The 60,948-nt window shown below is 39.5% G+C and overlaps 2 protein-coding genes across 3 annotated transcripts in view; both read right to left on the bottom strand.

Annotated features, from left to right (window-relative positions):
- Positions 1-8,903: 8,903 nt before the first annotated feature.
- LOC139115815 (solute carrier organic anion transporter family member 3A1-like) lies at positions 8,904-46,814 on the bottom strand. Its single transcript, XM_070678188.1, has 9 exons — positions 46,675-46,814; positions 38,048-39,880; positions 19,305-19,655; positions 17,784-17,948; positions 15,656-15,854; positions 15,102-15,246; positions 14,298-14,602; positions 14,096-14,160; positions 8,904-13,817 (listed from the first exon to the last, which is right to left on the bottom strand). The coding sequence occupies exons 2-9, from the start codon at positions 39,624-39,626 to the stop codon at positions 13,213-13,215; spliced, it is 3,414 nt and encodes a 1,137-aa protein (XP_070534289.1). The 5' UTR covers positions 39,627-39,880; positions 46,675-46,814; the 3' UTR covers positions 8,904-13,212.
- Positions 46,815-53,918: 7,104 nt separating this feature from the next.
- The window catches only part of LOC139115816 (solute carrier organic anion transporter family member 2A1-like), a 23,793-nt gene continuing 16,763 nt past the window's right edge, over positions 53,919-60,948 (bottom strand). For both annotated transcript variants that reach the window (XM_070678189.1, XM_070678190.1), the window contains 4 exons: positions 59,273-59,444; positions 58,431-58,861; positions 57,521-57,585; positions 53,919-56,243 (listed from right to left, as the gene is read on the bottom strand). In XM_070678189.1, coding sequence (XP_070534290.1) covers positions 55,957-56,243; positions 57,521-57,585; positions 58,431-58,861; positions 59,273-59,444 — 955 coding nt within the window. In that variant the 3' untranslated portion in view covers positions 53,919-55,956. The remainder of the gene's footprint in view (positions 56,244-57,520; positions 57,586-58,430; positions 58,862-59,272; positions 59,445-60,948) is intronic.

Here is a 60,948-nt window from a genome sequence, read left to right as displayed (position 1 = left end):
TAATTGGATGGTGAAGTATTGTCGATTTAATCTACAAATGTTATCTCATCTACTTTTCTTTTTATATTACACACTTGTTTTAATGAGTAATTTGCAATATTACAACATTCAGCTATATGGCACCTTACAGTTTTGAGAAATTTGCGAAATATGAAAATCCAATTATCCCAAATTAGTTCCAATCGTGTTCACTGTATCCACCAGTCGAGACTACGGTTTGAGATGAGTGGTTGACGCAAGGGTTAGCGGTAAGGTTAGGGTAAGCTGAAGAGTCTGGTGGTTAAATGTCCCGTGAGGAACATCTCTAGCTAACCCAAATCTCTGGTAAGGTCTGAGTATGGTTAAACCCCAGGGCAATTAGCACCTAGTACCCAGACATATAGGTACTTGGGTTAGGGCTATGGTTTAGTTTTTGGTGGGTGAATATCCAGGGAGTAACTATCCTAGAACACCATGAGATCATCCAATTCCCTTTGTACGATCTAAGGATGGTTCACTCCAATATAATTATCATCCAAACACACAGGTATGCTAGGGGCTTGGGCTCGGCTTAGGGTAAGTGTCTAATGGGTAAATGTGATTGTCCAGAGGGTAACTGTCAGGGAAACCAAGAGCTGATCTAAATCTCGTGTATGGTCTGAGAATGGTAAACCCCTGGATAACTACCACCGAGACATACAGGTATAGTCGGGGCTTGGGCTGGGGGTAAGGTTATGGTTATTATCTGATGGGTACAGCTCCGTGGGTGCCTTAATCCATTTGGTTTGTCATGAGAAACAAATGAAAACAATTTAACCATTCAAATAAGTGGCACAATGATGATTTAAGGCACGTCGGTCATTGTTTGAGTTCTATATGCATGACATGTATTAGTAATCGACTTTCATTTTTCAATTTGGGTAATTTCGATAAATCTATGTAAGTTATGTTGTCCCCAGTGCGTCGATAAAACGACGCGAATTACGCGGAATTGTCGAATTCAATTCCATCACAGAAACGAAATCTGGGCGATACTTGGTCCCTTAAAAAAACAAAGCCGAGGTTATCATAACTCTCGCGTGTTATCATAACTCTCGCGTATAAACGGACGATCAGATTGACGAGGCCACTCTATAAGATTGAACCGACGTGATTAATAGCAGCAAAGCCACTAAACAATCATGTCACTATTTTGCACTAGCTAAAAAGGTGAGATATGCCACAAATTTATCGTTCGCATATGTGGCAACATTCATGCCTATAAAAATCCTCTTCAAAGGATATCAACTCTGCACTCGTGCGGTATATAGGTTTACAAGTAATAGGCAGGAATTTGTGTAACACGGCTCCGTCGGCGAGATTTCATTCCCCACACATGTCAACTAGAAAGGCACTGCAGACTTGTTTTGCCATACGCTTTAAACGATACGCACAGTGCAAACGCGATCGATTTCCTTTTAGAATATGGACTGCACTCGATCGCCCTTTCGTCAAAACACGTTCATTTTTTTCCAATTTCCTGCCGCCTTCGGCAACACTGTGGTAGCTTAACATTCTCAGAGCGAATGCGACATGATTAATCTGCGCAAAGCATCTGTTACCCGATAAATATGTGTGTGCATGAGTGATGAATTGCCGACAATTTTTTATGAATCAAATTTTTACATTTAAAATGGAAAATGATGCTAAAAATTGTTTATTTACAATAGATACATGTTTTACAAAACTTACATATTATCCATCTAAATGTCTCGGGCATCAATGGATTTCACCAAATAGTTCAAAGAGTCCTTCAGAACCTGCCTGTCTTTTTTTCAGTACTCATACCTTCCTGTGCTGCTCCTCCTCCGTCCTACTATGACGCAGTCTGTCTGTCTCTGTTTTCTGTCTATCTCCGTCTGCCTCTCTCTCTCTCTCTCTCTCTCTCTCTCTCTCTCTCTCTCTCTCTCTCTCTCTCTCTCTCTCTCTCTCTCTCTCTCTCTCTCGATTTCTCCATTTCCCGCTGTTTCTGACTGTCTTTCGATCTCTGTCAATTTTCACAACCAAAGCATGAATGACATCATCAACATAATGACAATGGGAAGTTCGTGGTTAGTCGGCTTTGACACGTTTCCCCACTTTCTATTCCCTGCAGAAAAAACGATTAATTTGGCAAATCAATAATCGACTTTCCCAGTCTTAGACTCGATAAATCGCTAAGGTGCAAGGCGGGCGAGAGAATGAAATTGTTAATATCCGCTGGACTGTGACGTCACCGGAGCCATTATCTTCATTAACATTAACTACAGAAGCAGATTGTTCCGTTTCGTGGGCCACTGCCAAATTTTGTATGCTTCACCTTAGCCGACAAATGTTATGAAAGACGTCTGATAACAATGTCAAAATTTCAAGACCATTTCTAGTTTCTTAATTTGTGTTGATTTGGTTTTATGATTCTTTGTTCTAAGGGTCTTTTACTAACACTTATTTTGTAAAAAATATTGTTTAATACACTGAGTCTAAAAACTAGCTAACTACGTGACATTGACATTGTACACGTTCGACTGTAAAACCGCGACAGCACATAAAAGGCGCCGTTATGGCGAACATATGAAAATGGCTCTTAACATCAAAACCCTAATCTGTAAATGAATGCCGACGAATACGTTTGCCGCCCTGACGTCATTACGGTTCGTGATATTATTTCATCGCGTCAGCCGGAACATGAAACCTCGTCACGATGATTACAGGTATCGTATACCGGAGAGAAGAAGTGACGAAAGAGCATTACGAAATATGAGCGGGGGAAGTTTCATGCGAATCACTTTCTCTGTGTTTTTTTAATTTAAAAAAACCAATGCACCATACCTAAGATAAGAAAATTACACCCTAAGACAAAGTCAACGAGAGACGAGAGAATAGGTTCTTTGTAAACTGCTACTGTTCCTAACTCTACCACAACATTAAGATGGTAGTAACTTGTAAGTTTGTATTGTATTGAGGAAGAGGAGAAGGTGTTTCTTAAACAGGGCTGACATCATCTCTCCACAGACTGCCTAGAACTAGTTAAAGGGACATAATTTGTTTTTCAGTATTCTGCTTCTGTATACCAACTACCGTGTCTGACCCTAATCCGTTTGTCATGCTGAAATATCGCGTATTCTTTTTGTCAACACAGCTTGTATGTGTGTAGTGATCATTGTTATTGTTTACAAATGAATTCTAGTCCGGACTTGAATACAATTTTCAACAATAACAATGGAGATTATACTCATATCGGTTGTGTTGACATGCTAAATACTTGGCATTAAATTACAGTTTAGGGATTCAATGCAGAAAGTGTAGGGAAACCGAAATACAAAAGTTTTGAAAAAATAGCCAAAAGATACAGATGATGGAGCTTTAAGAAAGACATGTTCAAGCCTTCTCGGATCACAGTGTGGAGACACCACTTCAACAAAGTTTGGAACACTGACGACACGCCAATGGTCAACATTACATTTCGATCACTAATCGATAGCGCCAGTGCCAACATCGGAATTCGGAACATACTGGTCATCAGGACGTGGAAGATAACTTTCATATTTGGCAGTAAGAGCTTTGTTTAGGCAACTGGACAATGCTGAAGATTACAGTGGATTTCAAAATAAGTTGGTGCTTGGGTGATTAGAAAAAGGCTTCTGGCGATAGAAAATGACGTCAACTGCATTCATAACAAACGTTCTCCTTTGATAGATTTTGCAACAATTTAAGGCAATACGACGTCCAGTGTTCTCACTTTCAGAACGCGATCATGTAGGAAACGCCAATCGCTGTACCGACCCATACAAACTGTACCGAAAAAATACAACTATCGTCAGCGTTTAAGTTCTGTGCAGTTTCATCGACGGAAAACGCAATACAGGAAATATAAGAATGATGAAGCAGACAGTGTATGGGTGATTTTTTTTCAGTGTGAGAGTGGCAACACTGACGATGTTGACTGTAGCAAAATGAATTTCGTTTTGGGATAAATTGTTGCAAAAATCTATCGAATGAGAACGTTGATAATGAATGCAGGTGGCGTTATTTTGTTACCGCCAGAAACGGTTTTCTTATCACCCTACCACGCTGTAATTCCAAGCTATTTTGAAATTCACCGTAATTATTCCAAAATGCATGGCGACAGTGGAACAACACATTCTACAGTTCCTCTTTTCCCCGAAATGAACTTACACAATGGTAAGAGAAAATGGCCATCGACCTCACCATTGATAACGTCATGATTATAGACATGCCATTTTACACAACCACTTTATATGATTAACGTCACAGTGTATATCGCATGTCATATATTCTTTACCCGCGACTGCTCTTTTATAAAGTGCTTATTAAGCAAGTGGGAGTCGATTTTCATTTCGATGGCAATATGGTTAAACTGAAGGCCGTTATATTCACCTAATTTGATTTATAGACTCGAGTAAATTGTTGATTATTTTTCCCTATTGTTAGATTGCAGAGTGGGGATAGGTGATTCACATTCAATATGGCATTACAACAGATCATTTATGGTATAGGAAAATTATTGTGGTAACATCGATGCCAACGACGCCACCTCTACACTTGCCCAAAAGAATCCATTCAAAAGGGCTGAAACTATGATTGTTCAAAACCTTAAGTTAACGAATGTCTTGAGTGGTCTATGAGAGAGCACTTGAAAACGTTATCGTCCGTATGTATGTATGTATGTATGTATGTATGTATGTATGTATGTATGTATGTATGTATGTATGTATGTATGTATGTATGTATGTATGTATGTATGTATGTATGTATGTATGTATGTATGTATGTATGTATGTATGTATGTATGTATGTATGTATGTATGTATGTATGTATGTATGTATGTATGTATGTATGTATGTATGTATGTATGATGTATCTATGATGTATCTATGTATCTATGTGTGTGCGTGCGTGCGTGCGTGCGTGCGTATGTGCGTATGTATGTATGTATGTATGTATGTATGTATGTATGTATGTATGTATGTATGTATGTATGTATGTATGTATGTATGTATGTATGTATGTATGTATGTATGTATGATTGGTCTCTATCTCAGAACAGGGTGGAGCCAAATGCCAGTGTGCTGAACTGTTTTTTTCACGTGGTGCTACAGCTGAATGACTAGATCAAAGAATCAAAGCGGAGGTATCATTATACATTTCAGTTTTTTTTATTTCTCTCCAATGTACACCAAGTAGCATGATCTCGTTCTCTTGTTGAGAGTCTCGTCGTGAGTAAATAACAAGCGGTCGGATCGACTAGCTTATGAACACAAAGTCAGCAGAACAGATACACAGTTTATATCTGTGTTGTTTGGGTCCCGTGTTCTCAAACAAGGTTTAAAGTATTATCAACTGTGACTTTACAAAGATATCGATATTTCCGTTTATTTTGTTCTGCAAAACAAATACAGTTTCTTCGTCGTCTCCCTAACACATGTTGAAACGTGATATTTGATGTTGTGAACACAAAGCATTATGTACAATACATGTATATAATCTTATTCTTGACAATGAATTCTGGTCCGGCTAGACTAGAACATTTGTCAACAGAACATTGATCCTTACCAATAAACAGCCTGTGTTGGCAAGTTGTCTAAGGATCATATCAGCATGATACTGGGAGCAGAACAAGAAAGTATATTTTACCTACATAACAAACAATATGAACAATATATAAAAGTTACAGTTATTTGAGCCTTAATTAATCTCACTTTGGTGCCTGCTCTGTTTCTTTCCGTCTAACTGTTTCTTTTGTTTATGTTACCTGACAATTCCGAATCCGCAGGAACGATGTATTTTGCTGGCATATAGTCGGTCTCTTGGAGCTCCATTACAGACTATTCGATTCGATTCGTCGATAAGGGAAACCAGGTGTTCTGCTACTATCCAATATGACCGTTGGGCGGCTATGTTATCACACTTTTTTCGCATTTGATATTACAACTGAGACGTATCTTATAAACTTCATTGTTATCATGCTAAAGGACATAATACAATGATATACTATTACACACGAATGTAAATGTGATTGGAAAATCGTTCGGCATGTCCGCCAGGCAACAGTTTTCATTCATGTATTGAAAGACCGGTAAGACATGTTCGGTTGATACGCTTCGAAATGGAGCGAGGACAATGAATTGATGTACATATGTATCTCTATATGTCTTGTTATACGATCCAATATGACCAACAGATTGCCATTTTGTCGTAAACCCTTTTATGTCTAGAATCATTACTCGGGTCCTAACACGTTTCTTGAAATTTGGCAAATGAAAAATGTACCACAATAGCATAAATGCACGACATTCTTTAATTGCCGTATGTACACTGTGGACATGGTCGCCAAACAGCCATGTCGTTGTAACAGAAATGTCTCTGCTGACTTTATTCAAACTGTTAACTTCAAACTTACAAATACTTATTTGTAACTTACAAATACTTATTTGCAGTTATCTTTTTTCATGATTATTGGTCAGTGCAACCGGTGACAATAATATAGCACTTTGATATAATACAGGCGCTTCTAGCTTGTTTCTTGGTTAGGTTCGATTCGTCGATATCGATTTTTACGTGATCGATGCCCGTCAAAAGTTTACGTCAATACCAGACACTATTAGTTGCAAATGGGACCTGCATTTAATTTCAAACGTTGATTTGTATAAATGTGGCTGCAAGACACTAAATACACAACGAGATCATGTATCATTCGCTAATTGACAAGATGATCATGAAATAGTTTTTTCACTAAATTTTGACACCATATCCCTTGCTTTAAAACGCGTTAACTTATTCAGTTCACATCTGAACAGAGACAGTCAAGTCACCTCTGAATACAAACTAGGTCACGCAATCGTCTCCTGCACGGTAGGTGTCCAGCTGCCGTAGAAACTTTCCTTTTAAAGAAAGGATACAGCGTATATTATTCACCTCATTGAAATCTCACCTTGATGAGGAGCGGCCGCGGCCCGGTATGGTTACCGTTCCAAGACGAGACAACGGCGCTATACATGATGCATAATCGTAAACTGGGACTGAACCCCTAGTGATCGATGCCAACAGTGAACTGCGCTGACCTTGTGCGCCACGCTGACTCAGGTTTGACCGGACTGCAAGGGTATACTCAATACATCTTCTATGGGGATAAATGTCAGTTGTAAGTTTCCTAGAGGAGGTGAACAGCATAATATAAAGCGATATCTGTGTACCTATACAGAAACAACGTATTTTATTTCAAAGGGAAACACGCGAGTCAATGCATACTAGCTGAATTAAGAAATTAAACGAATCCTATGGCCTCATGATACAATTTTAAAATAGGTCTCAGAGCCAGTGACCAAAACTTCTCGAGAAATGTTATGCTATTATATTCTTGTACGTTATATTGTTTAATGGAATACATTACATTTTGTCGAGGAGAGTGAAAAATATTCCCGGCCCGTTGTCTTTCGATGTCATTTAATCTTTAAATCAAAGATGAAACACCCATTGGTCATTCATTGATTTTTCCAGACTGGCAAATTTATCATAGACCAGTATTCTAGCAAGACTAGCTCCGATTCTTACATAGGAAGTTTATCAGAATTGTCTGCTGTACGTTGTTCTCATAAGAGGTATATAAAGAGGCCAGAAGGTAGACAGTGCGCCCTCGTTCACTGAAAAATCTAAAGGACTAATAACGTGCAATGTATATGTTAGGTGGATTTATCGGACTGAGGATGGCATTCAAAATTTAACTGACAGGTTTTTATACTGTCAAATTTATCATGGTTGTTAGTCTACTGATGGACGTCAAGACATGTGACCTTGAAGCTTGATGCCAGTGCTGTCTGGTGTCAGGTCAGTAGACATTGATTAACGGCCATGACAATGGTAAAGGTTAACATGACCTTGACACGAGTGGCGACATGATGGTGAATATTCACAAATATTCAGTAAGGTCGGTTCATCTGTTAAATACAAATCAATTTAATGGTTGCTGTCTGTTGTATTGCTGTGAATATAAATTACACAATTCAGCATCGATGCTTTACGTCGTGAGGAAAACAAGTTCGACATTGTCATCCTGATAACATTCAAGTCTGCGGACCGTCCAACTTCCGGCATTAAAGGGTGGGCTATTTGCGTATTCCGCCATTTTCACCCATAGATCACTTCAGACAAACTAACAAAACTTTCTCAGCATAAGTGAAGAGAAAGTCGAAGAAGTAAAAAAAACTATTTTGACCCGGGCCTCGAGGTTGTGACAGAAACCAAGTATCGATTGCCACTGTTAAGGTAGAACGCACCTCGGGGACAGACATTCGGACTCTCAAACTTTTACAATTCTCTTCTGATATACCACATGTGGGGGTTCATTTTAAAGCTCTTGGTGTAAAAAAACTTTTCACAGGCTTATTTTTTCGAAATTCGAAAATTTTTCTTTTTCTTTATAGAGTTAACACAGGGATGGCGGCCATTTTGAATTTCTAATATCGGTAAATCTTGGGTAATTTGTTTCTCTAGTACCAAAATTTGCATGGTGACCCCCTGTTTTTATTCTTGATTTTGAAAGAGAATGATTGAAAGATTCCTTGAGGAAAGTTAGAGCAAAAGTTTAAGTCTTTCACTTTCGAGGTGCATACTACCTTAAAGGGAATCAGTCGTCGGAACTGCGCCTGTGCGAGTTTCTTGTTCACAAACAATGTATTTCGTGCACGATATCTAGATGCACCTCATCATCATTGCAGCAACATTTAAATTATACGATGTAGATTATGACAGACATGTTTTAACTTTTCATCAATCACTTGGATAGAGTGTTTACATTGGTCGTTATGGTCCAACACGACCTTTGAGCGCAGTTCCAACGACGGTATCCCTTTAACGTCACATCCAAGCATTACAACGCAAAGACACGCACTTTTTTCACTTAAGTTTATTCCAGAACACAATTGACAATTTGATCCAATGTAAAAAATATTGGCAGTAAATTTACAAACAAACACTGTGCATATACACACAGACCACTCATTTTTATAGGTGCAGGAATCTTTCAATATTTATGGTAAACGTTATTTCATATTAGAATATAATGAATAGAAACGAGATCGGCGATGAAGAGCAGGGAAATGTCTCATTAATTAAATTAATTAACTGAAACCATTCTAATTATATTCAGATTCAGGAATTTTAGGAGTTACCGATTTTTTAAGTCCTTCGGTGCGAGGCTCGCTGACCTTTGCACTCTTTGGTGACCCTGGCCCTCACGGGCCGGTGTACACACACTCCCAGTCTCAGAAAGACTCACGTTGTACCGTCGGCCGGCCACTTCAAAAATAATTTACATGGTCGCTTAAAATTAACAATTGGACACCTGGGGACGCTTCCATTCCCTGTAGCCGTGATGGAAAGATCCTCTGCCCATCCAGAAGAAGGCGCAATGACAAGATTCATTTGTGAAGTACAACTATTATTGTAAAGCTTTACCTTGCTAATGTACTGTTACACTAATATACTGTTACGCTAATGTACTGTTACACTAATGTACTGTTACACTAATGTACTGTTACACTAATGCCCAGATAGCTAAATGAAAGGGAGCAATGATTTCTAAAACGTAAACGGATACAAAATAATGAACTGAAGCCTGTTAGAGGAATGAATATTTCGTCAAAGGAATGATAACAAGTTGTAAAGTACTCTGATCAAACCATCTTGCGACCTTCGAATGGTACCAAACAACATACTGTGTTCAAGACCAAATTCAATTTCGTTTACATAAAGCTGAAGAAAACGAAAGGAGAAAGCAATAGCTTTCATGAATCAAAAGCTCTGTCGTATAGAAACAAGAAGTTGTCCTCATATGTGCTTCTCTAAGAAGCGTGTTAGTGCTTTGGTTGCGTATACACTAGTATTTGGCTTAGTAATAAACCATTGGCGTCTTGTGTTATACGTTTCCCCTGATTGGTATAGCCAAGGGTAAATGTCGCTGATCGGCGAATGGTTCAGAACCAAAAAAAGATACACTGGAAAGACATTCATTCTGTCTAAGACATTTCAAAGGAAAAAAAGTAATAAATGGTTTTAACTTGGTGAATTCTTCTTCGCATTCGGTGGAATTTAAGATTGGTTGGAGATGAAAATGGAATACCGCTTGTGTTGCAAACACTCTAAAATAGTGTAAGCTAGGTTGGTCTTACATTTCTAGCTCTGCTCAGCGTTCACTGTCAATTAAATGGACCCGTGAGGATAACTCTTATCACGGTCTTTTCTCCCTTGGTGAGGCCAGAGCTATCTCACTAAACCACCTTAGAATCTAAGGTATCCATAATTCGGAAGTGAAAAAGCAATTTAAGAGTCCTTTCGGTTATTTTCATTAAAAGAAAAACAATGACGTCGACACTAGACAATTGAATAGAGCAACTCTGGGTGATTACGATCATGGCACTGAAGTTGTGATTGTCGTAAAAGAATAAAATCTATCAATATTAAAATACCAATACACTTTGAGCTTTCTCTGCTTTTAAAACACTTATGAAAAGTGATAAAACACCGAGGAAAACATCGTTGAGAAAAGCAGAATACTGTTGAAAAACACATCTCACCATGTGCGTTTACAAAAAGAGTTCAACAGAAGTTTTTTGGTTTTTTTTCCACACTGGATTTAGTGAACATGGACCTGACGCACCTGTAGTCGCTACTATGGGGTTTAAGATCTATATTAATCGAAGGCACAAAGATGCAATAAACACATTTTCTTTGCCCTGAATTTCAAAGTAACTGTAGTCCAGAGCGGGTCTAGATATCACGTGACCCCGAAAATACACTTGAAAATTTTCCGCCACCATGATTCCTACGCTATGTTACTTCAATCTAATCAAAAGCATCTGCCGTAAAATTTAAAAAGATTATTTTACAACTTCAACTCACCACCAACTAGTTCTGACTACATATGCACTTGAGATCAATAAGAAGACGATATTGTTCATACTATGATTGCAGTCGAAGTTTGTTCATTTGTTTGCTATTTGTTTGCTACGGTGACTGTCTCGTTAGATTTCTAATATTAGAGTTCAACAAAGCAACAGATACTAATCACTTGACAGGCGCTGCAAAAAACTCGTTCCATCTTTCTCTGTTGAATGTTAATTATATGCACTCTAATTTGTTTATTCACTCAGTCGCGTGTCCGTTGGTTTTGTCGTTTCGACCATGGTAGCAAGGGCAAATGGAGATATTGTGTTTCTAAAGATTCAAATAATTCTAAGAATTTTCTGAAATTATCTAAACACGCGATCAATCAGGAGTGGGATCACTTTAAAAAGAAAACACGCACAGCAATATATCAAGCAATTCGAGACTGGAATGTGGACATGTACATTAGAGTTAAAAAGCCAGATGCTATTTCAAAAAACACGCGTCTCTGCAATGTGTTAAAAGTTCAACCTGCAACGAAAATGAAGACGTGCACATTTCACGGACCATGATATTGATCGCCAATATACATTAAAGCGAAATAGATTACGCAAAAGGCCTGACTTTACACTGAAGTTTGTCACTTAAAATTTGTCACTGAGCTTTTCTGCGACCTAGTAAATCAGTAATACCGACAATTCACAGCACAAAAATGACTAATTTTAAAAAGTTTGAAATTGAACAGGTGGCACACAACGCTTCGCAGTGATCATGTACACAATGTCGGCAAAGAGTTTAAAATGACATCAATATAAACATCATTTGATGAATAACAAATAAGATGAATTATACTTCTGAATATTCTGTGCAATCATATTCCGATTAATGTACAATATAATTAATTACCAACATCTGACTAGTACTTCGCGGATACTTTCCGATGATAAATATACAACAATTTACTCCAAAAGACTGCGAACGTTCTCGAAAAATCTGTCAAAAGCAACATTTACCTACAAAGAATTGCCCTCCAATTTCAGCGTGATTTACAGTGACTCTCAAATTTATACAGATAAATGTAAAAAGTCGACAAATCGCATACAATTGCTGCACAAGGGCCGGTGACCCACTTTATATTTGATTTAAAAAGAGCGTTAAGGAGAAATTAATATTTCTTCAGGTATTCGTAAATAATCGGGAGATATCTAAATTTCAAAATTGTCAGCTTGAATTTCAATTCTGCGAACATTCTTTGAGTACAGCTATGCTGTCAGTTCCGTTTTACGTAACAAGCTCAAAGTCAGGTTCATTCTTTACATTCTGTTTGCCTAACATGTAGGCCTAATTATGACAATGTCTCCAAACAATATGTCTTACAATAGTCACCTATTTCTAGTTGTCCAGACTTGTGGTTCGATAATTGACCAAGGAGCGTTTCACGATTTAAACTACCTTGCATAAGATGAAAGATATTTTTACCGAATTCATAGGCGTGGAATTTACTCCTGCGAACAAATGGCATCAAAACGTTTGTATTGTACACGTTATTATTACTAACTACTTTAAGTAAATTAAAAGTAAAGTAAAGTAAGTAAATTAAAATCTGTTCCGGGGCAGAAATCTCACCATTACCAATGTGCAGCCCTGATTTACTTGTCGGAGCAATTGAATAGAGAAAGACCGTTCTGTTTCTTTCGCAATAACAAAATGAGCTCTTCTTATCACCAACTCTGCAATTATGTACACACAGAACTTCAGCGTACCCAGTTTAAGCTACACCTAACGTCACTCTACAACTTTACACTACACTATACGTTAGAGTCGCACGTGACTTTCAAGAAGAGGCGCCTCTGGAGAACACTGATGCAAAGTAATCTCTGCTTGCCTAAGGGTGCCTTTCATGGGTACCCACACCATGATGTTAAATTGTAAGATGGCTCGGTTTTATCCCCTCTTCAGTCTAGCTAGCCGCAGTCAAGAGATACTTTTACACTTAAACATTTATCAAAAACTTGGAGAAAAATGACTAAAAATTTGTTCATGTACATCGACCACATTATCGTTACACTTGCACAAATTTCACGCATTCGCCATTTTCTCCGCAATGACGGCCCGATGTTGTACGAAATGGTGTGCCACAATACCCGCCCTAACCAAAGACGAAGAGATTCGAGAGTACACCTACAGCCGAGAATGATCACTGACATGCAAGTCACAAACGACACAACCGTATCAATTACCTGTGCGTGCAAATAAGTACACGGTGTTTGACTGTTTTTGTATAGCCATGTTCCCAGGCTCTCCCTACATTTTTAGTCGACTATTGCGTCGATGTCTTCGATATCGTCATCTTGATCCAGCGACTTGTTTGATTCGTGCCGTGTTACCACCTCGGCAAGTTTCGTCTCCTCTGACTTCACGTTCTCCGGATCAGCCATGACGAATCCGTCCTCACTTCGGCTGTCGCGGGAGCCTGCCTGCTCAAGATCCCGCTGAACTGGTTTTCTCGGCTCTTTATCCTCCGCTCTCAAAGTGGACGTCTCTCCGGGCTCCATGTCTTCTCTCTCCTCAAAAGCGCCACCACTCTCTCTCTTGCCCTTCTTCTCCTTTTTCCCCTTTTTGCTCTTTTTTGGACTGTCCGACGACGACGTGACTTCTCCGACGGTGAGGGCGGTAGTCTCGGCTTCCAGGTCGACTATTTCGGTCTTGGGTCTGCAGGTGCAGAGGCTGATCAGCGCGATGACAAAGAATATGAAGGCGATGCCCTTCAAGCCGATAGACAATCCAAAGTACAAATACTTGTAGGTCTCGATGTCGTATACCCAGCATGCACCATCCTCTCCACAGGCTTTGGTGTGTCGAAGGATGCAGGTCAAATCAATGGTTTTACCGTAGTATATCGGGGCCGGGACAAAACCTGGAGCAAACGAAGACAAGCAGAAAATTCAATCAAAGTTTTATTGATCTCTCGGGACAGATCTATTTCAAAGAGAGTAACTGAGCATTACACCAAGAAAAATAGGACAACCTATCGATCAGCCGAAACCCTGTAGGGCACACTGAGCATTTTAATTATTTGGACTATCACCCTGCAAAGGCTGAGAGAGAGAGAGAGAGAGAGAGAGAGAGAGAGAGAGAGAGAGAGAGAGAGAGAGAGAGAGAGAGAGAGAGAGAGAGAGAGAGAGAGAGACTTACCAAAAAGTCTAATTATGAGGTATTGTATCCCTATGGCAAATGCCTTATCCATCTGAGTGACGCTCCTGTGAAGAGAAAAACATTGATGAACGTTACTGGCCTGCGGCAAGTTAACAGATAATGAAACGTACAGTAATGCCACGGGAGATCAATGTGGAAAACAGGATTCGCTGAATGCGATCACTGCAAACGGACTGCCTACCTGAGCGTTACCATGACCACCGGGATGGTTTCCATGCTGAGCAGCATGGTGCTGAGGCACAGCATGAGCATGAAGGGAATGAAAAAGATGCAGTCTCGCTGGCAAATTCCCGGGGTCGCCGGGTCTGGGTATATCTTCGACGCCTCATGAGTGGTACCGGCCGCGACATCGTAGGCGAGGTTATCATCGGCGGCGTCTCGCTGCAGCTTCGTGTCGTTCCGGCCGTTGGGAGACGGCGTGCTCAGAAGTGATGACATTGATATATTCGCCTCGCTTGCTGCCACACATTCGCATTCGACGAATTTCTGAGAGACAGACAGACAGAGACAGACAGACATAGAGAGACAGAGAAAGAGAAAGGGAGATAAACTATTATAATTTGAAAACGCACATCGCAATTGCAACAGGTGTCATCTTGCCTGAAAACAGCGTTACTCCATTCAAAATTTTTGTTTTGTTTTGTTTTTTTAAATTTCTATTTGTATTTCATTTCACTGGGGAGGATGTTGATTTCTCTGCCGCAGATAATCGAGTTTTTCTTGAATCTTGTCAGTTTGCCGATATATCTGGTTCAAAAAGAGCCAATTTTGGCAACATGTATAGTTATGTATAGTATAAACAAAGTGTACCGACAACAGTACGACAATGACTTCTATGACACTACTCCCAAATTCTCCGTAGGCTGAGAACCTGACGGAACCATAATGATGTATGAATGGCAAATAGCGACATTCGACAAACTCGTTAGGTGAGCATATTACGCGAGATATGGACAGATGGGTAGAAGACTTTGAGGCATCTCACCCCATCCACTTGGCTCGTACAGCCAGCGTAACAAGGCGAATAGTAGGTCACCCCATTGGATCCACAGACAGGGTTGTACGCACGCTCTGTGCAACCGCAGTCCTTATTACAGGCCGCGGACAGGCCAGTCTCTTTCAAATCGTACCTGTAAGCCAAGGACAACGATAAGCATATAAGCAATGAGATATGTGCGTATATTATGCAGGTTTCGGTAGCGCCTTTATGATGATAAGGGACAAAAGCTGTGGCATATGTAATGGAGTCTTGATGGAGTCTTTTTTCGAGCGTGAAGGTCATTTAAGTTTCTGCCAACGTGCAGACAACGCTCGCCTCATGTCTACCCACTGCCTACCTATATACATGTACCTGGTGCATACTGTCGACATACCTACGTATGTTATACCTATATCCAATCACTTATTTACATAAACATAAATTATTAAAGAATAATACACAAATACATTGCACTGTTGTTCAGTGAAATTAATCTATCCGAATATTCCATAGAAATAACAATATAACAATAGCAATAAGATAGGGATATACAAACATACCCTTTGTAGTAGCTGACGCTCGCTCCGGCGAAGACCGGAGAGTCGCACCCTAGCAACAGTTGCAAGCCCATCAGTACGGTGGAGAAGAACGCCAAGATAACGAGCAGGATTAACATTCCCCGTCGACTCATCTTGAAGCGGTAGATAATGACGCCGATGATGATTACCCCGACAACGAAGGATGGAGCCGGCACGCACGCTGTGAGTCGAAAAAACATTTATGAGACACTTGGATTTGATGGAATATGCGCGTGTGTGACGGAAATTGGAAAAAAAGACACCGGGGAGAGACAGTGGGCAAACCACGCTGTTTACTATGATGGACAATCTCTCCTACGTGACTATTTTAATACAAAAGGCTTGTTGTGTTTATCTAATTTCTCTCTTATTTCACCCGTCATATTTTTTATCATTTTCCGTTCCAAACAATAAGAGATACCTCGTCATCTTGCTAAGTTTTGATATTTGTCGTAAGAATGAAAGCATTCAAAATATCAAAAAAAAATCCATAGCAAATGGCTGGAATATCTGAAGAAACTATAATTCAGAAATGCAAAGACATTTTATTGAGTGTTTGAAACGATCACTGGGATTTATCAATTCACAGACACGTCGTCAGGACTTTGTGATCGATGAAGGGCGCCACCTATCAGCAAAAAAGGGAAAATGAAATTTGTATTGCAAAGTCTCAGCTGTCTGTTTTACCTTGCGTTTATTACATATTTTTTTTATCAAACGGAATGTTCTTTCACCCAAAATGGCGGCAATATGTGGCGTGTTAGCGTATGCATGTCAATGATGTGAAGTATGCATAAGACGACAAATAGAACACGACCAAACGAAACATTTGATTTCATTGCCTGAAACGCATCGTTAAACAATTAAATCGCGCGCACTGGAGAAGACATCACAAGATTATTACATTTCACCCTGAGCACCACATTCTACGAATCGATGGAACGAGGTCACATTGAAATCTATACGGCTCCCATCTCACTGTGATAGATATAACGCCCGGGGTCGCACGGGAAAATACTTTATTATATTTATTGACGGACAGAAGATGTGCTACGTTAATAACGCTTATTGGAAATGGCCTCCAGGTGTGTGGAGAATGATCAATAGTGAGGTCTTCACATTGCCAGGTGAACTGTACCAATCTTTTATATCCCATTTCTATGGAAATCACATGGCGTTCAGCGGGACGACCAGTCGCGTATGTTGCCCGAGGCAGATTTCGTAGAATTGAAGCTCCATCGTCATCAGCGACTTCTTTGTTGTATTTCCGTTACTTTTTGTTCCGTTTGTAGAGTGCGGTTTCTTGTTCTTCTCTCGATATAATGTCGAAATGGCAACGCAGCCTGTGTGTGTTGTTGCTCTTCTTCTTCTTGTTGTTGACGATTTTGAGAGTAGCACAAGAACTAAACCGTATTATGGGGCAGTTTATTTTGCTAAAATGTGGTGAATTTGGCGTAAAACGTCCCGCGTATCAGTAGAAGGATTCTGTCTATTGACAGGCGCCTGTCAGCTGCCGGATTCTGTCTACTGACAGGCGCCTGTAAATAGCCACGGCCTAATAAATATGACGGAAAGTACACCAAACGCTACTGATAGAGCTGAAACCATGTAGTTTCTTTGAATCGTATTCCGACATTCTTTTAACCCTTTCACCACCATTGTTTTGTCCAACCCTGTTGTTTTCTATGGTAAAGTTGGACCTGTATACAGGGAGATGGGGTGAAAGGGTTAAAGGTAGAATGGGCCTCGCGGACACTGACTCTCAAACTTTTACACAATTATTTTGGCCCACCACTTGTGGGAGCTCATTTTGAGAAGTAGATACAATTTTCACAAGCTTAGTTTTGAGAAAATAGGAAATTTTATTTCCCCCTTCAGAGATAATACAGGAATGGCGGCCATTTTGAATTTCAACTATTGTTAAATATTGGGTAAATTGTTTCTCTGGTACCTAAATTTACACGGTGACCCCCGATTTATATTCTTGAATTTTGAAAGAATGGTGGCAAGCTTGCTTGAGGAAAATTTGAGGGAAAGTAGAAGGCTTTTAATAACGAGGCGCGAATTACCTTAAACATTATATTTAGATAAGTTTGTGTGAGTTTCTTACCCATAACAAGGTCAGCGAACGAGGCGCTGATGCCATACTGGGACTGCAGATACTTCGGCAGAAAGAGGTAGTAGCCGGCGGCGAAGGCCAGCTCACAGCAGGCGCCGATACTGATACACACGTAGGTGCAGTTACTGAACAGCCGCTTGGTTGTGCCAGGCATATCTGTGAAAATGCGACAAAAAGTAACGGACAATAAGAAATTGATATGATAGACTGTCACCTGTGTTAATATAAACGCACTAGCCAGCTTTGCATTCCGAGCACGAACGCGGCTTTATCGGGACATCAGATGCACTGCAGGTTTTCACGCGTTGCCGACAGCTTACGTTGACCTGTCATGCTGTAGCCGGAAGGGTAATATTAGCGCAGTTAGCTAAAACGACCATTCCGTCTTTCAACAAGGTTACAGAGATCCCTCCTCCCCTGTCCTTTCGGCTGCATCATCACGCTGACAGACTCGACGTAAAAAGTGACGTTTTGATCGATGGGGGTCCCGCTCCGTAAATGCCAGGTATATAGACAGCATAAAAATTCACAAATATTGGCCCCGCAGATGGAGGTTATGCAAAAACTCGCCATTAAAATGTCTTGCACGATTTAGCCTGATAATAAATCTGAACACTAAAAACCATAAACAGTATATTACTACACTTGACGCGTCTTTTGCTATTGATACATTAACTTGGTGCTGTAGCGCGATATTTTGGCGCGTTTTTTTTTTAAATTTATGTTGTTGCATGAAGTGTGTTAATAATGTCACTTAACGTCCCAACTGTGTTGGTCATCATACTGTCCCAACGGCTAATTTCTTCTGCTACCTCACTTGCTGTTAGCAGATAAACAAGCTTCTCATTCAGGTCGTCGTCGATAAAACTTAACCGATGAATAGGGCACGCAAAACGTTAGAGATGTTTGAAGTCATTTTACACATAGGTACCAGTGAGTGGATTTTTTTATCCATATCATAATTTGATTTTTATTGGTCCCCCTTTCACCTTTTAATGTAAAACGCACTGAGATATTGTATAATGACAATGTGCTCTATAAAAAGCAAAAATTAAGATTATCAACGCATAAAATTTGGACTTTATTTTACGTATTCTTGGCCTACTACATCGAATTCTTATCAATTACATATTATTCCCACAGGTGGTGCTAATCTATTCCCTTCACGCATGCGCATAAACGGCTCTCCGGCTAAAGCGCTAATTTGCATTACTTCAAGACTATAGGGTATCCCAAGATCGAACATCGGATATTACGCACACAGATAACCAGTGCAGGGATCAGCTGGATTTCAAGGCCTCAACGCCGTCGGCGCTCTCTAATCCCAGGTTATCCTCGTGTCTTTCATGTTGGAAAGTCCCTCTTTAGCTATAGTATGATGCAATTCATGCTTCCCATCATTGTGCGTTACCAGGTTCGATATTTGAAAAAGAAATGCAGCGTGGGTCATATTACCCGAGTGGTAGGAAAATATAACTGAACGCAGATGCATTCGTGTGTGCGACGGCTCACCTTTGACCCTTCTCGGCAATTTTCTGGGCCGCATCACAATTTCCGTGCCGGCTGCCTCCTGCTCCTTGGTGAGTTCACCTTGCTGGGTCTCAACCTGTTGATCCTTCACCGCGCTACTGACAGGCTGCCACTCCACCCACAGCTTCTTCGGGAAGCACCAGAACGGTATCGAAGCCACGAAGACCAGGGCTCCCCCTATCAGGATGCCCAACCACCAGGCCGCAACCCAGCGAGGATCCTCACGGGAGAGGTCAGTTTCGGTGTTGTAGAAGTCGACGTACACCTGTCCCAGCAGCCAGCCGGCTACAAAGCCAATGATGGGACCCAAGCCAAACATACTATCGAAAATACCTGAAAGGAAGAGGAAAAGAAGAAAGTGGATTCTTAATAATTTTTAAACGTTATTTAAAAACATATGTACCGCGATCAATAACGTGTGACCTTACACAGCATATGTGTCATAGTTCAAAATGAAACCATATTCGAAAAAGATATTGAGGTCAATCACCCCCCGCGAGCCACGGTTTCCATGGGTACCATAAATGATATATGGCAAATGCAAATATTACGATGAATATTTAATTTAACGGCCAATGATGAATATACAATTTTAACGACCGCGTCGTTACAGGGAGTCGGAAGTACCGAATTGAGAAATAATGATTTTTAACCAAAAGGAATGAGGCTATAAGGCAATAAAATGAGACGGGTGATTGGAAATGCGTTGTGAGTCATTCGTTTGAGCTTGTCTCTTTGTTCCCTAGGGCGTTACAGCCGATCTAGGGCTGTGTATGTGTGTGCACCGCGCAAAGGAGTCTCTCCAATCATATTTAATATGAACACATCAACAAGACAAGTTCACGTACATTATAACAAAGACACGTCTTTGTCTCAATTGTAATTTGTGAGGAAAAAAATAATTTTATATAAAACATGCAGGGGAGCGCGAGCGAGTGAATACTTCGGACAAAATACAGTCAGTCGAAGTAATTTTTTTCGAAAGATACAGAAGAAAGGCGAGGAGTAGACACATGGCATTGATACTGCGAAGCAAACTCAACGGGTAGAACAAAAAGGGATACAAATTATTTCTCAATAACATTATCATAATTTCGACATCTCGCGGGAAAAATTAGTTTGGATTGAGGAAGTAGAGAATAATAAGCTATTGTTAATCCAAAAGAACTCAGCAACCGAAATTCGGATTAAATTATATATGTTGACAAAACCCCGATGTAAAAAATAAACATTTTTCCCTGAGCTTACGCACTAATTGACGCAATCATTGCGTTCACCTTGTTTGTGATAAAGGTTACTTTTTATCTCGCGATGAATAATGTTTCCCATATTCCGCTAATTATATATGATCATTACGGCTTGAACGACGATCCTCTCCAATCCATTAATTGCCATGGCAACAGAGGCAGGAACGTCTCTCATTCTAGAAAAGTCGGAACGACGCGAGTTGTCGATTGCAAGCTATGACCTTGGTTGATTTCGGTCCGCGTACAACGCTGCAGTTAGTTTTTTGGGGGGCATATATTCTCATGCTGTATTCATTTTGAAATATTGACTTGCGTGAAACAGCATTATATATGCTCGGCATCATCTTGACATATTCCTTCGGCTCACCTTTCATTCCAATTTTTAGGAAGAAAAATAGGATGGACATTAATTTTGAAAATCGCTTGGGCTATGGGAGTACGACCAGATGAATATATTGACCGGGAGAGTAGCATATGCAGGGACACATGCGGGCTGTATGAGAACTAAAATAGCTCAGTGAAGAAAACAACTTGTATGCCAGCTTATGCTTCTATGTATCAAACTACCATCCGCATTTTCACCTATTCTGCCGGCTCGTCATCAAAGCTTACATTTGACACGAATTCGCCGAAATAGTGACGTATCATTTCGCATTATAATATCAAAGCATGACAATATCAAGCCGTCAATAAAAATGACGCGACCAAAACACGCTTGGCGCCTGACGCTCAACAGACAGTTCCACGCCCAGGCGACATATTTGAAGCCGGAGCAACGCATACGAATTCCCCTCTGAGCAGACCAGTTGCATATGTTAACAGCTTGGATAGCGTGATGTCAGGAACTCGCGGACGAAGTCGATGGGGGCCACAAAGGACAACACCATACATAGGATAGGGTAGGCGGAGCACTGTAGAATAATCGCTCCAGGTGTGACTCAGAGACGGTTCATGACACACTTCTTTCGTGAAGCATGTCGATGGAATAAAAAATAAATAATGGAGTGAAATAAAATACACTGCACGACTCGGGCTTTGCTAAAGTACTTTCCAAGCAGTACAATATCTTTTCACCTTGTTGTTCACCAATGATGGCTTGCTAAAGCTTCCCTGAAAAACCGCCACCGATATTTATTGAAAGACATTTCAGACAAGAGTTTCATAATCTGGGGAATATGAGACGAGCATTCAATGTCAGGTCGAATTTCGCCCTGGCGAGCGAGGCAATCTTGATGGTGTTTGGTTTATTCCATACGGCATTTTCTCTGTGCTGGATGGCTGTGTTTATTGTTGCATTCACCTCAGCCATACAAAGAACAGTTCCTTTTCGATTCGCTTGCACTCAGCATCACGCACCGCATCGAACAATATCGACGTCGGGCAGAAAGAGACATCGACAGCCGGTGTAAATGACACGCGGTTGTGATGGAAACCAGACTTATTCAATTCCTCGGCAAAGAAGGCTCGACAACACAACTATTAAAAGCAGACACATTACCCGTTCATCTGTATTCAATGCAACAGTCTCCAAGATCACCGTTCTATACACTATGGAGAATTTAATGTTACCCTGAGCGTTACTGACTCTCAATAATTATTCCTGTTCTGATTAGCTCAGTCATTGGCTGAGTTCTCCCCTTGAAGGAGTTTGCCAAGATTGCATACGCATGATGCCCTTTCGATCACTTGATGAACAGTCAGTCAGTCGGACACTAGGGAAGGAAAATGCATAGTCCGTGGTGTCCTCTTCCCAGACGGAAAACGATATTTGAAATTCTCCTCCCGAGTTAAGTAATCTGAACTCCTCTGTAATCTTTTTCAAGCTCTATAGTTTCTGTGTCATTAAACACCGTACGTATAATTTTTCTCGCACTAGGAAGGAATACCCGTAGTTTAATATGTTTGCCTGATAAATAAAATCAAAGGATAAACCGAAAATCCAAACATAAGTGTTGTAAAATCGTTATTGTACATGTTTATCTGTCTGTCTTTGCAAGAATGGGTATATGCATTCATACATGCATCAATGTATGTATGTATGTATGTATGTATGTATGTATGTATGTATGTATGTATGTATGTATGTATGTATGTATGTATGTATTAATACCCAGATGTGGAGCAAAGTCCCCACCTATAACCCTTTTGGAGCTGATTGAACACAGCGTTTACGAAGTGTTAACGGGAATATTTCTAAATAGTTGTTTCCATATTATTGCTATCATCAGAGACATTTCATAGCATATATCTTCGATGGCATTCAGGGTCATAACTGACTGGAAGGTCTCGTTACATCATTATCGTTATTCCTCGTTGTCGCGTACAACCAATCACTGCATGAAGGTCGAGCGATTCGCGGTAAATTGGGACATTTAAGCTTATATGCTTTACGCTCGGAGGTTTGGAGTAAATTCACCATCGTCTGTTTGATTGAACAAGCCGTGCCACACCTTGAAAGGAGAAAGATGAAACCCCCACACCCATAAAGAATTCTAAGGACGGGCACCCGGCAAACTATCATCGTTTATACATATGGACTGTCAATGACAGTCTTAGAATGTCTGATGTTCTCTCAGCCAAGCCTGTCTGTGAATACCTAATGAGGATTGTGTGCGGGGTGTTAATACACTGGCGATGGCAATTAAGCGAAATGGCAACGTGAAGAATGGGGCGAGCAATCTAAGACTCTATAATCGCGTTACTAACAGAGAATATCAATAAGCAAAGCTTGTTGAAAATTAATACAAATCCTATGATCAACATATGCTGGCAGGAACTCACCACAGGGGGCAACCTCTGAATTCACGTGCTTGCTGATTGATAAATACTATACTGAGTGAAAAATTACATTGCTCTACACAGGTGCTGCTAGCGAAATTCTCCGACGATTTCTTATGACACGATAATGCACATAACAACTGCGCACCGAATGTCATGATTGTGCCATGAACAAAATAACGATTTTTACTATTACGGTTCATCAGTTTTAACACAGTTTACCGAATCGCAATACATTCAGTGAAAAATGAGACGCACCAGACGATCACATCCACAAAATAATACACTGCTGTATGATATTGCGACAGAAGAATTTGTGATTTCCATCTTCAGAAATCGAAATTGTAATTTAGAACAGTTTGTAAATAAATCAAGACTAGTTGATAAAAATTCATCGGCTACAGAAAAGCAGAAAAAAAAAACACGAAGACTACTACATTCTCGTTAAATGTGACATAGCTTCTACCGCACGCCAACTTTCATGATATGCACGGGCTGTACTTATGTTAAATACAACGTTTTACGTTGAAGTGAAGATTTTGGAGAACGCTGAAGTGGTCGGCCATATTGGAATTTCAAAGAGTACTGGCATTGCCGAATGAAACTGGCGTGCATCAAATATTGACATATGCCTGTGAATATGTCCACTAAATGAGATTTAAGACCCAGTCGTGTAAACACGACAGCGATAAAAGATCTCTGGCAGTGTCGTCTGACAACTGTTGCAGTAGCTGATACAATGACGCTTGTAGCAAAATATAATTGTCACAATGAAAGCTTTACGTATCAAGTGTCAAAATGAATGATGAATATGTCACATCTGAATAAGATAAATATGGCCAAGCATGTCGATTTCGTATTTTTTGGAATACATTAACGACGTGATGGCCGCTAGCAATTCACTGTCGTAACCGCAGTCGGGTTTTTCCATGACAACGCCTGATTGCAGAGTCGTGAAAACGCAATTAGAGCTCCGCAAGGGACTTTCACGAGCATACTTTCATTGATTTGTAAAATAATTACGTCCATTCTGCAGCAACGGCATGCCTGATCATATTTCACAGCCCATTTCCAACCATTTTAATGAATTATGGATACGTTCGCCTAGTGACATAGCCTTGATATTTAATAGGTATGTTTTAAAGTGAATACAAAGTTATGTTGTGTGTGACAGTAAACGGTATTATGATGTCCTTAACCCTTTCGCCATCATATAGTTTGGCCCAAACCGATCGTTATCAAATGAGTTGAACAAGTTAAACTGATTTGTCAGTTTTTAAGAGAACATACAGTTTCGGTCATTCTACATTCAAAGAGCGACTGAAACTTCCGTCTTACACCCAATATTAGAAGAGAACTTAGTTCGGGTAGAGATACTATTCTGAATGCCTGACTGACAATTACAACGCTTGGGATGCAGCACTATTACTATTATTTGGGTCCAAGAACTGTCAGATAACAAAATTTCGCTGCGGCGAATTTCACGGAACAGTTTTGAAACCATGTCGGGTTTTATTCACCATGAACTCTCATGAAGACTATTTACATAGCGATGCTGTTCTTAAGAGGTCACCTGACCTTTATTAAAGTTCCACTTAACGGTCATTAAACTCTATCACGAATATCGATATCAAAGCGCCTGCATGATCAAGAACTATTTCAGACGATGTTAATAAAACGATGCGCCTGCCATTATTATGGCGCAATTTAAACGATTTTGCGTGTGCTATATATACATGATGATTTGAAGAGGGGGTTTACAATATGTATTCAAAGTGAAGGAGCTTGTGTCGATACACACTTGAACTTGTCTGAGCTAATTCTCGATGAAATTGGGCAGAGCATAATTTCTCACAGGGATCAGTAACAATACAACTTGACAACCCCTTGGTAAACGAAACGAACTATCGTCGCCGCCACTTTCACTCCGATAACCAGCGGTTTCCTGTGTACGGATATTGCGACATCAATCATTTACATGCGTCCTTTACGGCACCGTCTCGAGTATTCGACTCGTGTGGGACTTATCTCGATAACAGTTCGCCGGTCATGCTAAATTAATATCTAGCTTTTAAGCGATGAACTGGATCAAAGGGTTTATTTTCTGGTCAAGAAAATCTGTCTGAAAACTTAAATTATTAATCGTAAATCCACTGTTTTACGTGTAAGGCGATAACAGCGTGAATGAGCTGCCATGAATATTCTATGCGATATGGAGCCATTCTATGAGCCTAGTGTTATATATATATATATATATATATATATATATATATATATATATATATATATATATATATATATAATATATATATATATATATATATATAATACTATGAGCCTAGTGATTTATATATATATATATATATATATATATATATATATATATATATATATATATATATATATAACGTAAATTACGTCAATTACAAAGGAATAAAGTAATAATATCTGTTGCTAAAGTTATCTGTAATTAAAGTTTCATGCATCCTGCAATCTTCAGACAAATGAAATTCTGAAGATTGCATGAAACCTCAGTAACAAATATTATTTCTTTGTACTTGAAGTAATTTCTGTTATTATTTGTAACGCTCTGCTTTTATCATCGAGCACTGTAATTTCCCACGAGGACATCTGTATAATTCGACAGACAGACAGACAGACAGACAGACAGACACAGACACAGACACAGACACACACACACACACATATATATATATATATATATATATATATATATATATATATATATATATATGTGTGTGTGTGTGTGTGTGTGTGTGTGTGTGTGTGTGTGTGTTAAAAATTCATAACAAGTAGAAAACAGGACTTAGGCGTTACTAAGAGTTTCACGCTACATTTGTTCTCTGTACCGAACATAAGACGAATATATATATATATATATATATATATATATATATATATATATATATATATATATATATATATATATATATGCGTATGTATATACACATACATACACACATACATTCATTCATACATACAATGAGGCAGACTGACAGACAGAACTGTACAATGAATTCATCATACCTACGTCCTGTTTAAGTATCAATTAATTATTTTTAACCAGCACGACGTCGCTCCAGGTAATCAAGGCTTGTAAACTCTAAGCATCTACTGCAATGGCACCTTTGAGGTGATAATGGTTTCATCCATTCTCATGAATCCATCGCGCTGACGTTATCACATAATCTTAGGTTAGTGGGGCGGCATTTTCACTTCGGGGTCAAAGTTAAACCAATAGATCACGAAGGAAAATACACCAACATGCCTAATCGTCTGGTCGATATTTCAGCAAAAAACTAGCAAAGTGGCCCCTTTAGAGAGCGTTTTGCAATAAAACACACTTTGGTAAAGTACATTTTCCGACCCTCTAGCATTAAACAAATTCGAGTATTGTGCTCCTCTTGAGCAATCGATAACGAAGATCACATTTCATTTCCGCGCTGGCATTGCAAAATACTATGCATACGTCGGTAATATTTCAGTCAAATGAGCTTTTTCTCACGGTGTGATAAAATCCAAGGACTAAGTGGTAAAATGGAAAGACATGTAAAGACTTCTTGTTTGTTTATTTGAATTCACATAGTGTATTCAAAGGCTTACAACAGGTAAATTATGCCAAGCATAGACACAGAAAGAGCCGCCTCTGTAAATTATGTTAACGTTTGTGATCATTGATCACTGCGGCTTGTGAAACCAGACCTTTTAAATTCCAACACTTGTTGCCGGCCATCCACATCTGCAAAGCATTCGTATGGAGCGCGACTACTTAATTGGTTTTTCGTTATTTGGTCTGAAAGCAGATCTTCTGAATCAGTTTTTGTGGTTTTTTCCACAATAGATGAAGTGATCCTTTGTGCAAGAAGGTTGACACACGAACCGCTGATGACGCAATCCTGAACTCCTACAAAAGGTTACGGTTAAAAAGGAAAAGATACACGTGTGAAGCGAAAGAAAGCGCGGGATAAGATTAACGACTAGCTGGTTATAGGGTGTGGCGAGTAGAGATCGTTGCGACGAAAGATGCGCGGCGAAAAGAATGGCGCGCATGCTGGTTCGTGTTGCAGATGTCTGGCCAGGTGCGAGACCCTTGCCATTCGTAACCATGGTGACTTGAGTGCCTGAAGAGATGCGTTGAGGTCATGCGTTGAAGGTGACACTAAAATTCCAACTATGTACTGGACAATTTGTCCTAGGTGTAGGTCATACAGAGTAAGTTTTTTCCAATGAAATGATATGTTTATGTTATCATGCAGAAGGACCAAATTCGCCTTCTCTTATGCCAGAGCCTGTGATACATATTTATACGTAGACGTGTCAGTGAAAAATGTTCAAATATTTACATGCCTTGTCGTCTCCGTCTAGAGGGACCTAAGAAAGCAATCTCATATCAATTATGAATGATGCCAATGCTGCGTAAATTTGCATATTTAATTAACTATGTTCATTAGGAATGCATAAAACCCCATATACATGGAATAGAGGCATGCGCAATCAGCTATTCGGGGAACTACACGTGACGGGTGAAAGTGCTTATGCATCTCCATCATTAGAATGACAAGAGGTACAAGGCCACGTGGACAAATTTAATTCGCAACTGTTTCCTTCAATATCAGATATCTTAATATTCAGTAAAAATTGCATTTCGATCATCGCTTGTGATTAAAGTTCCATAGTTTAAGACTTTTTCTTGTCACGACAAATTACAGCTGCTCCAATCAACCAATAATTATTATAAGAGCGTTTCCGTCTCAATTTTTTACTGGGTACTGACAGTTTACTGTGATCGTTCATATGTAACCATAAGGAAGATAAACCTGTTATTCACTGTTCCACTTCTTTTCTTTGATTTTTTTTATTTTCAGAGGAACGATTCATATAAACAGACTGACCATGGAAGGTATCCAATTAAGAGTCCCATACCGATGCAAGTTTGCATGTAAAAAATATCAAAAGAAAAATCGAAATGAGATACTCATGTTTTGGCAATAATAGCTGATCAAACACTCTATATGTAGTGTTAGCTGACCTTTCATAGGCAGAAAATAGGCTGCACCAATTTATTAGAGGTAGGCTCGGTTTCCGAGATAATAGTCCTTTTCCCTCGGTATATTTCATATACAATTCCGAATGGATGACGCACCTACCTATGGATATTTGTTCTACTCAATGCGAACAAAAGAGCTCGCTTTCTTTGCGGCGCTGAACGCAACTGCTTGGAAGTAGAAAGGGATTTCAGCTTCAATTTGCTAAAGCTGGTGCCGAGTGATTGAATTAAGTTCATCGAGCGCGCTTTCAGCGATATGGCTTTCTCAGAGACATGTTTGCCCGATTTATTTGATAATGTTCTGAAGAGCATCAAACAGAACGCTTAATGGCCGAACAGGGGTCTCTTGAAGCCAACTCTTTGTGGGTTCTTGGATTGTGGTTGCTCTTGAGAGGCTCTGCTTGCTAAGTGAGCGACATTCAAAGTGATTAGCCGAACATTTGATCCTGTCGTTTGCACAGCGATGTCAATAAAACGCGAACAGGGAAAGCTCTAACTGTACGTGTACAAATCAGTGTGTACACTGCACGGTTTAAATATATATAATAGGAGCCGCTTGCGACTTAACGACTACCGGAGTGAAACCGCCGTTTCAATTTTGTTGACATCGTAATACCCATGGCTCGGCCGGGTCACTGGACGCGTTCCAGGAGCCTGAGGTGAAGTCGGGCGGAGAAACCCGATGCGAGCTGACAGGAACAAGAACCCCTCGGGTGAAGCGCTTGTCACTCTATATTTGGATCAAATAAATCATCAGCATTCGTAAGCGAGACACGTAGGTACCCTCCTCGATTTTTCTTTTTCTTTTTTTTGGACACAATACCGCGTCCCAACCAAAGGAGATGTTTTTTTCTTGAAATAAAACGTCGTTTCACTCGAGCGATAAACTGTAAGAGTTCTCTCGATGTGTTTAAATAACGCGGTTTACTGTACACTTCCTCATTTGTTCAGACAAACAACGTCACTTTAAGTAGCGAGTAAACAAACCAGCACTGCTGAAACGGTGCCTTCATATATAAGTCTGATTCGCCAAATTTTCTCTCATATCTGGTTAAGTTAAGGTCAATACAGAGTACGGTTTGTTTGTAGTCGGTACTGTTCAATGACGAATATGCTGTAATTTATGCATCGTCTTGCCACCTGTGTGTTTCTATGCGCTGTTTAAGCAGCACCCTGTGAGCGCTGAGGGACTGTCATACACACTCGAGCCGCAACAACAGCTGCATTGGAGAGAAAATAAACGACAATATCTGCGAATAAAAATAACTTAGACAATAGCCGTTGCGCATACGTTGAAATCTTTCGCCATGCTCCCGCAGTTGACAAGTTATGTGGTAAAAGTGTCATATTTTAAATTTATAGCTGCGATTATATTCATTTACAGGCGAACACTGTTGACGAGGAAGGGGCAATGCGTAATATCAGTGCGTTTAACCGCAACATAAATGCGCCAAAAATTAATATTTTTCTTATTATATATCGTATGACTCGTTTAGCACCATATCGATTTTTGATTGGATTTTCAAGGTAAAGTATTCCAGCCGAACAATGTAAACATGTATCTACGGGGCTAAATATAGATCATTGTGTATATGCGTTTATAGGAGCCATGGTACTTGCAAAAGCCGCCCATTCTGCAGTGAACGCACTGCCTATGGCTTTGTTGGGAATTATAATATTAAATCGAAGGTGATGACGTAGCACGTTGAATCGTTACCTTCTTCGACTGTGAAGAAAACAGAGATGAAAGAATTAAATAAGCGATATTCTTGCATATAAATGTGTCTTGACGATGGTGAATTCAATTTAACGTTGAGCGATGACCAACCTAATTTCATTTGACATTGCTTTCTGCTCAAATACGCACTGTATTTATATGCGAGTTTTCTAACGTTGTTGTATTGCGTCTAATGATAGGGCGTGGCCCCCAAGATCAGACTCCCGCGTTTTGTGTGCAAGGAAGCCATGTTGAAGTCCCTCGCACTTCTACGAGTAAATCTATGCGATATATATGTACTGTACTGTTAAACCAAAATCGCCTAATACTGTATTGGTTTCATTTAATGTACAGTATGCACACGTTCAGTTATTCATTTAAGGGGACTTGTTGTTCATTAATTGAAAGCATTGGCACGTTTAACTACATTATTGTCCCCTTAAGGCTCAGTACGGGTAGTTCTGTTTCCTCGATAGCTTAACAACAAGTATTGAACAGCATGAGAAAATTGCCGATAACACTGGGAATATGCGTTGTTGAATCCGTCTACTTTTACCATTTCCAGAGAATCGAAACAAAAACGTACCCAACAGGTACACACGACTGGAAAAGATAAATTTTATCATTGAGCATTTGATCAAAAAATATGTTCGCGTTAGCCTTGAATCAAAAGGTTACATCACCCCGTTCTCCGGCGATTGAACTCTCGCTTTTGTGCTGCTATTACTTCGATTTTCGACGAAAATCATATCGCGATAATGGTAGCCGCAGCAGTGCGTTAATAGTAATCTCGCAGTATCGCATAAATATTCTCATCTCTGGGGGAGAATCCGGGCAACCTTAAGGGAGCTGGCGCATAGGATCAGACCGAGGCCATACAATAGACAATTCCTTCAGAATATGTTCAATTTATATTTCTCTTTGTGGCCTGCATTTAATATCCTGCGCAGCGGTCGTATAACAAGCAAAGTGGTGAGTGCTATTCTTTCGAGTTGAATAACACAACTGTATGTGTTATTTTTTTATATAGCTACGCGGGAGCTGATATCGATATATTGTCTGACACAATACTCAAATTTGACAGCTATCGCATATCGTTCCAATGTTGTATACCATTCGGATTGTCAGATAGGTATCGGTCGTAAGATATCGAAATTTAATACTCTGCCATTCAGTGACACTATTGTTTTTAGTTGCTGCGTTTGCGGGGTACAGTTTTGCCGAGTGAACCATCAAACATCATTTTTATCATTTCCACTGTAATAAAGGAGACATTTGCTCCAGAATTCAAGTCACGCTAACCGTGCTAAGTGCTCGAACTGAAAGAACAAATAAAGTAAGCGGCGGTCTACTTCTATATATGTATATATGAAAACAAATTAAAGTGTTGGCAATATGGCTGAGCACAAGCAAGGCGTTAGAACATGTCTTGCAGTAAAGATACTGACTGCCATGTTGTGCCATCATTTCAACTTAACACATTCACGATATCCTCACAGGAGGAATGCTCAGCACTTCATACCCTTTACGTCGTTCTTCACACGGCACAATAGAATGACGTCTGAACAATTTCTTCTTCAAAAGTGTGACGCATTTTGTGCGAAGTACGCTTAAATGATACAACAATCAACATATAATTAAAATGACAATGCAACTAATTTTTACTTCTACGTCCCTCAGATCTCTAAGCCTAATTACCGGTCTATGACCTAGCTTTTTCGAAAATGGGAATGGTACGCGACAGACTCGCTTGTATGCGGTACGTGTTTGTCTGTTTCTGTTCCCTGTATATGGTCAAATATGTTGCTTTTGTTCTTTGAGGTTCATCTTCTGAATCCCACCTGTAGCCGATTTGAATGACATATTACAGAGATAACCCGGATGTAGAAGAAATGGCTGACAAGGTCAAAATATGATAATTACATTAACCTCTTGTAGCTTGCAGCGTTTCATTTACTTGAGGTTTTTTTCTTTTTTACAAAAAGGTTATGTGTCGATTTCTAGAGTCTTCTCAGCTACCACAATTCTGGAGCATTTTTGATAGGAAAGGTGTGAAGCGCAGGCTTGTACGCCATGGGAAATAGAACAATTTTCACGTTTTATTATAACTCAGTATATGTTTTAGAAAGCATGAAAACTGGAACCAGCGTAACGATACTAAATTCAGAGATCTGACATGCATGTCGTCCTATCCGTCAATGTTGGATTATTGACAGCACAGGCTTGTGTCAGACAACCCTAAACGGACACTCAGCGCCACGCAAGTTATTAAAAGACCTGCATCAGATGATAAACAGGGACGGGACTATCATTAATCAGACGACGTGACAGCTATACATGATCGACTTGTCGCCGTAACTGCTATTTCCTCGATTAAATGAAACGCACTGAAAAGGCAAGCCAGAGTATGAAGGCGAATCAGGGACCGATTTTACGATCTGGGCTTATACCGGCAAGATGTTTCTCCTAACAATGGACAATCCATCGGGCGATAAAACATCCATGTGTGTGTATTTTTATTGCGAATAACGCATTGGAATGATACAACTGAAAGTGAGTTCTTTTATGAATATTACAGGTGCAGCCCTATTGAAATTAAACTGACACTTCAAAATTAACTGAGTGACATAATATGTTGCAGAATATTAATTACTTTCTTCATTATTCATGCAGCAGGTACGGCAGGATACATTGTTTGACCCAATCATAGACCCCAAGGGGCTATGGCCCAATATTCAAATTAAAAGGGACATTCTAATTTGGAGAACATTCTTACAGTTCAAGGCTGCTAAAATTGTCAATTTAATCTTAATGCGTAGCTATTGACAAGAGTATAATGAACAATACTGACGCAAAAAAGCGACAAGGATTTTTATAGAACCTCTGCGTGGCTTACATTCATCTGCACAGAAAAAACGATGACAGCTGAACGTGTCCACATTTGCAGAATTGTATGCGTAGCTACTGGGCCATTGCTCTGGACGTAATGGGCCTTCCATCAAGTCCAAACTCTAAAAGGGAAAATCTGCAGAAGGAGAAAGTGATCTGTATCCTGTGTGAGCTACCAGTATGATTTATTCGACTCGTGGCAAAGAACACTGTCAGGAATATTACTGAACGCCATTATGCATCGACGTTCTGAGAGGACGTGAAGACGTGTCTAATGAAGGGAATGATATTTATGCGAAGACAAATTTTCTGTATCCACGGGAGCTCGAAAATTAGCAACGGCGGGCGCCTCCCGGATGCGTCGGTTCCGGGGTCAAAATATTCTGTTCGGTCTCATAACCGTTGTACTTTGCATCCAGGGAAATGCTAGGAAAGCAGTACATTATAGGGTAGAACGGCCAAATGTAGTTACGGAAAACGAGATTATGGAATAAAAGGTGTCTCTACACTCACATTACAAGCGGGAAACAGCCACACGCTGTGTGTATAAGAATAAACATAGACAAGTCTTGCTGTAACGGCTATATTCACACGTTAATCTCCAGATTGTACACACCTGTTGTCGACTATTGTACTATATATATGCAATGAAACTGCGGTCTGTTTGAGGTGGCAATTGCGCGTGACGATTTGGTTTGAATTCAAAAAAATTCGGAGAATAAAATCAATATTCTACAAAGAGCTTTGCAGTTTATGCATTAGTTTATATATTCCTGCTTGAATTGCCATGTTCATCACATATGCCGGTACTCTGTGTCAATCGCTAGGCGATATGATAATCTCAAAACGCTTAGCTCAAGGCTCAGCTCATTCTTTGCTAATCTATACAGCTATTGTATACAGATATCTTCCAAATTGCGCAAGTGTTTCTATTAATTGATCGAAATCACGGCAGCCACACAGCTGGTGATAATTTTTGTGTACAGATCCTGTTCATCAAATATGTTTATTGTCTATACGTGTTGTGTGCTCATAGTTAAGTTAAACCTCTTTGATATTCCGTGATTCTGGGATTACAAAGGCGGTGCACTACATGATAACCTCGGGATACCGCGTATTGCATGAAGGGAAAATCCTATAATCGAGCTCACCGTGTAATCACACGCACGCACAAACTTGAGCCATAATACATCGTGGCCTTATTTGTTATGAGCTGCCTTGGCCAATGATTGCCTGAATCCATTTGAGACCGTGGCATTTATATGCTAAACACCCAGTTGCCCCCAGTACTCTCGCTACCTGTCTGTTGACGTGTCGGATATTCAAGCATTGGTGTATAGGTCTTTGTAACTTACTAATCCCCTAAAACATTTTCTTTTCCGATTAATCCGGCGAGGGAATTACGTGTGCCTTTACAATCGCATACCGTCAGCATCACGAGCCAAACTGACAACAGCGTAGACAGTGTCTTATTTGAATTTTGAGGCAAACAAGAATTTCGGAAGGCCATTAGCTAATTAAGGAGTTAACCAATTATCTCTCTCCCCGTTCCGTGTCATGTCATGTCAGGCTGCTACTAAACTGTCCGAATTTTACGATTACACGACATAGGCAAAACATTCGAATCGTTCAATTGAAAGAAGGTGATTTTATGGTGTTTGGAAGTAATATCGTTTCTTGCAGTTTTCCATAAAATAACAACGCAACACACATATCCATCATTTTTCCTCGTTTACTCATAAGAGGCTGCCTGTGGATATCGAAAAGTAGGATAATTTCCGAGGGTTTTTTTTTCTTATTTCCGGAGCACGCCAGCTTTCGACGTTCTGTGGCGGAGTTTAATAACTCTATTGACTTCGGTGACCTCTACACGAGGATTACATTTTAATCATGACGATGGTCGCAGAAAACGAGAGTCGTTCCAGCGCTTATTGTCTGCTCCTAATCCGTGTATCATTCTGCGTACCACGGTGATATAACTAAACGCCTCGGGAAATATGTATCTGCTACCTTCATTATTGCTCATAACGGCATTGAACAAGTTTTCATTGTGCATCGCGGTATTTGAATAAGTTCCGTCGCACAGCCTTTGTTCAAATTTGAACAAACCATTTCATCTCAAAATGTCAAAGAATGTTTTTGTCGATCTGAATGACTTAATATTTGCCGAAGTGATTTCACATTATCAAAGTAGATTAATATATCCCACATAACTGGCGCAGCTATATGTAAATACATTGCATTCTTTCGTTCTTTGAATTGTTAATGTAAGTCTTCCTTCCGTTTGAAATACACATCACTTAACGTGCGATAGGAATATTTTTATCAGATATCAAACATGTTTCAGGTTTTCGCCAATAGCAATGACTTCTAAGACACTATAAAAATTGATCAATATATGCCCCAGAACAACGACTCTTTTCCTGAATATCCCTACGCTTCCCCTGGTCTATTCTAAAATTTATGAGGGAGTTTATCAAAAAACTTACCCTACCGAAGACACAAAACTCGTTGCACTATTAAAGATATTAATCAACAAATAACCCAATTGGAGCACCGTGCTACTCGTTTTCATTTCACGAATTGACCTTAGTCACGTTAGCGGGCACAAGTCTCGTATTTCACGTGATGAGACATAAAACATGACAGAGAATATGATCAGCATAAATCATGTCCGGTGCGCTAGTGATAATGTTTCGGGAGACAGCGAGACAACAGGGACTGGTTTAGCTGCCTACATCTTTCATACATGTGAGACTGTGGTCCCCACGAAGAATTCTACTTTTGTGATGCGCAAAAAAAAATCCAGGGCAGAGAATGAGTTGCCTGGTCGTGGATATACTGAGTATTTCCGATGAGCTTGGGTGAATCTCTGTGGAAATACAATGAACGGCAATATCTGAGAATAAAGCCGAAGACCAGTGAGACGCTTTGTAAAGGAAGACCTTCACGTAAACATTTGATTGATGAAAAAAGCCCACCTAACTTTCTCAATATTTACATTGTTGTTATTGTTCAGAATGTGCCTGAAAGATGTTTACTATGCGACCAAAATAACGATGATCGCTGGGTTCACGTTTTAATCATTCCGCAGACACCTATGGAGCGTCATAGGCCGCCGCGCACATTTCTGTCGACGACTGGAGGCAAACGGTGACAGTTTAGCCTAGAAGCTCAGCTACAGTGACTGTTTCGCATTTTTGCGACCAACTTTTCCCCGATCTTTCGCCTGTGTACGGCTCAACACCGATTGGAAAGGTTACGTGGTCAAAACGGTTGACATTATTGACTCGCCTACGTACATGTACATACCAACAAACATACGTTACTAAAAGAGCGCCCATATGTTAGCTGTGGGCACAAAAAATAATTCTATGCTATCTAATGAAAAGATCATACTGTTCTATGCGATATTCCCTCGATGGCCAATACTGTAGGTAGGCAAATACTAACTATCGAAGAATAGTTTCTTGTTGTTTCTCGAAATCCAAAACAGGTTTGAACGAGAGTGTCCTTACGAATGTGACACTCAAACCTCTGGGGAACATTCTAAATGGCAGGATAACAAATCGGCACTTTGATTCCATTTTAGCACACTCCTTTTTAATATCAAATGACGATACTTATACGATCAGTTATGAGAGTATGATCAATTTCATGTCAAAATTGTTTCAGACTAAACTATGTGTGTTCCCTGTACTACGCTCGCTCTGAAGGGAGTTGTCCGTTTGGAACTATATTTTTATGTTTGCACTTCTGCTCGCTCTTCCTAAATAAAATTGGAAATGCTTTGTACATTCACGGTATATTTTGAGAGTGCGGACAGAAAGTTAATGGTCTGGTATATTTGAAGTAGGTTGGTTGGGTTAACCGGAAATCTTTTTATTTCACCTACTATGCCATTGTCAGTGAATATTTGAGGTAAATTTGAAATTTCCTCTGCATTGATAGAAAATGACAGACTCTTATCTTTCGTCTCATTGAGCAACTGCATTTAAAAAGTATACCTCTATTACATAAACGTTTCTGACAGCCTCGACAAAGTGCGACGCCATCTTTCAATACGTGCAGGGCGCGAACGATGACAACAACAGGACTCACAGTGCGATAGAATAGAGCGCGGGAAAGCGATAGTCAGAAATTTACAGCTAACGATATCAGATGGATCTAAAATGCAAACTATAGAATGGCTCCCGCAGCTGGGGACGCATTATCACATGAAAGCGAAACTCGCTTCACAGCAGAGATTAAGCCCATATTCCGCGCAACGCAGCGGATATAGTCACATCTAACCACTACAAAATGCCAACCTCTGTTTTTCTTCCATCAAATTAGTATTAACATAGCGGTATTAAAAAACTTGATATTCGATCCTTTGGCAATAAAATATGGATATGACGCTCGCGGTGCGTCGGGGAACATTGAGATGACATGTATGGTCGTTAAATGTGAAAATATTCAAACGTGTACTTGGCATTTTTACTTTGAAGCCCGTTAGACTGTTGACTGTGATTCGGTAAACGTTTGCCCAAGGACGGAAAAGTCAAGCACCTCGTACAGACCAAGGCCACAATTCAATGTGATAAAATCAATCGAAATATTGCGATCATTTGTTCCGTGATGGGGAGGTCAACGACACCATATCAACAATTATGAGGAGGAACGAATGCAAACAAATATTGACCCTCGGGCTATTTATAATTCGACCAGTAACAAAGGCTGGCCATGCAAAAAGGTTTCCTGTCTGCCTCGCACCTCTGAAAGCAGTGGTCACATGGCAGTACAGTTCTATCGCCCTGTAAACAGAATGTGTACACTCCCTACGACATCATGTTTACAAACAATTCAAATATCATTTTCAAGGTGCTCTAGACGGTAGATAATATCGGACAAAGTTTTTAGAGGTATCATGAAGAACGTAGCCTTCGTGCTGACAAAACTGGCGGGAAAATGACCCAAGGGTATAAAAGATGACATTTCTTGAGGCAATAATGAAAGCAAATGATTAGAAGTGCGTTGAACTTACTGATGTACAATGGGGCAGCTCTGCTGGAGATATTATCATCGATGTACGCGACGCCTAGCGTGATGACAGGAGTGGATCCCATACCAACAAGTAGTTGTCCGAGTGCTAGCATAAGGTAGTAAAAGAACGTCATATCCTTTTTCCCGAACAACATTGGTGAGTCGGACTCGCACCGGTCGAATTCGGGCTCCTCTGCGGTTGCATTGCACAGCCTCTCACGGTAGTTGAACTTGTAGATGTCAAGCGACGCGTCAGAGCCCTTCGAGCCGGACGGGCGCGGGCTGTAGGAGTCGCTGAGGAAATGCGGCAAGATGGTCACCGCGCAGCCGACGACGATGAAGCACGCGCCCGTGGCGATCCACTTGGGCCGGTGGCTCTGCGACTTGCCGCCCCAGAAGGAGACGACGACGACGGCGACGAGGCTGCCCACTTCGTACATGCTGGCGAGAATGCCGACTTCTGTCGTGAAGAGGTCGAAGCGTCTTTCGATTGTGGTGATCATGCTAGCCATGAACCCGGCCAGATATGTTTGGAGAAGCAGCAGAGCACATACCATGAAGAGGAAATATTTCGAGTTCGCCAGCCTCTGCACACACCCACAGGTACAACAACATATACCACATTTATGATCCCTGCCCAAATCGTCAGAATCGTTACTGCCCTCACTAATATGCACAACGACATTAGTTTTAGGTGCTTGCTGGACGCCCTGATCGCTTTCCTGTTTGCCATCTTCACCTGTTACTCCAATAGATGTTATGTTGTCCCTGCTCGCGTTACTCTTGCTTTCCGCATCTAGTTTGTCCTCCTTCTTTTCCTGACTGAGGCTAGATCTACTTCCTGAAACACCTGCATGAGTTAGACTGGGCACACTGCCGTTCTGGTGGGTTAGGCTGTCGTGCGAGGAACTGTGCCTACCCTCTGGCTCCAGCCGCGACAACCCTCCGCCTTCGTTGCCGTTTTCCATATCCACTTCGGACGGCGATCTCGGTGCTCTTGTGCCGGACACTGTGCCTTCCATAATGTCTTGCAGAACGTTCGTCGAGCCCGCTCTGGACGGCGTACGACTGCCACTGCGAACAGCCTCAGCCGATTGCACACTGCGTTGTGAACCGTTTATGCTTGGGCGACTTTCACTGCCTCTCGATATACGCGATCTCGAGGGACTGCGAAATTCGGACTCCGACACCGGTTGATCATCGTATCGGGAGGGGATGTTGCCCGCGCTGCGACGGTTCCTCTCCGGGGAACGGGGAGTGCTACTCGCCGGATATGAACGCCTTTTCGCAGAATCACTCAAGGGAAGAAGGGGGACGTTGAAGATCCCGTCGCTCAAACTTAAGTCGGGAGTCGCGGAGCGTGGAGGGGACGATGCAGTCAGATCTACCCCCTGCTCTCTGTCGTCAAAGCTTCCCCTACTTCCTGTTCTGGACGAGCTCCCACTATGATGATGATAACCAGTCACGTGATCGGACAATGAGCCAGCGCTACTGAGCGAGCTGATATCAGGGCTACTTCTATGATTAGCATAATATTCGTCTATGCAATAACTGCTACTGTCTGAACTGGAGAATGACATTGTAGCATACTGTTGTCTATTATCCTACCAGTTTTTCAAAGCTCGACGCCTTCTTCTCTTAGAACGCAACCGGCAAATGAAATTATCTCCAAACTCTCACGATTGCGGGTAAATCGCTCACAACGTTCAGGATAATTATTTTTCAAGTTTGGTTGCAGGCAAATATGTCGCGGCGGAAACACACATCGCTGATTCCGTTGCTATGGTGATGCACTCATCATACACTTATCTTTCAAAGCGATCCGTGGCTTTGCCTGGAAGGAAGACAAGAATTGACACGATAATAGAATTGCGTTTATTGCATCGTAGGTTACAAGCAACATGGCGTATTTGTAAGTGCGAGGCAAAAATCTTAACAACATTAGTCAAGAACAAAAGAGGTCGCTCATGAATATAGTTGCGAGGCGGTTTTAAACGATTATTCCTGGGCGAAAAAAATGACTCAGAAATGTAAAATATTGCGTTGTGTCGTAAATTCAACTTGACATTTTGTTTTTGAACCCGGCGACACAGAATTACTATGACATCCCTAGACATGTAATTATTCAGAGATGATAACTGTTTAACAGTCTGTATTTAGAGCGATCAGAGGAGACATGTTACGTAATTTAAACGGTGAAAACATATTATTCATTACCTTGACGCTTGTAATGCATAATTTAATCCGATACTATTTTGTACGTTTGAACTTGGACACAGACAACGTGAAAATAGGAAAATATTGTAAACCAGCGAAGGCATGTCCGGTTGAAATAGCGCTGAGGGGAAGGCAATGCATCATAACTAATGATTATCTAACCCTGCTGACCCGTGTTTTCAATTTATTATTATCTACCATCAAAGCAATATAACAAGCCTCGTGGCCAATTGTATAGAATCAGCGACACAATCGGCAGAGCTCTGTCGTTTTGAATCTAGCTACGATGGTAAAACATTCAACAGCGATGTAAATAACAAACAATTATTTGTGAGGCTTTTGTCCGCAGATAGCTGCTGGACGCGAAAAAAAAAAACGCTCGTAAAATTTGACAATCGGTCAATCGTAACGTTAACATCAGCCGAGGGAATCGATTCTCGAGTTCGCTTTTGTATTTTGAACGGGTTAAGGCAAATAGTCGGTGTTTAAACTGTGGGAAAGTGTCTGGGTTTCTATTCAACGCTCTCAAAGAGAGCCACTGTGGTACGACATATCTGCAATACTCTTTCCCGTATCATGTTGCTTGTTTATATCAGTCAGTCAGTGCGGGACATCATTTCTTCTTTACAAGTCTCCATCATTCTCGTGTATGTATGTATGTATGTATGTATGTATGTATGTATGTATGTATGTATGTATGTATGTATGTATGTATGTATGTATCTATCTATCTATCTATCTATCTATCTATCTATCTATCTATCTATCTATCTATCTATCTATCTATGTATCTATCTATGTATCTATCTATGTATCTATGTGTGTAGATATGTACAGTATGGAGGGTATATCTGTCTACATTAATGTGTGTGCGTATGCACTGATACATACATGCATGCATGCATTCATGCATACAACATACATACATACATACATACATACATACATACATACATACATACATACATACATACATACATACATACATACATACATACATACATACATACATACATACATACATACATACATACATACATACATACATACATACATACATACATGTTAAGGTGTATGTTGCTAGTAAACGCACACTTAGCTTTTGCGCCGTTTTCTGCACATCGTAACTTCTACTCCTTGCTCATTTTCACAATAATTGCGTTCCCTTTTGCCTACTAGCGATTAAAGGAGTGATAGAGCTTGACCTTCTCGTAAATATCGATGTCAGTATAGAAGTAGTAAATTAAATTCCTAATTTTCCTTCACGCTTGGAAGCAGATGATTAGCACGAATTTCATATCAAATTACCTTTTGCCACGTTTCTGAAATTTAGAGCGCCCAAAAAATCGATTACGTGTAGCTGATACAAAATATAGTATCAAACCATAGTTGCATTTTGTTTTGTTTGAATTAGCGCCACTATTTCTGCATAGAGCAGCGTTGAGGTACGGAGGATCCAAATATTTTTCGTAGAAATGGGTTATATTTCTAACATACTAACTGATCCCCTCCGATATCGCGAGCAACAGATCAGGGTCACTAAGTTTCTCTATCATTCACTAATTTGTTTATTTACTTATTTTATTTATTGGTTTATTCAATTATTCGTCCTTTCATAATTCATTTGTTCATTTAGCTAAACTTCATCCATATATCATCGGCTCCGTGCTTCACAGCTGCAGTGCCGCAAAGTGCCCTACAGCAAGTAAACAGCGTTGTCCTCGAACTTGTTGGAGTCGGTTATCGACCCGGGCACAGACACACGTGTCACGTGCAGTGCAGCGCACTTACCACGTGACTTTAGTACAGCATACTGAACGCACTTATTTCGTCAACAATGGGTATGGGTGCCATGCCAGAGCTCAGAGTCGACTAGTGCGGGTTCACTGACTATATTACGAAAGGGGAACAGGATATAAATTTCAATACCAAGATGATTCTATATTTAGCTAATGTATTTCAATGCACCAATTGAAATCAATATTAAAGATTACCTGCTGCCCTTCTTCAAGTATTCCATATTTTTAAAATTCAGATTTTGTGAATTTTTAGTCCCGACTTAAACTAAGTTGTCAACAATGACACTGCGCAGTGCATATGTTTGTTTGTTTGTTTGTTTGTTTGTTTGTTTGTTTGTTTACTGTAATAATAATCTGTATTTCAACATTTTTTAGGAAAAAGGTAAAGGACATTTACTTGTTTTATGGTAAAAAATAAACGTATCACGTGTTAAAGCTATTGTCTTTTTAATTTGCATATTTAAAACATATGCTGCCTGTATTTTTGCTATATACCTCTTCGCTTTCACCAGACTTTCAACGTAGTTTTGAGCACAGTCCCTCTAGTAGAGGGGATAGAGGGACTGTGTTTTGAGCATCAAGCAACAATACGTCGCTCTTTCTAGCCAATGCACTCCGGTGCGCATTTCACTGTCCAGATGTTAGTCAATATACTTTGACCTCATGGCCTACAGTGAGTCAAAGTTCATGGCCTTGTGAACTTAGCAGACGCGGATAGGACGGGAGCGACATACTAATTTGCTTTTATTTATACACGCTTTTTTTCAAGCGTTGATATAAGTGTGAGAAGAAAGACATAAGGCCTCTTGTGCTACTGTTCGATGCAACGGTTTCAGTAATTGAAACTGAATGGCAAATTCTGTTATCAATTTTGTCAAACCAAAGAGGTGTTTCAACTTTGTTCTGTGTGAGAAATAACTAACACAAGCCATTTTCGCATCAAAGAAACGATTATTTCTGTAACAGGGTGTCCTTCTATCTGCGTATTTGTGCAAAAACAAAAACTCGGAAAACTGCTGACAAGTTCATGGGTATGGTGTTACGATGGTGAAACGTTTAAATCTGCGATGTCTATGGTTTATTTCCGCCGTCGCGGCATGGGCACTTTAACTACATCGTCAGTCACATAATGTGTCAATTTACAGTCGATAGTCCCTTCTGTCCTCATTATCTAAACTACAAACGTAGTCAAGTGTCGCGCATAGGTATATATTACTATTTTTACCCACGGTGTATAAAGTGAAGTTAATGGCCGGAAATGTGTTCAATTGTCCGGTTAGCCCAACGAATCCCCTGGCTTAGATGTTGACCATGGGCTTTCAAGAAGGAATGATAAGGATTCTTACATATGTATATTTTTCCTGTTCGATTTTTCATCTTCAAAAATTTAAAAAAATTGTATTACTGATTTGCAATACCACAAATACTGTTTTTCCCCACATTTTCGAATTTGTTCTAATTGACCCTTTTGTGAATTATGTTTCTCAGAACGGTGTCATGGCTGCAAATATCTGTTCAAACGTTTTCACCCTGCAAAATGTTCTATCCCTTTTTTACAACCCCTTCCGAGATCAAACGATCCATCCCTGAACTGAATCACTGAAAAGCCACTCTGATAAAGTCACGCCACAAACAATGGCCCACCATCCATGCCGTCACCGAAACAAAAGAACCCAACTGATTGTAATTTAGTTTCGACTTTCCCATGTGAAACAAAACGTACCGAGCAATGTTGAACAATGGTCGTTTTCCTCTCTGCAGCGTGTAGACATTTGTAAAATATGCAACTGTTCCACCACAGCATGTACCGACACATTGTATTGCCGTATCAAAACCTGTGTGAGCCTTTCATTTACTTTACTGGACATTTCACCACCACGGTGTCACGTTGTGGAGAAAAGGCGAACGGGACACATATATCTCTTTTGAATAAAAGTAAAATTGTCTCAAAACCTGCCGTGACATGTTTTATCGGGTTATTGCTCTTCTTTCTTACCGTGAGCTTTAGAAAAGAGTAAACATTAAGGCAAGGTCGGGGAGCTTGTAACGGTCACGTGACACGGGTTTGCTTGGCTTGAAACAGAGTACAAGTGTTGTTTTCTTTAAGTGTACACATGTTAGGGCGTCCTTTTCACATGCAGAGAGAGGTTACAACACGGCTTCACCTCAGAGTCAATGATCTCCCTTTCATAGTCTTGGCAATCTTTAGAACCAGTGCATGACATGCTAATACGGGCAATTGAATTGTGCTCTACATTGCATTGCTGCTATTGTCTCTGTGTTACTCTGTTTTGGTTTGTTTGTGAGCTGGTTTGTTTGTCCGTTTGTGATGTCGATAATTCATTGTACTTTGAATAGGCGGACGTTTGCCGGTCGCTGAAACTGATCATTAATTAAGGACAAACACCGAGCCAAAATCTTTGGATGAAAAGTAAAAGAGAACCCGGAGATTGTGATCTGTGTTGAGTACGACTTTCGAAGTATTGAACTGGGACGAGGGTCAAACTATGGAAGCAGTGCACAGAGCAATGACCTCAGTATGGGAAACCGCAAACATATTTAAATTCCAAACGAGAGGAGGAGACCTTTCGTCATTGCCAATACAGGGAAGGCCATGCAAATATGTCTTGGAAAACCGCAGATTTTGTCAACATGGCTTCAGCGGTGAATGTCACGTTCAGATAACAAAAAGTGAATGAACTCCGTAGGGAACCCTTGCATAATTGCCAATACTTTAAACCGCGGAGATGACGGCAAACAAAAGGTATTTTGAATGAATGCGGTTTACCAAAGAGGTCCGGTTCTCTTGTTTTTGTTTTGTGTAAGTTCTTCAAAGCGTAGCGGTGATAGCAACCTTTCTGAGGGCCAGTGCACGTGTTTGACAACGGAATATTGAAATACTAAGAAATAAAAGCCCTTCTTTGCCTGTTGTTGTCTAACCTTGTCTTGACATTTTTTTCAGTAACATTTACAGAACGGATTTGAAATAAAAAGTGACCATGGCAAGCCTTAACACTTCAGTCTTGTGCAAACACAATATCCGATAGTTGAGAACAGCCTTTATTGCCATATTCACACCACCTGACCAACCAATGGAAGTTATTCAGTGCCTAGTACGTTGGCAGTCAACGTTTAACGGTAAATTATTGAACGTCACAGCGATGGGATACACGATCAAAGAGGAAAGTATAAAAGTTAGAAAAAAAATACACAATTTGCTGTTTTTCATCGATTTTTCAGTTTTTTTTGTCTGTGCATTGACTGCAATCTGACTAAAAGGTACGATGGCAGTTGGACAAGCTGAGCTTGATCTTTAAATCTTTGCATAAAAGTGAGCTCAGTTCTAAAATTTAAGTAAAAAATTTAAAAATTTGGAAAAAAATACATAATTTGCATTTTTCAATCGATTCTTTAACTGTTTTTGTCTAAGCGTTGACTGCAATCTGACTGTAAAATACCAGGACGGTTTCAAAGCGGCTGTATGAGCCAAGCTTGATATTCAAAGCTTTGCGTAAAGTGGTGAGTTCAGGAGTTTCTGAAGTTAATGAACCACCCCTGCCCCCAACACGTAAACACAAAGTACTCTCATCGATGCATGTGAGAAGGCCTTCTGGCCAGTTGAGTTCAGTCAGAGGCGGCGGCGGCCAGTCCTTGGAACCCCTGCTGAATAATGACGCTTCAGCTGTTGTCCATCGAAAGTCGTCAATCTTTTCGCTTCTATTTCGGTTTTGTCACTGACCCTTTTTTCACTGACTCCAAAAAGGGGAACCTTACAAAAGGGGAATCGACTGTCATCGTTGGAGCGGGACCAAGGTGACGCCCCCTGTGGGCGATTTGACAGCCTGTCATTAAAGACCTTACAAAACGCTTACTTTTGATTGATTGCGTTATTAGGGCTATATAAGTTTGCTCTTGGAGCATGTGGTCGAGGAAGGACATGGGGAACTGAAATCAGTTTGTTAGTCGGTTCCATCTTTGTATACACAAGTTTTATTTTTTTTTCTCCCTTGACAAAGCATATACGTAGCCCTAAGCTGGCTTTCGGCCATTGTTAAAGCGACGCTCAAGTAAATGCAAGGGATCGATATCGTCTATGGCTGCTATAAGTGACACTGAAAGGTAACAAGTTTCATTCGGGAAGGATTTTCGACAACGTTATTTTGAGGTGTTTCTGCTGCCGACAAATGATTTTTGTGGGGGGGGGGGACGACATAGCAGACGAGTTCTTACAGGGTAGTTCATGTCCAAATGTTGTGCTTGCAACATTCGGTCTCGCATGCAAATTTGTCTGCGTCCCATCTTGGCATCCCGACTACGATTAAAATCTTCCTATTATCCCATTGGCGAAATAAATAGGCGAGTTTCGAACTGTTTAAACTACCGCTGCGAATAGGATCACGAGGCCATGGGTATTGAGAAAAAAAACTGTTGAAGATGAACAGACTAACTGTTTTGCACGCCAATTCAGTGTCGCAGAACAAAAGAAATCAACAGACCCTTTCTTTTGACAGCTTTTCAAAGCCAAATTCATCCAGTTCATTTTGCTTGTGACCTAGTCAAAATCTCAAGTGTTCGCGTTGTGTGTGGCAAACCTTAACATACATGTACCCACCTTGTTGATAGTGTTTGGCTATGATGGCTTTGGGAGACCCATTCACCAGTCAGATAAACGTACGGAAAAAAACTTTTCCCACGCCGTGGCGCTACCAGTGTTACGCACAGTAGTGTTCTTGGACACTATCTGGGATCGTGGGTTGTCAACAACGTTCAGACACCATTTCAATTTGCATGACAATAGATAGATCTGTCAGACAATAATGGAGGAAAGGCACACAGTGGTAATAGCTTGCTTACATAAGAGTGTATTTGAGCCACAGTTATATGAAAAGTGTCAATCGATTGTTTTGTATTTGCGGCGTATAGAATTGCTAAAACAACAATAATAACGTAACACGGAAGCCAGGCCTTGCTCCCTGAGCCGGAAGACCTTGCGTCAAAAATGACTGCCCTCTTGCCCTGAACCAGCTGTTGCGACCGATGAAAATCTCGCATCACAGCAACCTATTAGGAATGATAGTAACAAAGTGTCCTGCCATCCGACTTCCGTTGTGGTCGTGTCTGTGAACGTGATTGATAGATGACGGGTGCCCGGATGAAATATTACCAGGACTCCACGGCAGAAGGGTCAGGGGTGGTGTGAACACGGCAAACGATACATTTGCCCCTTTGTCGGTAGCCCGAATGCTCTCGTTTGTTGTTGATATGTGTCAATTAGTGTAGAGCAGCGTGTGGTAAGCCGCAGACTCTGACTCCATCGACTTGACTTTGACAGACATTTAGCCATGACTCTGAAATCACAATATTTGCAAGTCAGCCGAAGATATCCTGTCACACTTGTTCGCCCTGTGGGTGGAATAAATGTGCAGATGAACGCTTACGTTAATAAAAAAAACGTTCACAAAGTTCAACGGTAGCTCCAGATTTTGATGAAAAGATTCTGGCTGTCAACAAGCTATTTGACACCGATGCATCAAGCATCGTCAAAGCATTTAATTTCTTGTTTTTCTTTTCCATGGATTCACAGACGAACAAAAAGTTGAGGGGGTTGTGTTTCTGAAGTGTTACTCCCCTCCCCCACCCCGGTGTGAAAGGCAAAAAATATCAATATAAGTTTAATCTACATGTATACAGCAAATCCAGACTCTGAAAAGAAAGACGATTAATGTTCATGATTAGCGAGACGATGAATACACATTTTACTGAGATCTGATCCAGCTGGTCTGATCTAAGCTCACCAAAGCAATGGAAATTTACTTGTTACTCTCAAGTCAAATCTCACATACTGTATGTGTTGAAAGCTCCCATCTAATGTACACGCTCTGATCTGCCATTATCTTGAAAAATAGTCAAGTGATAAAAAGTAGTCAAAGTGATAGACTTTTTACGCAAACTGTAAAATCACCCCGTAATCCCTCTTTTCTCTGAGGTCAAACTGGGAGTGTGGACGACTCTCTGCTGCTGACCGCTGTAACCACGAGTATTATTTGTGTTAACCGCAGTCAAAACATACCAGCCGTACGGCCCACACGTATTGGCTGGTTGGCCTTTAAAACACAGCTGGTCTCTCCAAAGCACTCGATGCTAGTTTCTCGGTCGACGTGACCCGGGGCCAGCGAGAAAGAATCGCGGTGATGTAATATGATGAAGGCCCTTACGGATGTGCAGCTATTCACCAGCTGTGACCAGTGAAACCAAATATTGCGAGGACGTCCTGGACACGGGTTTGAAATTACTCTCTCCTCATTTCTGTACGGATAAAGATTTTTTCTAATTTACGTCAACCCGTAAGTCATAAATGTTTATCGTGTCTGCAATCTGCGTAATATACGAATCCACAGAGATTTGAAATTTGGATACAGCTTCTTGTTCCGGTTCTATACTAACTATCTTCACAAAATGCAAGAAAAAGACCGGGGAGATTTCGAACATAAGACGAATTAATTTAGTTGATAACATGGGCTTACCTAAGGCGTTTTACTCGACAGACCGTAACGCTATACTTTGATTGATGAAATGAATACAGATGACACGGATACAGCGAACCAAGTCTGTACGTCAACAAGTAGCGTCGTGCACCTGCCAACATTGAAGTGTTTAAAGGTATACAGTCACCTGTAATCTATATATGCCCATATATGGTCAGAGGGGTGTTCCTTGGTATTCGAAATGCCCATGTGAGGGCGCTGTTTTTAAAATGCGGCCACCCGCTTAAAATCTCTGATTGGTTAGATTTTCTCTTTCCATGGTAACTGTGGCAAAATTGGAACAGGTGACAGTATACCTTTAATAAACGTGAGCGATGTCAAACAAAATTCAAACACAATTCATCCTGATAGTGGTCCGCTTCTGAGCAGACAGAGTTTTCAAACTTAGAGAAAAAGCAAGTGGACTTGCTGAAATTCGCTGATACGTTATCAACTCAAAGCTTTTTTCATTAAGTCTCTGAATGCAATTACAAAGTATCTACCAGCATGTTATTCCTGTAATTATCACATCTTTATAGCTTACATTTTTTGTATTGTAATGGGCCGGTGGCCTTGGAACGCAATAAAACTATTATTTTTATATATATATATATATATATATATATATATATATATATATATATATATATATATATATATATATATATATATATATATACATGTATATATATGTATATATACATATATACATATATATGTTGTGTGTGTGTGTGTGCACGTGGTGTGTACAAATACATATGTATATATATTACGAAATGTCTACAATGCTTTATGGTAGAGATAGTATATATATATATATATATATATATATATATATATATATATATATATATATATATATATATATATAACCATTTTAACAAGGTTTTTATTCTCACTACAAACACTAAAATTTTGTTTCGTTGTGTCAGCAGGGCTTTCTACTCTCGTCGGGTGGCTGTGTTCATCTTATGAAATTTAAGAGTGAGTTTACATGAATATAATCTGTTTTATCTTTGGAAGAAAATGCAAGTTTCTTGACTGTCCTTTTCAGTTTGGAACAAAATATACTTGACCGTGCCGCGAAGAACCCCCCTAAAACCCATCGTCTACTGCTTGAGAAGATATTATCGAGATATTTGGAGATCTCAGCGTTAGATAGCAAGATATCAACGACCAATATGGATCGAAGACGAAATTTTCCCCCAAGAAATTTATGGACAGACGTTTGATAAGCAAGTATCAGACAGACCGGGACAAAAACGGAGAGACAGAGGGGAGGGGGAGATTGTAAATTGCTCGTAATGATGTGAGAGAGGTGCTATACTGAAGAGATCGCTGTGGATTGTTTGTTGCTCTACTAGGATTCAGTATCAGGACGTGGTGTGCCACAAAGCATGGAGCTCGTTTAGTTTCGAAACTTTATACTTTGAAACCAGTAAGGCGAGCTTTAGTTTGAGTTCTTCACATCATGCCGTCGCATTAGTTGACAGTATACTGTGTATAGTTAACGCCCTTAATCTCAACAGAGGCAGTTAACACTGATCGGTCGGTTATCAGATTAAATGTCGGTTGAACGATAGCTCGAACATCCTTCTTTTAATGAGCAATCCACCATCAAAATGAAATACGGATGGCACAGTTCAGTCAAATAAAATGTATATGCTCTCTCTCTCTCTCTCTCTCTCTCTCTCTCTCTCTCTCTCTCTCTCTCTCTCTCTCTCTCTCTCTCTCTCTCTCTCTCTCTCTCTCTCTTAGAAGCGTTATAGGTCGAAGTATCTCACACGCCTTGCTTCAGGGGACGGTCACATTTTGCGGACTGTCTTGGGGAAATAATTTACATTCCCTAATTTATGACAAACACAAATTCTCGACGTCATAGTTTCAGTATCCAAAGACATTTTACATCGATCCAATGAGAATTGTTGATAGATGAAGGGATGACGTCATCGCTGGTATGGGCGTTTGTTTTCACTTGATGTTATTTCACTGTCCAATTGTTTTTAAGTTTATTTTGACATTTAACAGAAGATCTATTACACGAAGCGTAACTAAAACGATGGAAGTACAAGAGAAGTAGGTGGTGCAATTCAAGATAGGCATTACATCACGTAGGTTTAACACTTACATGAAAGCATGTTGTCACACCCTGTGCTATGCATGTTGTCACATCCAGTGCTGTTCTCATAACGATTAATGCACACTGTCCAGGCCCTTCAATTGTCAACAACATCACAATTACTGACAGTACATACTGTTTTTGTTCTGACAATTTGAATTTTGTGCTGTAAACCGTTTGTTGTACTTGATGAACAAAACAAACATTCTTAACAATATCCTTTAAATGTCTGTATTGTCAAAATGACTTTCAGAATAAGAATTAAAATAATGAGCTTTACTAAAGTAAGTATTTGAGGTATGAAAATATGAAAATTTCAGTATGGATTATATAAAGACGCTTATTAAATGCTGCAAAGGCTTGCTAGTATAAACAGTTCAAAATCTGCGTAACAATACAGTGCCTGTGGCATATAACGGGGTAGGTTTGAATAAAAATACTTTATTTATACAATAACTTAAGTGGCTTAAAGTTTTAAAGTTATGTCTCAGCTATGTCTCATCTATCTAGCTATCTATCTGTATGTATATATGTATCTACGTATCTATGTATGTATATGTGTATATATGTATTTTTGACCTCTTTTAAGCACAGGCGTTCCAACTAACTTTTGTGCACCATTCTGGAGCTGGAATCAAAACGCTTGCTCGCGGGAACCATTTTCGTTTAGTTTGGAAGCAAAGTGAGTGGTGCGCTGTTGTTTCACTGTGATATGACCTTTAGTAACAAACAATGTGCAATATCATAACTGGTCTGTTGGTGTGAAAATATGCGAGGTCAGTTTGACAGTTTTGTCCGTTAGTTTAATGCCCCATCGTGGTAGCCTCGCCTCGATGGCCTTTGCAAGGTAACGCCGAAACCGTCTGCGACTTCTGCAGTCACTGAAAGTGTAGCCATATCGCGCGAGGTCACACTCACACATATCCCCTACTTCGGCGCTATTTTCCGAATGGCCGTGCCTGTGAATGTATCGCGAAAACTGGTGTTGTGTAAACTAAAAATTGATATTTTTCTGTGTAAAAAGTTTACGGCGATATTCCAAGTACAAGAAGATGTACTTATTGTATTGCACATTCGTAGAACAGGGGAAAATTTAATCATCTTTGCAGCATTGTCCTTACAACTTGTTTTACTATGTCTTTCATAATAAACAAATAGCATCCGTGAGATAATATTGTGTTGTTAATTAGCGTAACCTGAAACTTGTAGTATGAACCTTAATTGTAATGAGATATAACTGGTATTTATTTATTTATTTATTTATTTATTTATTTATTTATTTATTTATTTATTTATTTATTTATTTATTTATTTATTATTTATTTATTTATTTATTTATTATTTACAGTTTTTTGAGCATTTATGCTTCTATTTCATTTCATAGTTTGTTTGAATCCTGTTTTTTTTGGAACTGTTAGTCGGACAAACGCGAAAAGCTTATTTTGTAAAGGGCTTTGGTTCTTTTCAATTTGGTGACGCATATATATCGATATCAATATTTTCAATTGGTGATTTTTTTTCATTAATATAATTAGCACTACGCAACAAAAAGTTTTAAACCTTTGTTCATACTTTCTTGTTGAAATATTAAACCATTTAATTTCATAATCAAGATTTAAAAAACACGGGATGACCGTGCAAAACCGTTTGGGATTAGCGAGGCGGATTGCCTATATTTACGAAGAAATTTATGATTGAGTTTTTAAATATGAAGACGGCTTAAATTTCATTTACGCCAATGAATTAACAATACACTTGACCAGTGTCTGAAAATACTTTTCTCAAGGCGAATTCTGTAGTTAAGGAATAGCAACCTTGAGCAACTACCATTAACGAGTTCCAACTGAATTCATTTGTGTGACCTAATATTTATGTGGCATAGCATTACACGCATCAGTTCAGCCTTATCCAATCATTTTAAAAGATTTCTAAAATCGAACTAACCTACCGTGTAGATTGTTGTTCATGATTCACTACGTGCATGTCCCAAGGACAATATATCCGATGAAACGACCGACCGACCGTCTATTTTATCACAGAATCAAAGCGATTATTAATGTATAAAACTAATAACATTTGTTCATGATGACATAAACACTGTACTCTATGATGTGACATTTGAGAATGTCAAGATTAAAAAAAACTGCAATGAATTCAAACTGTGGAGTGCATCTCTCTCTCTCTCTCTCTCTCTCTCTCTCTCTCTCTCTCTCTCTCTCTCTCTCTCTCTCTCTCTCTCTCTCTCTCTCTCTCTCTCTCTCTCTCTCTCTCACTATGTGCGGAAACACATACTGGAATTATCACATTCTGATTCACTGTGAGAATTAAAAAATTGGAACGTTGAGGGCGTAGAGTAGATGGCATCAGATGGACACGAAGCCAAGAAGATACACACCGAACAATTCTCCACCGAAGTAAGACAGCAAAATTAAGATTTCTCTCTTTCTATACAATTTGATAATTGAACAATCTACATGCGTCTGCCAGTTGTTCTACTAAAACGAATAAACTTAACAATGTCTTCTCCGTGTATACCAATTAAAGGGACAAAGTCCTGCATTTTTCATGAATTTGTTTGATACGAGATACTACTTATATTGTTTGACATGTTGAATACTGAATGAATGGGTGACCATGCATATATTCGACACCGGTTTTACACACGATCGATGAAACCATCGCGAAAATGAATTAATGGTCATGAACATTAATTCATTTTCATAATTCATTTCATAATTGTGTAATGTTGGCCTGAGAATATGTTAAAAGTTTGGGACGAAAAAGTATTTCTTGTAAAGTTATCGACGTAGCTTGTCATTATTCAGCAGACGAGCTTTTACGTAGTCCAATATTTACATTAATGCCCACAAAACCTGCGATACTCTCAACACTCAGTGAAATACAAGTACATGTTATTCTTGCTCAGGGAAATGAATGACCGGGATAGTTCGACTGGCGTGTCACTTGTCAGGAATACCCGGATGTAACCTTGCACTGTGGTGTTTGTATTCACTTCAGTTGTTTCAACTTTGCCTGTACAAATGTTTCAGGATCTTACACTGAAAATGCACACATTTTTCAGTGAAATCGTAATAAAAAAATCTGCTTCCAATATGTACGATACTTTTCTCTTTGGCTTGCTACTTACAGAAGCCAAGATATTGTTCCTAAAGATATTTGATAATCTTTGAAATCAGACAACAAATTTTGGAATTAGATTTGCATACAGTAAACAGTGCTTTAATAAAACTACAAAAATACAACAACGAAGATATCACTTTGAAAGCCTCTATGTCACGTGGTCTGATGAATTTCATATTTTTACAACATATAAAAGAAATGCAACGGAATGCATGTATTTCGAAAATGTAGTTCACTTTTTTGCGTTAACAAATTACATTGTAAATTGAAAGTGAACAACGTTGTGTGAATGTGAATATGTTTCGAAAAAAAGAATAAAAATGAGTTTTTCCTTTGTTTCAGATGAAAAGGGCGTCCATTTTTAAAATGCTGTGCAATGCTGCACCACAAGTGTAATAGTGTCATTCGCGGTTAGGGAAGTGTTTTGTTTTCGTGGGGTAATGGGCCATTTTCATGACTCCTAGCCACATTTGAATATTTCAATGTGCTGACACGAGGTGAAATGCTAATTTGTACTCGAAATAGAATTGTAGTTGCAATTCAACCTTAGGGTCATTGAATATGGATCGAAGTTACAGAGTCCTAGCAATAGAAAGTACAAGAGTGTGAAGTCATGAAGCGGTCATGAAAAACTAAACAAATTATTCGAGTAACTTCAGACTCAAAGTCAAGATTTACAAATATAAAGTACACGACACTTGTACTGAAAGCATCCCCCTTGATTTTAGGCACATTTTGGCCAACCATTAAAACCAATTTGACTTGTCAACAAAGACAAAAATAAATTTTTAACAATATTTAATTGGGTCTTTTGGTAAACTGAAATTTGAAAACAAACACTAGAAAACAGAGATATTATTATTGTTTTTATGGGAGGGAAATATGAATGTCTGAATTAAGTCAGCCTCACAGCAATACAAACTAATTTCTGATTGGGGGGTTAACCAGCAGCCAACATTTTTTCCATTTAAAAATAGGCCCCAAAACAGTGTTATCGAGACCATCTTAAGAGCTTGGTTTATTGGTTGGACAAAATGTGTGATTGTTGCATTCACGGTATAAAATAGGACCGTCTTCATATTGTAATTCAAATATTCATTGCAGAGAATTTTATAAAAAAAAATGCGTTAAATAGTACAAAAATATGACCACGCTTACCAAATATAGAAAAATTGATAGTATAATACTTGTATGTTAAAAGTTCATAAATGTTCATAAAATATATAATTGCATAACACCTTTTTGTTGAATATAAAAATTGTACATGGCAATTAACCTGACCTTTACATCTTAAGAATTATATAAAATTATTGTAAATGTATTCAAAAGTGCATTGATTAATACAGTCTGAAGGGTACTGTCATTTGTAGGCGTTGATGGTCATCTGTGCCAGGAAGAATCGCAATGAAAGAGTGAAATATAGAAACAGCTTTGGTGAAAATGAGGTGTCTATTTATACATACCTTCGTGAGACTTTATTTTATATTTTGATCATGACGACACTAGCCAATATTAAACAAGAACAGGAAACGGTAAACTGATTTGGCAAGTAGTTTCCTACTCGGTCAATCCTGGAAGGATTATATGTAACTTCTCTACCTTGCAGACGCCTATCTAGAAATGGTCAAACTAGGTTGGTTGAAGGCAGACGAAAATTTCGACCCTTGCACCGATGGAATGTAATAAAACGGTCAAATTTCTAATATCAAGACCATTTCTTATGTAAATATTGGAAGTTTGATTTTTTCACGGGTTTGGCGGTCGTAGCTATATGTCAGTCAATGAAATAACAAGGTGACAGTACATGCCTTCTCGTCCCATTGACAGAAAATTACTTATTGTATTTTGCTCAAGCTTGATACCTGCTCAAGCTTCAGCTATGCGAGATGCAGTATCAGACCTCAACATAACCAACCGATCACTCAATCCACAGACGAAAAAAATCGCCATTAACGTGAGCTTTTAAGGATGATTTCTACCTCGATTATGCCATTAAATGGATTTCAAAATATTGAATGCTTACATTCTAATTATTGTGTTTGTCACAGGATTTCATAATATCTCTTCAGTGACTGCTATAATGCACCAATCTGTCCCAGTGCGAGGAGCCTCACATTTTGGCAGGCTTTGAGGAATTGCCATCGGGGCTCGTGGCTACTGCCTTGTAGCCGTTCTCTTCTCGGTCGGTCGGTGCTTTACCCCTCAGAGTAAACCAAGTAAGGAAACAGAAAATCACGGTAAGCAGCTTGAGGAACATTATGACAGCGTAGTATCTCAAACGATAGGCGTCGACATCGTACACCCAACACGTACCCCGATCACCGCAGGGATTACGCCCCCAGTACTGGCACGCCGAGTCAAAGATAGCACCGATGTATATTGATGTTGGAAGCCAAGCTATCGAGAAACAATACATTACAGGTGAATATATTATTCCATACATTTCTCTCAGACCAAGATAATGTAATCGTTGGCCAGACTTAAGTTTAATAATTTCATACGTTTCTAATATACGATGATTCATTATTAAGGCATATTCTAAACTATCTATACAATTATTATACGTTTCCAACCACTCTAGTTTTATTTTAGTTATATAATCATAGAGCAAACATGGATTAATAACAATAACACACATAGATACAAACACACAGATACATACATACTGTATACATACATACATACATACACACACACACATACATACATACATACATACATACATACATACATACATATACATACATACATACATACATACATACATACATACATACATACATACATACATACATACATACATACATACATACATACATACATACATACATACATACAGAAAAGCATAAATATTCTTTGTTCTATATGTTATGTTCTTTCATATCAACCGTTTTTTGAAACCACTAACAATAGCATTGCTTCACTTTACAGGGCTCGAAATTAACTTTTACCCTGGTAGTCACATTGGGCTACCATTTTCTGAAGTTGGTAGCCCAGCGACAAGGTCTGGTAGCCTATGCATGAATGGAGAGGGTTTTTTGTAGAGAATATTTTATCTATATCTAGACAATGAACGATTTATTTTGCATGATTCTATCCAGTGAGTGAATTTTCTAGTCATTTGACATCAATACCTGAAGCTCATAGCCTTAGGAGAACGGTATAGCATGTGTAGTGGACAACGGTGACGCCTCAAAGTTTGACGACCTATTCACACATACGCAGAGCTTTGATGTTCGCAATGACAACGACTTTTCACTCAGCACGTGTAAACATAACATGGCTAAAAATAGATTGGCTATGAATTTCAGGATGGCAACTTGGTACAGTCATGTTCCTAATACTTTCGTGGCAATTTTGACTATATTTCCCCAGCATATCATGGGATGATCTCGTACACGTGATATTTTATTGAAAGTTTGTCGCAAGAAATTCGACACGTCCTTTCTGTGTCCAGCTGGGTTGACTGTATGAGCGTCGGTATAGCATGTGTAGTAGCGTCATGTCGCCCACTAAGTAATTACATGTCCCAGGCTTTGGTAGTCTGTGTGGGCTACCATTTCATGGACTTTGGTAGCCCCAGGGAAATGTTGGTAGTCTGTGGACGCGGGACTACCGCTAATTTCGAGCCCTGCTTTATATGCATTTCAGCATATGCTGGCATAGTAACCTACCGAATAGTTGAGAGAACATCGCTCTAATTCCGAGAGCAAAGGGTTTTTCTGTCGGCTTGACGCTCCTTAAAAAAAGACGAAGGAATAACAAAGAGTTAACTCATAGCACAAATCAGAAAGGGCGTACATTGATTTCTTTGATCAATACTAAGGTATTCAATTTTTCAACACAAATCGAAATCGTGCAATGAAACAACGGTTAAAGAAAGAACGCTGAAAAAACTATCTACTCTAATCATCAAGAAATACATGGGCACTAACTTCGATACAGCGCTTGTTTCACGTTCACCGCCGTAGGTATTTGCCGTGTCTAGATTACAAACAGTTATCGGAGTCAGGTAAAATGTTGTCCACTTTGATATTAATTCTTAATAAAAGTAGCAAGTAAGATAACAGTGCCAGTAAGACGAATGCTATTGTTGGTATTTATTATTTTGAATTTCATCGAGTAGAACGTAACAATGTTTGTTATGTTGGGTTCAGGCAGATAATATAACTTTTTACCTGACATTGGTTTTATGTTTTTTGCCACACAGATTTTTGAGTAAAGTAGGCATGAAATTAAACTATGTATGTATGTATGTATGTATGTATGTATGTATGTATGTATGTATGTATGTATGTATGTATGTATGTATGTATGTATGTATGTATGTATGTATGTATGTATGTATGTATGTATGTGTGTGTGTGTGTGTGTGTGTGTGTGTGTGTGTGTGTATGTATGTATGTATGTATGTATGTGTTAGCGAGCTAGCTATCTTGTTTTGGCTGTTGTCGTTATATCTAGCTTTCGGTCGGACGAGCTCAGTTTTACTTCCACTGTCTATCATGAGTATCATGAGATCCTCTGCAATTACTTTATTTTACTACTGTTGGTCAACTACCTGCATTTTATGTACATATTCACCTCAGAAGAATCTCCAGGGAGGCGGTCTGTGGTAGACTTTTAATGAAACTCATGCAGAACAACAGAACTGTAAACGCAATCAGCTGTTTAGTGCACTGCTCTCCACATATACCAGGCCTGGCAGTTCCGCCATCGTCTGAAGGATTGTATGCAACGCCCCCGTGCGGCGAAAAAACATCTGAGGGCTTCTCTGTGGACAGTTGAATGACAGTCGAATTCCTCATTGGGGTCTTATACAGCTCGGCTTTTGTATCATTATAAGCCACGACCTTGTCAGTTGTCGAGTGTTCAAATTTTATTGTCAGTTCGTCATCCATTTGAGCGCCATCTTGGTTTATGGTAGTTCCCTCAGTCGAATACATCATAATCGCAACAACTCTCTCTTCGTCGTTTCCCTTAAGATTCTCAACGCAAGAACACCCTGATAAAGTCTAAAATAAATCAAAATGTTATCTTTACAAATGGAATGTTATCTATAAGAATAGAATGTTATATATACGAATAGAATGTTATCTGTACGAGTAGATGATGAACATACGTCATTTTGGTAGCACTTTTGCTGACCAATGAGAATTAATATACTTCTCTAAAATTTGAAATCCGGTGGAGCTCATTTGAAGACAAAACAAAAAGGCTTGAGAATGTTTTTTAACCGCAGGACAAACAATGGCGATTTCTCCTTTCATAATCGATCACATGTTCATACAATGCGATGCAAATTGCAGAAATAAACAAAGGTCACTCCACAAAAGTTTGTGGAGTGAAACCAAGGTGTACTTCAAAGAAAAATGCTTACGAATTGACATTCCTGCTCGTATAACTCTACGAATAAAATAACTCACCATGGCAGTTGGATCTGAGGTCTGTTGCCGAGCCGCACATCCAGCGTGGCAGGCCGAAGAGTACGTCACGCCGTCCGAACCGCAGACTGGATTAAACGGTGAATTCGGCGGACACATGCACTCGGTGTTACACTTTGCATCCATACCGTTGGAAGTGTCGTGAATACTGCCACTGTGTAAGTAAATTCAGTCACGATATCAAAGTCAATATATATATATATATATATATATATATATATATATATATATATATATATATAATATATATATATATATATATATATATATATATATATATATAATATTATGTATATATGTATATATGTATGTATAAAACGCGTACATTTCCCATCATATATATGTCCGGGAGCTGACGTGTTGACATTATGTAACGCTACGTAAAGCAATTATTAGGAGTGTGCAATGCATTCTTTGTTTAAAAACTGTTTTTGTAAACGTGCAAGACAAGGAATTCGAAGTTGGTAGCGTTGACTTAAGCTCTCATTTGGCATCATTGTAACTCTGTGGCCAAACTAATCAAGTCAAACGGTGCCTCAATAACAAACAGCGGGAAAGAAACTTTAAAATACGACTTCGGTTTTGTTGAGTTCGGCAAGGGAACACGATGGTGCAACAAAAAACAGCGGACATTTGCCATACATATCGCATTAAGTGTTTACCTGATACCGAGACTTTTACTAATCATCTCAGGAACTGCACGACATAAAAAACTGAACAACAAAAATTCAGAAGCAGCGAGACTGATGGAAAAGAACACTACTAAGACTTTTAGCAAATCGGTTTTATGATCATGATGTGTCAGATAAACCCGGTGCTTATCAATAGAAAGCACAATATTTGTGTCTAAACTATCAGATCTCACTAGGATTCCTGGCAAGAATGAAGGGAAAATGTGAATTAACAGACTCCCTTGACTTTATACGCTGAAGACGAGATCTCGCCAGACTTTTCGTATAAAGTGTACAAATATTTTACTATGCGTCCCATGCTCAACAAGTCAGAATTTGCATAACAGTTACAGTACATTTACCAATGATTTTGACGATGAGATACAGCTGGATATTGATACACTACCTAATCAGGTTTGTCAGTTTGCTCTTGAATTTACCCTTATGTGGTCAACTTTTACAACTTTGCGCCAACATCAGACAGACTAAAACAGCAGGTGACGCAGCAAGATGTCTGTAAACTAATATGTAGTATGTTTATATCTTTACAGCAGCAATCAGTTTCAATGGTGACACACACAGAGACTGGTTGCCAAGTTTTACAAGCAGTTCAAATTCACAAAGAGGTGGTAAAAGAACAACGTTACTGCAAATTTAGACTCAGAGGACAGTGTTCTTTGTAGTTGAATATCAATAAAGTTCATGACTTCAAAATAATAGAGTGATGTGTGATGTGATGCGTTTTTTTGTCTGGTTCAACGTCTGTTTGTACAAATGTACAGATCATTACGCCAGTGAAACTGATAGCTGCTAATTACGTGTCAGCGTATGTATACAAAGCCCCACCATGGCTGGCAATACCAGAACATCTCGTTGTCTGAGTTTTATTAGACTAGAAAGTTGCTGACTCAAAGCCCTGACTTCCAGACATTGCTATCGCTACTCAAATGTTCTGATTCTTTCAGATCGATTTGTGTGTTGTTTTTT

The sequence above is a fragment of the Ptychodera flava genome, chromosome 17 (genome assembly GCF_041260155.1).
Source record: "Ptychodera flava strain L36383 chromosome 17, AS_Pfla_20210202, whole genome shotgun sequence".
Taxonomy (NCBI): domain Eukaryota; kingdom Metazoa; phylum Hemichordata; class Enteropneusta; family Ptychoderidae; genus Ptychodera; species Ptychodera flava.
Note: the sequence above shows the minus strand (reverse complement) of the source record. Positions and strands in the feature narration are given on the sequence as shown.

Coding starts and splice junctions, on each gene's coding strand:
- LOC139115815 (XM_070678188.1), bottom strand. CDS start 39,626: ATGTCATTCTCCAGTTCAGACAGTAGCAGTTATTGCATAGACGAATAT. Junction 19,656..38,047: donor AGCTGCCCCATTGTACATCA/GTAAGTTCAACG, acceptor TCTTCCTTTCAG/GTATTTTCGATAGTATGTTT. Junction 17,949..19,304: donor ATTGCCGAGAAGGGTCAAAG/GTGAGCCGTCGC, acceptor GCATTTTCACAG/ATATGCCTGGCACAACCAAG.